Source organism: Vitis riparia, chromosome 11 (assembly GCF_004353265.1).
Source record: "Vitis riparia cultivar Riparia Gloire de Montpellier isolate 1030 chromosome 11, EGFV_Vit.rip_1.0, whole genome shotgun sequence".
NCBI lineage: Eukaryota > Viridiplantae > Streptophyta > Magnoliopsida > Vitales > Vitaceae > Vitis > Vitis riparia.
This window is the reverse complement of record NC_048441.1, coordinates 5,697,608-5,769,696: the sequence shown is the minus strand read 5'-3', so window position 1 is coordinate 5,769,696 and position 72,089 is coordinate 5,697,608. Positions and strand designations below refer to the sequence as shown.

At 35.7% G+C, this 72,089-nt stretch overlaps 2 protein-coding genes and 4 long non-coding RNA genes across 28 annotated transcripts; 3 read left to right on the top strand and 3 right to left on the bottom strand.

The window, feature by feature from the left end:
* Nucleotides 1-5,480: 5,480 nt before the first annotated feature.
* On the top strand, nt 5,481-6,902 carry LOC117925727. Its single transcript, XR_004653020.1, has 3 exons — nt 5,481-5,566; nt 6,033-6,093; nt 6,877-6,902. It is a non-coding gene; the product is annotated as an uncharacterized LOC117925727 (long non-coding RNA).
* A 5,656-nt stretch (nt 6,903-12,558) lies between these two features.
* On the top strand, nt 12,559-14,249 carry LOC117925698. Its single transcript, XR_004653013.1, has 3 exons — nt 12,559-12,644; nt 13,109-13,169; nt 13,952-14,249. It is a non-coding gene; the product is annotated as an uncharacterized LOC117925698 (long non-coding RNA).
* Nucleotides 14,250-28,112: 13,863 nt separating this feature from the next.
* LOC117925034 lies at nt 28,113-32,016 on the top strand. The gene is made up of 2 exons (XR_004652929.1): nt 28,113-31,628; nt 31,782-32,016. It is a non-coding gene; the product is annotated as an uncharacterized LOC117925034 (long non-coding RNA).
* Nucleotides 32,017-37,757: 5,741 nt separating this feature from the next.
* Nucleotides 37,758-45,829, bottom strand: LOC117925159 (methyl-CpG-binding domain-containing protein 2-like). Of its 4 annotated transcripts, XM_034844060.1 has the most exons (7): nt 45,657-45,829; nt 44,244-44,646; nt 44,034-44,139; nt 41,650-42,271; nt 39,707-39,760; nt 39,416-39,594; nt 37,758-38,395 (listed from the first exon to the last, which is right to left on the bottom strand). In XM_034844060.1, exons 4-7 carry the CDS (start codon nt 42,246-42,248, stop codon nt 38,163-38,165), a joined length of 1,065 nt encoding a protein of 354 aa, XP_034699951.1. In that variant the 5' UTR covers nt 42,249-42,271; nt 44,034-44,139; nt 44,244-44,646; nt 45,657-45,829; the 3' UTR covers nt 37,758-38,162. The 4 variants fall into 4 exon arrangements, with proteins under 4 accessions (XP_034699951.1, XP_034699952.1, XP_034699950.1 ...); XM_034844061.1 differs by lacking the exon at nt 44,034-44,139; XM_034844059.1 differs by lacking the exons at nt 44,034-44,139; nt 44,244-44,646.
* Nucleotides 45,830-48,296: 2,467 nt separating this feature from the next.
* LOC117924718 lies at nt 48,297-48,924 on the bottom strand. The gene is made up of 2 exons (XM_034843440.1): nt 48,893-48,924; nt 48,297-48,795 (listed from the first exon to the last, which is right to left on the bottom strand). Exons 1-2 carry the CDS (start codon nt 48,922-48,924, stop codon nt 48,297-48,299), a joined length of 531 nt encoding a protein of 176 aa, XP_034699331.1.
* Nucleotides 48,925-51,000: 2,076 nt separating this feature from the next.
* LOC117924943 lies at nt 51,001-71,477 on the bottom strand. 20 transcript variants are annotated; one of them, XR_004652879.1, is made up of 16 exons: nt 71,307-71,477; nt 67,800-67,917; nt 62,625-62,738; nt 62,462-62,528; nt 61,759-61,874; nt 61,576-61,674; nt 61,407-61,503; nt 61,181-61,315; nt 61,008-61,097; nt 60,803-60,867; nt 56,423-60,660; nt 55,340-56,070; nt 52,406-52,579; nt 52,101-52,270; nt 51,166-51,251; nt 51,001-51,058 (listed from the first exon to the last, which is right to left on the bottom strand). It is a non-coding gene; the product is annotated as an uncharacterized LOC117924943 (long non-coding RNA). The 20 variants fall into 20 exon arrangements; XR_004652892.1 differs by lacking the exon at nt 51,001-51,058 and having other exon boundaries at nt 51,071-51,251; nt 56,423-56,690; nt 58,687-60,660; XR_004652895.1 differs by lacking the exon at nt 51,001-51,058 and having other exon boundaries at nt 51,071-51,251; nt 56,423-56,663; nt 58,687-60,660.
* Nucleotides 71,478-72,089: the final 612 nt, after the last annotated feature.

Genomic DNA, 72,089 nt, shown 5'->3' with positions numbered 1-72,089 from the left:
GTATCTTTTGAACGCCATCTAGATTTTATCTAAGTTCTTTAATTGTTCTACTCATTTTTCGTCATTGGGACAGTATTCTAGGTTCTATCTAAGCTCATTCCTTTTTCCGTTTGGGACTATTCATTTGGACATGAACCTTTGGTTTCTCATCGTTTGAAAACCATTTAGGTTTCATGGAAGTTTATTCTTTCTCCATTTGGTTTCTCATTTTGGGACGACATCATAGGTTCTTTCTAAGGTCATTCAATCTTTACTTTGGTTTGTCATCATTGGGATGGCCCCTAGGTCATATCGAAGCTTAATTGTTTGTTCCTTTTATTTCTCATCGTTTAGACACCGTCCTAGGTTCTTTCTATTTTTATACTTCCTCCATTTTGTTTCCTATCATTGGAACACCATCTGTGTTCATTTGTGTGTTCCACTCGTTTTTCATCATTGCGACAGCTTTCTAGGTTTTGTCTATGCCCATTCGTTTTTTCCATTTGTTACAAATCATTGGTCGATGAACCTTAAGTTTCTCTGTTGTTGGATACCATCTAGGTTTTATGGAAGTTGAGTCTTTCTCCCTTTGGTTTCTGATCTTTGGGACGACATCGTAGCTTCTATCTAAGGTCATTCATTCTTTCCCGCGGTTTTTCATCATTGGCACACCCCTTAGGCCTTATCTAAGCTTAATTATTTGTTCCTTTAATTTCTCATTGTTTAGATACCATACTAGGTTCTATCTATGTTTATTCTTCATCCCTTTTGCATCCTATCATTGAAATGCCATCTAGATTTTATCTAAGTTCATTTATTTGTTCGACACGTTTTTCGTCATTGGGACAGCTTTCTAGGTTCTATCTAAGCTCATTTCTTTTTTCCATTTATAACTAAGCATTGGGACATGATCCTTTGGTTTCTCATTGTTTGGATACCATCTAGGTTTTATGGAAGTTTATTCTTTCCCCATTTGGTTTCTCATTTTGGGACAACATCGTAGGTTCTTTCTATGGTCATGCATTCTTTACTTTGGTTTGTTATCATTGGGACGCCACCTAGGCCCTGTGTAGGCAAAATTTTTTGTTCCTTTAATTTCTCACCGTGAAACACCATGTTAGGTTCTGTCTAAGTTTATTCTTCAGCCCTTTTGTTTGCTATCATTGGAACACCATCTAGTTTTAATCTAAGTTCATTTGTATGTTCGACTCGTTTTTCATCATTGGGACAGCTTTCCTTGTTCTTTTTTCCATTAATGACTAATCATTGGGACATGATCCTTTGGATACCATCTAGGTTTTATGGAAGTTTAGTCTTTCTCCCTTTGGTTTCTCATCTTTGGGACGACATCGTAGGTTCTATCTAAGGTCATTCATTCTTTCCTGCGGTTTGTCATCATTGGCATGCCCCTTAGGCCATATCTAAGCTGAATTATTTGTTCCTTTAATTTCTCATCGTTTAGATACAATACTAGGTTCCATCTATGTGTATTCTTCATGCCTTTTGTTTCCTATCATTGGAACGCCGTCTAGATTTTATCTAAGATCATTTATTAGTTCTACTTGTTTTTCGTCATTGGGACAACATTCTAGGTTCTATCTAAGGTCATTCCTTTTTTCCATTTGCAACTAATCATTGGAACATGATCCTTTGGTTTCTAATCATTTGGACACCATCTAGGCTTGATGGATGTTTATTCTTTCTCAATTTCGTTTCTCATCTTTGGACCACTTCGTAGGTTCTTTCTAAGGTCATTCATTCTTTACTTTGGTTTGTCATCATGGGAATGCCCCCTAGGCGCTAATTAAGCTTAATTGTTTGTTCCTTTAATTTCTCATCGTTTAGACACCATACTAGGTTTTGTGTATGTTTATTCTCCATCCCTTTCGTTTCCTATTCTTGCAACGCCATCTAGATTTTATCTAAGTTCATTTATTTGTTCTACTCGTTTTTTGTCATTGGGACAGCTTTCTAGGTTCTATCTAAGGTCATTCCTTTTTTCCATTTGTAACTAATCATTAGGACATGATCCTTTGGTTTCTCATCGTTTGGACACCTTCTAGGTATTATGGAAGTTTATTCTTTCTCATCTTTGGGACGACATCATAGGTTCTATCTAAGGTCATTCATTCTTTCGTTCGGTTTGTCATCATTGTTCCTACAATTTCTAATTATTTAGACACCATACATTCTATGCATGTTTATTCTTCATCCCTTTTGTTTCCTATCATTGGAACGCCATCTAGATTTTTTCTAAGTTCATTTATTTGTTTGACTCGTTTTCGTCATTGGGACAGCTTTCTAGCTTCTGTCTAGCTCATTCCTTTTTTCCATTTGTAACTAGTCATTGGGACATGATCCTTTGGTTTCTTATCATTTGGACACCATCTAGGTTTGATGGATGTTTATTCTTTCTCAATTTCGTTTCTCATTTTTGGACGACATCGTATGTTCTTTCTAAGGTAATTCATTCTTTACCAAAGTTCATTTATTTGTTCTGCTCGTTTATCGTCATTGGGACAGCTTTGTAGGTTCTATATCAGATCATTCTTTTTTTCCATTTGTAACTAATCATTTGGACATGATCCTTTTTGGTTTCGCATCGTTTGGACACCATCTAGGTTTGATGGATGTTTATTCTTTCTCGCTTTGGTTTCTCATCATTGGTACGCCCCTTAGGCCCCATCTAAACTTAATTATTTGTTCCTTTAATTTTTCATCGTTTAGACAGTGTACTAGGTTCATTTAATCTATGTGTATTCTTCATCACTTTTTTTTTTCCCATCATTGGAATTCCTTCTATATTTTATCTAAGTTCATTTATTTGTTCTACTCGTTTTTCGTCATTGGGACAGCTTTGTAGCTTTTATCTAAACTCATTCCATTTTTCCATTTGTAAGTAATCATTTGGACATGATCCTTTGGTTTCTTATCATTTGGACACCATCTAGGTTTGATGGATGTTTATTCTTTCTCAATTTCGTTTCTCATTTTTGGACGACATCGTATGTTCTTTCTAAGGTAATTCATTCTTTACCTAAGTTCATTTATTTGTTCTGCTCGTTTATCGTCATTGGGACAGCTTTGTAGGTTCTATCTCAACTCATTCTTTTTTCCATTTGTAACTAATCATTTGGACATGATCCTTTTTGGTTTCGCATCGTTTGGACACCATCTAGGTTTGATGGATGTTTATTCTTTCTCGCTTTGGTTTCTCATCATTGGTACGCCCCTTAGGCCCCATCTAAACTTAATTATTTGTTCCTTTAATTTTTCATCGTTTAGACAGTGTACTAGGTTCATTTAATCTATGTGTATTCTTCATCACTTTTTTTTTCCCATCATTGGAATTCCTTCTATATTTTATCCAAGTTCATTTATTTGTTCTACTCGTTTTTCGTCATTGGGACAGCTTTCTAGGTTCTATCTAAGCTCATTCCTTTTTTTCCATTTATAACTAATCATTGGCACACGACCCTTTGGTTTCGCATGATTTGGACACCATCTAGGTTTGATAGTTGTTTATTCTTTCTCATTTTTGGACGACATCGTAGGTTCTTTCAAAGGTCATTTATTCTTTACTTTGGTTTGTCATCATGGGGATGCCCCCTAGGTGCTACCTAAGCTTAATTGTTTGTTCCTTTAATTTATGATCGTTTAGACACCATCCTAGCTTCTGTCAATGTTTATTCTTCATCCCTTTTGGTTCCTATCATTGGAACACCATATAGATTTTACCTGAGTTCATTGATTTGTTCTACTCGTTTTTCGTCATTGGGACAGCTTTCTAGCTTTTATCTAAACTCATTCCATTTTTCCATTTGTAACTAATCATTGGGACCTGATCATTTGGTTTCGCATCGTTTGGACACTAGCTAGGTTTGATGGATGTTTATTTTTTCTCATTTTTGGACGACATCGTAGGTTCTTTCTAAGGTCATTCACTCTTTATTTTGGTTTGTCCTCATGGGGACGCCCCTAGGCACTATCTAAGCTTAATTGTTTGTTCCTTTCATTTCTGATCGTTTAGACACCATGCTAGCTTCTGTCAATGTTTATTCTTCATCACTTTTGGTGCCTATCATTGGAACACCATATAGATTTTGCCTAAGTATATTGATTTGTTCTACTTGTTTTTCGTCATTGGGACATCTTTCTTGCTTTTATCAAGCTCATTCCTTTTTTCCATTTATAACTAATCATTGGGGCACGATCCTTTGGTTTCGCATCGTTTGGACACCATCTAGGTTTGATGGATGTTTATTCTTTCTCCCTTTGGTTTCTCATCATTGGCATGCCCCTTAGGCGCAATCTAAACTTAATTATTTGTTCCTTTAATTTCTCATCGTTTAGACATCGTACTAGGTCCTATCTATGTGTATTCTTCATCACTTTTTTTTTCTCATCATTGGAATGCCTTCTATATTTTATCTAAGTTCATTTATTTGTTCTACTCGTTTTTCGTCATTGGGACAGCTTTGTAGCTTTTATCTAAACTCATTCCATTTTTCCATTTGTAAGTAATCATTTGGACATGATCCTTTGGTTTCGCATCGTTTGGACACCATCTAGGTTTTGTGGATGTTTATTCTTTGTCATTTTTGGACGACATCGTACGTTCTTTTTAAGGTCATTCATTCTTTACTTTTGTTTGTCCTCATGGGGACGCCACTAGGCGCTAAGCTTAATTGTTTGTTCCTTTAATTTCTGATCGTTTCGACACCATGCTAGCTTCTGTCAATGTTTATTCTTCATCACTTTTGGTTCCTATCATTGGAACACCATATAGATTTTGCCTAAGTATATTGATTTGTTCTACTTGTTTTTCGTCATTGGGACATCTTCCTTGCTTTTATCTAAGCTCATTCCTTTTTTCCATTTATAACTAATCATTGGGGCACGATCCTTTGGTTTCGCATCGTTTGGACACCATCTAGGTTTGATGGATGTTTATTCTTTCTCCCTTTGGTTTCTCATCATTGGCATGCCCCTTAGGCGCAATCTAAACTTAATTATTTGTTCCTTTAATTTCTCATAGTTTAGACACCGTACTACGTTCTATCTATTTGTATTGTTCATCACTTTTTTTTTTTTCCCATCATCGGAATGCCTTCTATATTTCATCGAATTTCATGTAACACCTAGTACTAATGAATTAATTAGGCAATAATGATTATTTTAGTACTTAACTCTAAGCTTGCTTAATTAGATGTTAAAACTAGTTTAGTGCTAATCATGTTTAATTATGAATTAAACTTTGATTAAGGTTAAGTGGGATTAGCTAATGATCTAAGCATGCTTATTAGGTTCTTAGGGACTGATTAGGGTTATGAAAACCTAAAGGACTAATGGGCAATTATGGGTTTTATTTTTGATAACTTGAAGGACTAAAGTGCAAAATTGGGAAATTGGAGTTGGTGGAATGCCACCTCCTACTTGGGTGGATTGGTGGCAGCCATGTGGGCTGCCACCTCGTGCTTGGGTGCTAGGAGACCCTTATAAGGGGGCTGCAGCTCGTTTTGCACCATTTCACCTGCAGCAACTTGGGTTAGAGAGAGAATCTAGAGAGAGAAAGTGTAGATTTGAGGTAAGCAAGTTGTTTAATTTTGTAATTTTCGTTTATTTTGGTTCCTAATGGTATGTTGAAAAGAATTAACGGTACAAATTGTGTAAAAGTTGAGTATAATTAGCTATAAACCCGTTTTAGTTAAGAATCACAATTAATTAAAGATTAAAGTATTTTAAGTTAAGTATTTTATTAATGGTAAGATCAGCATAAATCTTTGTTTAATTTGGTTTGATTGAAAAATAGATTAGTAAACATATGATGAATTGGGTTATTTGGACACTTGGGATTTGTTAATAGGTTAGGCTTTAAGAAAATCAAAAGAATTAGTGTTTGGTAATTAATTAGGGAAATTAATATGCATTGTAAATATTGTTTAATTCAATTCAAATTTGATTTGAAAACATGTAGGTTATAGATTAGAGAATGTGAGAATTAAAAATTTGCAACAATAAACTAAAACCTAAATTATGTTGTTTCATTTCAGTTCCTCGTAATAGGCAAAGATCGCCTACTTAGAAGAAACACAAAAAGGAGGTCGGTGTAAGGTAGGGAATTTTATGCTATTCTATGGTGTATTTGATTTCTTTCCTTGAATTATTTGTTGGCATTTCATGTTATTTCTATGATTTCATAAAATGTTTTAAGGTGTCATTGCATCTTGTTTTATTGCATTGAGATGTTACCATGATATTGGAACGTATATTGGTATGAAGATTCATGGTTTGTGTTGTCGAAATGGTTCATGGTGGGGTTGCATTGCAAGAAGGATATGGAGTTATCACAGATGATATTCAGAGAATTTATTGGTGGCGAAGTGCTTATGTGATGCTACAGGCCTTATCATTTGATATATTGTTTATGTGGGACCGTGGGTCCTTGGGTGAAAGTCCCTAAAGCCCTCGAGGAAGACACTCCGATGTGGGTGTATGGGGTTGGTCCTGCCCCTGGGTTTTAGTCCCTAAAGACACGGGGTTGGTCCTGCCCTTGGGTATGAGTCCCAAAAGACACGGGGTATGACTTGCCCTTGGGTGATGTCCCAAAATAGTCATTATTATATTGATCGAGTTCTTATGGAGCATTGTATCTGCTGTGTAGATTGTTGGGAGTCAGCAATTTATCAGTTGTGAAAGGATGGATGGGGAAAAGCAATGATGAAACCAACAAACACATGCATACATGTTTGACATAATTACACATTTGTTAATGGTTATGAAATATTTATCATGCATGCTATTAAACGTTTAATTCATGGTTTTTAAGGGTATACTTAGGATGGTTATAAACTTTCCTACTGAGTTGTGAACTCACCCTATCCCTTCCACCTCTAGATGCAGGTCAGAAGACCTATGCAGGAAATAATGCTTGAGCAATGCTTTACTGTGATTGGATGTTGTTTGCTCATATTGAAAGTCTTTTGAGGCCATGCCTTTTGTATCAAGACTAAACCTTTTGTTGGAATGATGTAATGTATATATTTGTCAGATACACTTGTAGTATGGGCTACCCGTAGTAAACAATGGAGCTTGGTATATGTAAATTAATGTTGTACAAGTTTCTTTTGTGAAACAAAACATATTTTGTTAACTTAATAGTCACAATGTTTAATACAGGATGTACTCTTTATAACAGGTTTGCCATATCCTCTTTTTGAACAAATTCAAGTAGGAACTCTACATTTAAATTTTTGAGAGCACTTATATGTATTTGAGTATCTATTGTTTAGTTGAAAAATAAATAATAAAAAAAAAAATTTGGGGTGTGACAGCTTGGTATCAGAGCATAAGGGATTAGATCCCTATTGAGGACAATAGGTGGGGAGCCCAATAGAAGCACTGGAGTCATTATTATTGTGACATTGTTTTGTTATGTATGATATATTGATATTAAGTGAAGGGTTAAAGGATGGATGTTAGGTTTGTGTTTTGATTGTGTTGATGACATTCCTTGTTGTATTGGATATGCCTAGTTATAGTAATTGTGATCATGTTGCCTCTTTGAGTCCTTGATCATTTAGAATCCATTACTATGATATTGTTGTTATCATGTTTGTTTTGCAAATGTTTGTATGTGACATAAGTGGTTTTATTGTATTGTTTAAGGGTGCTTGATTTTATGAATAACCCTTATAAGGTGATGTATTGATAATATAATCCTTGTATACCTTTCTAAGAGAAAATGCCTAGAGCAAGGAACAGATTAACCCCAAGGCCTAAACGGACAACTAGATCATCTCCAATATCTCCAGGTGATGTAACTGAGGGAAGACCTGTAATATATCCAGTTGCTGGTTCAGAATGCCAGAATGTGAGCTTGATTCGGGAATTTAAAGCATTGAATCCTCCAATCTTTCGGGGTGGCCCTAATTTTCTTGAAGCTGAGAATTGGATGAAAGAAATAAAGAAAATACTGGATGTAATGGCAGTGCCTGAGGAAAGGAGAGTTTCTTTAGCTTCCTTCATGTTGAGGGATGAAGCAGACAACTGGTGGGATATGATCAAGACTACTCAAGATGTAACTAAGATGGTTTGGAGGCAATTTGAGGAGCTGCTTTTATCTAATTACTTTCCAGAGGCCGTTAGAAGACAAAAGAGAGCTGAATTTATACACTTGGTTCAAAGGAACATGACAGTGACTGAATATGCAGCAAAATTTACACAATTATCTAGATATGCTCCAAATGTGGTTGCAGATGAACAAATGCGAGCTGAACAATTCCAAGAGGGGTTGAGATTGAACATTAGAGCACAGGTTGCTCCCTTCATGCTTCGTACTTACAGTGAGGTTGTGGCAAGGGCTCTTGTTATAGAAAGGGAAATGGAGGAAGCTCAAAGGTTGAGAAGCAAAAATTCTAGGTTTGGTGGTTCAGAAAAACGAGAACAGGATTTCAAGCGCCTGAAAGTGACTCATCCCCAACAACAACCTAGAAAACAAGAGCAGCATAGTGGGACTATAGATTCGGCTAAGGGACCAAGGAGATGTTATGAATGTGGTGAGGTGGGACATCTGAGGAGAGAGTGCCCAAAATTTCAACGACTTGCATTCCAGCCATCTCAACGACAGTTTCAGCAGATGAACCCACGAATCCAAGGACGGCAACCTCAAGGGGAAGGAAACTTTAGACAAGGGAAGCCTGGAGGGAAGCCAGAGCAAGCACAACAAGGGAGATTTTATGCAATAGGGTCACAAAATGTAGAGTCAAATGCCTTGGTGGAAGGTATGATCTTATGTTTTAGCACTTGGGCACATGTTTTATTTGATCCAGGAGCTACCCACTCTTTTATTTCTGCATCATTTGCCTCCATGCTAGACATAGAATTTGTTCCCCTTCATTGTTCATTATGTGTTGAGACTCCTATGGGTGGTAAGGTGGAAACCAAGTGGGTATGTCATGCTTGTGTACTTTATATTGGGGGTCTTGAAGTTACAATGGATCTGGTTCTTCTTAATATTTCATCGTTTGATGTAATTGTGGGGATGGATTGGCTTGCCCGACATCATGCTGTGTTAGATTGTTATTTGAAGAAAGTAACATTCCAAACCTCTTCTGGTTCATATATGAGTTTCTATGGTGATAGAAGGCTTACATTTATTCCACTAATTCGAAACCTGGATGACAAGTGGTCAAGAAAGGATGGCGGACACTATTTTCTTTTTAATATGAAGGGAGAAGGCAGAAAGATGACAACTATAGATTGTATTCCAATGGTTTGTGAATTTGCTGATGTTTTTCCTAAAGAATTGCCATGTTTACCTCCTCACAGAGAGATGGATTTTTCTATTGAATTGTATCCAGGTACAGATCCAATATCAATAGCTCCATATAGGATGGCTCCAGTTGAACTTAAGGAATTGAACATTCAGTTGCAGGAGTTGCAAACTAAAGGGTTTATTCGGCCTAGTACCTCACCTTGGGGTGCTCCAGTATTGTTTGTAAAGAAGAAGGATGGATCCTTGCGGTTATGTGTGGATTACAGAAAATTGAACAGAGTTACAGTGAAAAACAAATATCCGCTACCTCGGATTGATGACTTATTTGACCAATTATGTGGGGCTTGCTATTTTTCAAAGATTGATTTAAGATCTGGTTATCATCAGTTGAGGGTACGAGAAACAGATATTCCAAAGACTGCATTTCGTACAAGGTATGGGCATTATGAATTTGTGGTCATGCCGTTTGGGTTAACCAATGCTCCAGCTGCATTCATGGACATGATGAATCGTATCTATCGGCCTTATTTGGATCTTTTTGTGGTGGTATTTGTGGATGATATTTTGATATATTCTAAGAGTAGAGAAGAGCACGGTCACCATTTGCATATGGCACTTCAAACACTTAGAGAAAACCAGTTATATGCCAAATTGGAGAAATGTGATTTTTGGCTACAGGAAATTCAATTTTTAGGGCACATGGTTTCTCAAGAGGGTATCTCAGTGGATCCAACAAAAGTGGAAGCCGTGACAAAGTGGGAAAGACCCAAGAATGTTTTTGAAGTGCGTAGTTTTCTTGGGCTAGCTGGGTACTACAGAAGGTTTGTTGAAAACTTTTCTCGAATTGCTTGCCCAATGACTAGATTGACACGTAAGGGAGTGAACTTTGATTGGAATGATAGGTGTGAAGAATCCTTTCAAGAGCTAAAAAGGAGACTAACAACAGCGCCGGTGCTAATTACTCCTATTAGTGGCGAAAGATATACAGTTTATTGTGATGCTTCAAGAAATGGCTTGGGATGTGTTTTGATGCAAAGAGGAAGAGTGGTTGCTTATGCTTCTAGGCAATTGAAGAACCATGAGCAGAACTATCCTACACATGATCTCGAACTCGCAGCAATAGTCTTTGCTTTAAAGTTATGGAGACATTACTTATATGGTGAAATTTTTGAAGTGTTTTCAGATCACAAAAGTTTGAAGTATATTTTCTCTCAAAAAGATCTGAATGCAAGGCAAAGGAGATGGATGGAAACCCTTGAAGATTTTAACTTTACTTTGCAGTATCATCCAGGAAAAGCTAATGTGGTTGCTGATGCCCTAAGTAGAAAGGCTCAATGTGTGTTATCTGGGTTGGTGGTTTATGAGTGGAAAATGTATGATTACATCAGTGAATTCAATCCTTGCTTTGATGTACATGATTCTGGTGCATGTTTTTGTACTTTGGTAGCCCAGCCAACAATATTGCAGAAGGTTATTGAAGCTCAAAGGAAAGATACAAAGTTAGAGGGCATACGCTCTCGAATCATGGCAGGTGATGCAGTAGAAGATTGGAACATACATTCTAACGGTGGGATTCATTTCTTGAATAAACTTTGTGTTCCTAATGATGCTCAGGTGAAGGAGGAGGTAATGAAGGAAGCTCATCATTCTCGATTCACAGTACACCCTGGAGAAACTAAAATGTACCATGATTTGAAGCGTCAATATTGGTGGCAGGGTATGAAACGAGATATATCTCAATTCGTTTCCAAGTGTTTAACATGTCAACAAGTGAAAGTTGAACATCAGAAACCAGCAGGGTTGTTACAACCACTACCTATAGCAGAATGGAAGTGGGATCATGTGACAATGGACTTTGTGACAGGGTTGCCAAGAACTCCCCAAAGTAAGGATAGTGTATGGGTGATAGTTGATAGATTAACGAAATCAGCACATTTCTTACCAATGAGGATCACTGATTCAGTAATTGTGTTGAGTAAATTGTATGTGAAAGAAATTGTGAGGTTGCACGGGGTACCACTCTCTATTGTTTCAGATAGGGATCCTAGATTTACATCACAGTTTTGGCAGTCCTTACAAAAAGCCTTGGGAACTGAAATCAGATTGAGTTCAGCATTTCATCCTCAAACTGATGGGCAATCAGAGAGAGTTATTCAAATTTTAGAAGATATGTTACGAGCATGTGTGATGGATTTTAAAGGAAATTGGGTGGAACATTTACTTTGATTGAGTTTGCGTACAATAACAGCTTCCAAAGCAGTATTGGAATGGCACCATATGAAGCACTGTATGGGAGGCCTTGTAGATCTCCTATGTGTTGGATGGAATCTGGTGAAGCTAGTTTGATTGGGCCAGAATTGGTGCAAGAGACTACTGACAAGATTCGAGTAATACGTGATAGGTTATTGGCAGCACAAAGTAGACAGAAAAGTTATGCTGATCACAGAAGGAGACCCCTAGAATTCCAGATAGGAGATCACGTGTTTTTACGTGTAACACCAAGGAAAGGCGTACTTCGATTTGGGAAAAAGGGAAAGCTTGCTCCAAGATATGTTGGGCCCTTTGAAATCCTTCAAAAGATTGGAGAGGTAGCATACAAATTAGCCTTACCGCCACAGCTATCAGGTATACATGATGTGTTCCATGTTTCCATGTTGCGGAAGTATGAGCCTGATACCACACATGTACTAGATTGGCAAGATTTGAATTTGCAAGAAGATGTAACATATGAGGAAGGGCCGAGACAGATTTTAGATAAGAAAGAGAAGGTACTCCGAACCAAAACTATACCTCTAGTGAAAGTGTCATGGGATCATCATGGAGTGGAAGGAGCTACATGGGAGTTGGAATCAGATATGAGAAACAAGTACCCAGAACTCTTTACAGGTTCGCTTTTGTAAATTTCGAGGACGAAATTTTGTTAGGGGGAGAGGATGTAACACCTAGTACTAATGAATTAATTAGGCAATAATGATTATTTTAGTACTTAACTCTAAGCTTGCTTAATTAGATGTTAAAACTAGTTTAGTGCTAATCATGTTTAATTATGAATTAAACTTTGATTAAGGTTAAGTGGGATTAGCTAATGATCTAAGCATGCTTATTAGGTTCTTAGGGACTGATTAGGGTTATGAAAACCTAAAGGACTAATGGGCAATTATGGGTTTTATTTTTGATAACTTGAAGGACTAAAGTGCAAAATTGGGAAATTGGAGTTGGTGGAATGCCACCTCCTACTTGGGTGGATTGGTGGCAGCCATGTGGGCTGCCACCTCGTGCTTGGGTGCTAGGAGACCCTTATAAGGGGGCTGCAGCTCGTTTTGCACCATTTCACCTGCAGCAACTTGGGTTAGAGAGAGAATCTAGAGAGAGAAAGTGTAGATTTGAGGTAAGCAAGTTGTTTAATTTTGTAATTTTCGTTTATTTTGGTTCCTAATGGTATGTTGAAAAGAATTAACGGTAAAATTGTGTAAAAGTTGAGTATAATTAGCTATAAACCCGTTTTAGTTAAGAATCACAATTAATTAAAGATTAAAGTATTTTAAGTTAAGTATTTTATTAATGGTAAGATCAGCATAAATCTTTGTTTAATTTGGTTTGATTGAAAAATAGATTAGTAAACATGTGATGAATTGGGTTATTTGGACACTTGGGATTTGTTAATAGGTTAGGCTTTAAGAAAATCAAAAGAATTAGTGTTTGGTAATTAATTAGGGAAATTAATATGCATTGTAAATATTGTTTAATTCAATTCAAATTTGATTTGAAAACATGTAGGATATAGATTAGAGAATGTGAGAATTAAAATTTGCAACAATAAACTAAAACCTAAATTATGTTGTTTCATTTCAGTTCCTCGTAATAGGCAAAGATCGCCTACTTAGAAGAAACACAAAAAGGAGGTCGGTGTAAGGTAGGGAATTTTATGCTATTCTATGGTGTATTTGATTTCTTTCCTTGAATTATTTGTTGGCATTTCATGTTATTTCTATGATTTCATAAAATGTTTTAAGGTGTCATTGCATCTTGTTTTATTGCATTGAGATGTTACCATGATATTGGAACGTATATTGGTATGAAGATTCATGGTTTGTGTTGTCGAAATGGTTCATGGTGGGGTTGCATTGCAAGAAGGATATGGAGTTATCACAGATGATATTCAGAGAATTTATTGGTGGCGAAGTGCTTATGTGATGCTACAGGCCTTATCATTTGATATATTGTTTATGTGGGACCGTGGGTCCTTGGGTGAAAGTCCCTAAAGCCCTCGAGGAAGACACTCCGATGTGGGTGTATGGGGTTGGTCCTGCCCTGGGTTTTAGTCCCTAAAGACACGGGGTTGGTCCTGCCCTTGGGTATGAGTCCCAAAAGACACGGGGTATGACTTGCCCTTGGGTGATGTCCCAAAATAGTCATTATTATATTGATCGAGTTCTTATGGAGCATTGTATCTGCTGTGTAGATTGTTGGGAGTCAGCAATTTATCAGTTGTGAAAGGATGGATGGGGAAAAGCAATGATGAAACCAACAAACACATGCATACATGTTTGACATAATTACACATTTGTTAATGGTTATGAAATATTTATCATGCATGCTATTAAACGTTTAATTCATGGTTTTTAAGGGTATACTTAGGATGGTTATAAACTTTCCTACTGAGTTGTGAACTCACCCTATCCCTTCCACCTCTAGATGCAGGTCAGAAGACCTATGCAGGAAATAATGCTTGAGCAATGCTTTACTGTGATTGGATGCTGTTTGCTCATATTGAAAGTCTTTTGAGGCCATGCCTTTTGTATCAAGACTAAACCTTTTGTTGGAATGATGTAATGTATATATTTGTCAGATACACTTGTAGTATGGGCTACCCGTAGTAAACAATGGAGCTTGGTATATGTAAATTAATGTTGTACAAGTTTCTTTTGTGAAACAAAACATATTTTGTTAACTTAATAGTCACAATGTTTAATACAGGATGTACTCTTTATAACAGGTTTGCCATATCCTCTTTTTGAACAAATTCAAGTAGGAACTCTACATTTAAATTTTTGAGAGCACTTATATGTATTTGAGTATCTATTGTTTAGTTGAAAAATAAATAATAAAAAAAAAAAAATTTGGGGTGTGACATTTCATTTATTTGTTCTTCTCGTTTTTCGTCATTGGGACAACTTTCTAGGTTCTATCTAAGCTCATTCCTTTTTTTCCATTTATAACTAATCATTGGGACACGATCCTTTGGTTTCGCATCGTTTGGACACCATCTAGGTTTGATGGTTGTTTATTCTTTCTCCCTTTGGTTTCTCATCATTGGCATGCCCCTTAGGCCCCAACTAAACTTAATTATTTGTTCCTTTAATATCTCATCGTTTAGACACAGTCGTAGGTCCTATCTATGTGTATTCTTGATCACTTTTTTTTCCCATCATTGGAATGCCTTCCATATTTTATCTAAGTTCATTTATTTGTTCTACTCGTTTTTCGTCATTGGGACAGCTTTCTAGGTTCTATCTAAGCTCATTCCTTTTTTTCCATTTATAACTAATCATTGGGACACGATCCGTTGGTTTCGCATCGTTTGGACACCATCTAGGTTTGATGGTTGTTTATTCTTTCTCAATTTCGTTTCTCATTTTGGACGACATCGTAGGTTCTTTCTAAGGTCATTTATTCTTTACTTTAGTTTGTCATCATGGGGATGCCCCCTAGGTGCTACCTAAGCTTAATTGTTTGTTCCTTTAATTTCTCATCGTTTAGACACCATCCTAACTTCTGTCAATGTTTATTCTTCATCCCTTTTGGTTCCTATCATTGGAACACCATATAGATTTTACTTAAGTTCATTGATTTGTTCTACTCGTTTTTCGTCATTGGGACATCTTTCTAGCTTTTATCTAAGCTCATTCCTTTTTTCCATTTGTAACTAATCATTGGGACATGATCCTTTGGTTTCGCATCATTTGGACACCATCTAGGTTTGGTGGATGTTTATTCTTTCTCATTTGTGGACGACATCGTAGGTTCTATCTAAGCTCATTCTTTTTTTCCATTTGGAACAAATCATTGGGACATGATCCTCTGGTTTTTCATCGTTTAGACACCGTCTAGGTTTTACGGAAGTTTAATCGTTCTCCATTTGGTTTCTTATTTTGGGACGACATTTTAGGTTCTTTCTAAGGTCATGCATTCTTTTCTTTGGTTTGTCATCATTGGAACGCCCCCTAGTTCCTATCTATGCTTAATTGTTTGTTACTTTAATTTCTCATCGTTTAGACACCATCCTAGGTTCTGTCTATGTTTATTCTTCATCCATTTTGTTTCCTATCAATAGAACACAATCTTGGTTTAATCTATTTTCATTTTTCTGTTCCACTCGTTTTTTATCATTGGGACAACTTTCTAGGTTCTATATATGGTCATTCCTTTTTTCCATTTGTGACTAATCATTGGGACACAGACCTTTGGTTTCTCACTGGTTGGACATCTAGGTTTGAAGGAATTTTATTCTTTCTCCCTTTGGTTTCTCATCTAGGTAAGTTCTATCTAAGGTCATTCACTCTTTCCTTTGGTTTGTCATCTATGGCACGCCCGTTAGGCCCTATCTAAGCTTTGTTATTTGTTCCTATAATTTCTCGTCATTTCGACATCATACTAGGTTCTATCTATGTTTATTCTTGATCCCTTTTGTTTCTTATCATTGGAACGCCTTCTATATTCTACCTAAGTTCATTTAGTTGTTGTACTCGTTTTTCGTCAGTGGGACAGCTTTCTAGGTTCTATCTAAGCTCATTCCTTTTTTCTATTTGTAACTAATCATTGGGACATGATGCTTTGGTTTCTCATTGTTTGGACACCATCTAGGTTTTATGGAAGTTTATTCTTTCTCCATTTAGTTTCTCATTTTGGGACGACATTGTAGGTTCTTTCTAATGTCATGCATTCTTTACTTTTGTTTGTCATCATTGGGACTCCCCTAGGCGCTATCTAAGCTTAATTTTTTGTTCCTTTAATTTCTCTTCGTTTAGACACCATCCTAGGTTCTGCGTATGTTTATACTTCATCGCTTTTGCTTCCTATCATTGGAACGTGTTCTAGGTTTAATCTAAGTTCATTTGTCTCTTCCACTCATTTTTCATCATTGGGACAACTCTCTAGGTTCTATCTATGCTCATTCCATTTTTCCATTTGTAACTAATCATTGGGACACGAACCATTGGTTTCTCATTGGTTGGACACCATCTAGGTTTGATAGAAGTTTATTCTTTCTCCCTTTGGTTTTTTTCTCATATTTGGGACGACATCGTAGGTTCTATCTAAGGTCATTCATTCTTTCTTTTGGTTTGTCCTCATTGGCACGCCCCTTAGGCCATATCTGAGCTGAATTATTTGTTCCTTTAATTTCTCATCGTTTAGACAACATACTAGGTTCTATCTATATTAATTCTCCATCCCTTTTGTTTCCTAATATTGGTACGCCATCTAGATTTTATCTAAGTTCATTTATTTGTTCTACTCGTTTTTCGTAATTGGGACAGCTTTCTAGGTTCTACATAAGCTCATTCCTTTTTTCCATTTATAACAAATCACTGGGACACGAAACTTTGGTTTCTCACTGTTTGGACACCATCGAGGTTTGATTCAAGTTTATTCTTTCTCCCTTCGGTTTCTCATCTTTGGGACCACATCGTAGATTCTATCTAAGGTCATTAATGCTTTGCGTTGTTTGTCTTCATTGGCAAGCCCCCTAGGCCCTATCTAAGCTTAATTATTTGTTCCTTTAATTTCTCATCATTTAGACACTATCCAGAGTTCTATCTATGTTTATTCTTCATCCCTTTTGTTTCCTATCATTGGAACGCCATCTAGGTTTTATCTAATTTCATTTGGTTGTTCCACTCGTTTTTCATCATTGGGACATTCCTTTGGTTTCTCATCGTTTGGACACCATCTAGTTTATTCTTTCTCCCTTTTGTTTCTCATCTTTGGGACGACATCATAGGTTCTAAGGTCATTCATTCTTTCCTTTGGTTTGTCATCATTGGGATACCCCCTAGGCCCTATCCAAGTTTAATTGTTTGTTCCTTTAATTTCTCATTGTTTGTACACCATCCTAGGTTTTGTCTATGTTTATTCTTCATCCCTTTTGTTTCCTGTCATTGGATTGCCATCTAGGTTTTATCTAAGTTCATTTGTTTGTTCCACTTGTTTTTCATCATTGGGATAGCTTTCTAGGTTCTATCTAAGCTCATTCCTTTGTTCCTTTTGTAACTAATCATTGGGACATGATCCGTTGGTTTCTCATCGTTTGGACACCACCTAGGTTTTATGGAAGTTTATTCTTTCTCCCTTTGGTTTTTCATCTTTGGGACAACAACGTAGCTTCTTTCTAAGGTCATTCATTCTTTCCTTGGGCTTGTCATCATTGGGATGCCCCCTAGGGCTTATCTAAGCTTAATTGTTTGTTCCTTGAATTTCTCGTCGGTTGGACACCATCCTAGGTTCTATCTGTGTTTATTCTTCATCCCTTTTGTTTCCTATCATTGGAACGCCATCTAGGTTTTATCTAATTTTATTTGGTTGTTCCACTCGTTTTTCATCATTGGGACATTCCTTTGGTTTCTCATCGTTTGGACACCATCTAGTTTATTCTTTCTCCCTTTTGTTTCTCATCTTTGGGACGACATCATAGGTTCTCTCTAAGGTCATTCATTCTTTCCTTTGGTTTGTCATCATTGGGATGCCCCCTAGGCCCTATCTAAGTTTAATTGTTTGTTCCTTTAATTTCTCATTGTTTGTACACCATCCTAGGTTTTGTCTATGTTTATTCTTCATCCCTTTTGTTTCCTATCATTGGATTGCCATCTAGGTTTTATCTAAGTTCATTTGTTTGTTCCACTTGTTTTTCTTCATTGGGACAGCTTTCTAGGTTCTATCTAAGCTCATTCCTTTGTTCCTTTTATAACTAATCATTGGGACATGATCCGTTGGTTTCTCATCGTTTGGATACCACCTAGGTTTTATGGAAGTTTATTCTTTCTCCCTTTGGTTTTTCATCTTTGGGACAACATCGTAGCTTCTTTCTAAGGTCATTCATTCTTTCCTTGGGCTTGTCATCATTGGGATGCCCCCTAGGGCTTATCTAAGCTTAATTAATTGTTCCTTGAATTTCTTGTCGGTTGGACACCATCCTAGGTTCTATCTATATTTATTCTTCATCCCTTTTGTTTCCTATCATTGGAACGCCATCTAGGTTTTATCTAATTTTATTTGGTTGTTCCACTCGTTTTTCATCATTGGGACATTCCTTTGGTTTCTCATCGTTTGGACACCATCTAGTTTATTCTTTCTCCCTTTTGTTTCCCATCTTTGGGACGACATCATAGGTTCTCTCTAAGGTCATTCACTCTTTCCTTTGGTTTGTCATCATTGGGATGCCCCCTAGGCCCTATCTAAGTTTAATTGTTTGTTCCTTTAATTTCTCATTGTTTGTACACCATCCTAGGTTTTGTCTATGTTTATTCTTCATCCCTTTTGTTTCCTATCATTGGATTGCCATCTAGGTTTTATCTAAGTTCATTTGTTTGTTCCACTTGTTTTTCATCATTGGGACAGCTTTCTAGGTTCTATCTAAGTTCATTCCTTTGTTCCTTTTGTAACTAATCATTGGGACATGATCCGTTGGTTTCTCATCGTTTGGATACCACCTAGGTTTTATGGAAGTTTATTCTTTCTCCCTTTGGTTTTTCATCTTTGGGACAACATCGTAGCTTCTTTCTAAGGTCATTCATTCTTTCCTTGGGCTTGTCATCATTGGGATGCCCCCTAGGGCTTATCTAAGCTTAATTGTTTGTTCCTTGAATTTCTCGTCGGTTGGACACCATCCTAGGTTCTATATATGTGTTTATTCTTCATCCCTTTTGTTTCCTATCATTGGAACGCCATCTAGGTTTTATCTAATTTTATTTGGTTGTTCCACTCGTTTTTCATCATTGGGACATTCCTTTGGTTTCTCATCGTTTGGACACCATCTAGTTTATTCTTTCTCCCTTTTGTTTCTCATCTTTGGGACGACATCATAGGTTCTCTCTAAGGTCATTCATTCTTTCCTTTGGTTTGTCATCATTGGGATGCCCCCTAGGCCCTATCTAAGTTTAATTGTTTGTTCCTTTAATTTCTCATTGTTTGTACACCATCCTAGGTTTTGTCTATGTTTATTCTTCATCCCTTTTGTTTCCTATCATTGGATTGCCATCTAGGTTTTATCTAAGTTCATTTGTTTGTTCCACTTGTTTTTCATCATTGGGACAACTTTCTAGGTTCTATCTAAGCTCATTCCTTTGTTCCTTTTGTAACTAATCATTTGGACATGATCCGTTGGTTTCTCATCGTTTGGATACCACCTAGGTTTTATGGAAGTTTATTCTTTCTCCCTTTGGTTTTTCATCTTTGGGACAACATCGTAGCTTCTTTCTAAGGTCATTCATTCTTTCCTTGGGCTTGTCATCATTGGGATGCCCCCTAGGGCTTATCTAAGCTTAATTGTTTGTTCCTTTAATTTCTCATCGTTTGGACACCATCCTAGGTTCTATCTATGTTTATTCTTCATCCCTTTTGTTTCCTATCATTGGAATGCCATCTAGGTTTTATCTAAGTTCATTTGTTTGTTCTACTTGTTTTTCATCATTGGGACAGCTTTCTAGGTTCTATCTAAGCTCATTCCTTTTTTCCATTTGTAACTAATCATTGGGACATGATCCGTTGGTTTCTCATCGTTTGGACACCACCTAGGTTTTATGGAAGTTTATTCTTTCTCCCTTTGGTTTTTCATCTTTGGGACAACATCGTAGCTTCTTTCTAAGGTCATTCATTCTTTCCTTGGGCTTGTCATCATTGGGATGCCCCCTAGGGCTTATCTAAGCTTAATTGTTTGTTCCTTTAATTTCTCGTCGGTTGGACACCATCCTAGGTTCTATCTATGTTTATTCTTCATCCCTTTTGTTTCCTTTCATTGGAACGCCATGTAGGTTTTATCTAATTTCATTTGGTTGTTCCACTCGTTTTTCATCATTGGGACATTCCTTTGGTTTCTCATCGTTTGGACACCATCTAGTTTATTCTTTCTCCCTTTGGTATCTCATCTTTGGGACGACATCATAGGTTCTATCTAAGGTCATTCATTCTTTCCTTTGGTTTGTCATCATTGGGATGCCCCCTAGGCCCTATCTTAGCTTAATTGTTTGTTCCTTTAATTTCTCATTGTTTGGACACCATCCTAGGTTTTCTCTATGTTTATTCTTCATCCCTTTTGTTTCCTATCATTGGATTGCCATCTAGGTTTTATCTAAGTTCATTTGTTTGTTCCACTTGTTTTTCATCATTGGGACAGCTTTCCTATCTAATCTCATTCCTTTGTTCCTTTTGTAACTAATCATTGGGACATGATCCGTTGGTTTCTCATCGTTTGGACACCACCTAGGTTTTGTGGAAGTTTATTCTTTCTCCCTTTGGTTTTTCATCTTTGGGACAACATTGTAGTTTCTTTCTAAGGTCATTCATTCTTTCCTTGGGCTTGTCATCATTGGGATGCCCCCTAGGGCTTATCTAAGCTTAATTGTTTGTTCCTTTAATTTCTCATCGTTTGGACACCATCCTAGGTTCTATCTATGTTTATTCTTCATCCCATTTGTTTCCTATCATTGGATTGCCATCTAGGTTTTATCTAATTTCATTTGTTTGTTCCACTTGTTTTTCATCATTGGGACAGCTTTCTAGGTTCTATCTAAGCTCATTCCTTTGTTCCTTTTGTAACTAATCATTGGGACATGATCCATTGGTTTCTCATCGTTTGGACACCACCTAGGTTTTATGGAAGTTTATTCTTTGTCCCTTTGGTTTTTCATCTTTGGGACAACATCATAGCTTCTTTCTAAGGTCATTCATTCTTTCCTTGGGCTTGTCATCATTGGGATGCCCCCTAGGGCTTATCTAAGCTTAATTGTTTGTTCCTTGAATTTCTCATCGGTTGGACACCATCCTAGGTTCTATCTGTGTTTATTCTTCATCCCTTTTGTTTCCTATCATTGGAACGCCATCTAGGTTTTATCTAATTTCATTTGGTTGTTCCACTCGTTTTTCATCATTGGGACATTCCTTTGGTTTCTCATCGTTTGGACACCATCTAGTTTATTCTTTCTCCCTTTTGTTTCTCATCTTTGGGACGACATCATAGGTTCTATCTAAGGTCATTCATTCTTTCCTTTGGTTTGTCATCATTGGGATGCCCCCTAGGCCCTATCTAAGTTTAATTGTTTGTTCCTTTAATTTCTCATTGTTTGTACACCATCCTAGGTTTTCTCTATGTTTATTCTTCATCCCTTTTGTTTCCTATCATTGGATTGCCATCTAGGTTTTAGCTAAGTTCATTTGTTTGTTCCACTTGTTTTTCATCATTGGGACAGCTTTCTAGGTTCTATGTAAGCTCATTCCTTTGTTCCTTTTGTAACTAATCATTGGGACATGATCCGTTGGTTTCTCATCGTTTGGATACCACCTAGGTTTTATGGAAGTTTATTCTTTCTCCCTTTGGTTTCTCATCTTTGGGACAACATCGTAGCTTCTTTCTAAGGTCATTCATTCTTTCCTTGGGCTTGTCATCATTGGGATGCCCCCTAGGGCTTATCTAAGCTTAATTGTTTGCTCCTTTAATTTCTCATCGTTTGGACACCATCCTAGGTTCTATCTATGTTTATTCTTCATCCCTTTTGTTTCCTATCATTGGAATGTCATCTAGGTTTTATCTAAGTTCATTTGTTTGTTCCACTTGTTTTTCATCATTGGGACAGCTTTCTAGGTTCTATCTAAGCTCATTCCTTTTTTCCATTTGTAACTAATCATTGGGATATGAGAGTTTTGGGTCAAAATGGCTCATTTTTGAAAAAAATTGTAACATCTAACCACTTTTTTAAACTTATGTTCAAATTGGCCTCTTTGATGCCACGTAGGCGCCACGTCATTAAAAAATATTTTTTTCGTCATTATAGTGAAAGCCGCAGTTGGAAAACGCAGCTTCATTTTTGTACTAAAGCCGCAGTTGGGAAACACGGCTTCATTTTTGTACTAAAGCCGCTGTTGGCAAACGCGTTAACTAAAGTCGCGGTTGGCAATTGCGGCTTTAGTTAATTTTTATTTAAATTTAAAATTTAATTAAAAATTATTAAATTACAATTTATGAATGAAATTTAAAAATATACTTAAATAATAAATTATTTATATTTAAATTTAAAATTCTAGTATTCTTCAACAAACATAAATTGATAAATAGAAGATATTATAAATGAATATTTTATTTATTAATAAATTAATAATCTTAAAATAATAAACTTATGTTATATAATTGTAATTTAATAGTTTTTAATTAAATTTGAAAGTAAAAAAAATATATTATAATTGAAATCTCAGTTATCAACTACTATACTATTATTTCGATAAAGATAAATTTATCATAATACAAATAAATTAATATCTTAAAAATTAACAAATTAAATATCTTAAATTAATAAATGAAAATTAACTAAAGCCACAGTTGGCAACTGCGGCTTTAGTTAAAAAATGAAACCGCGTTTGCCAACTGCGGCTTTAGTACAAATATGAAGCCACGTTTCCTAACTACAGCTTTAGTACAAAAATGAAGTCGTGTTTGTCAACTGCGGCTTTAGTACAAATTTGAAGCCGCGTTTCCCAACTACGGCTTTAGTACAAAAATGAAGCCGCGTTTTCCAACTACAGCTTTAGTACAAAAATGAAGCCGCGTTTCCCAACTACGGCTTTCACTATAACAGCGAAAAAAAAAAATTAATGATGTGGCGCCTACGTGGCATCAAAGAAACCAATTTGAACATAAGTTTAAAAAAGGGGTTAGATGTTACAATTTTTTTCAAAAATGGGCCATTTTGACCCAAAACTCGGGATATGATCCTTTGGTTTCTCATCGTTTGGACACCATCCCAAGTTCTATGTAAGTTTATTCTTTGTTCCTCCCGTTTCTAATTATTTTGACACCATCTTAGGTTTTATCTAAACTTAATATTTTGTTTCTTTGATTTTTTATCATTGGGACACCATTGTAGGTTCTATGTGATATTATTTTTTGTTCCTTTGGTTTCTCATCATTCTAACGTCATGATAAGTTCTATCTAAGCCTAGTCGTTTGTTCCTTTGGTTTCTCTTCCCTGGGATGCCATTCTAGGTTTTGTCTTAGTTTTTTTGTTTAATCATTATCTGAACTTCATTCCAATGCAAATATATTGTTTTCTTCTTTATTTAGCTTTATATAAAATATAAGAAACTATAATACACTGTGCAAATTAAGTACTCTGACCAAGGAATAATCTATGAATTAATTTGAAGTCATATTGAAATAACAAAACACCTAGCACAAACAATCCAATCATACCCAATGTAAAAACATTTGGCTGAATTATGGCAACCTCACCTTGGATTTCTAAAAATTGATAGGAACATTTGGCTGAAATGAATTTATGGTATATACAATGAGAGGTGGTTCATTGATGTATACTAATGCGTTATTTGATGCCAAGCATGATTTCAAGATTACTATATGAAGCAACATAGAATTCGTACCTGTTGAAGATGCTCACTAATCCTTAAAGCAGTTACGGCCAGACGTTCAAAATGAAACGCCATCCGTTGAATGGACAAATTTGAAGCAGCAAATAAGAAACATAAACTGTAATAGCTTGAAAGAATTTTTACCTGTTGAAGATGCTACAATCCTTGGAGCATCCATGTCCCAAACCTTCAAAATGAAAAGTCATCTCCATTAAATAGGCAAATTTGAAGCAACAAATGAGAAACTTAAACAATAATAGCATGTTAGAATTTTTAGGAAAAAAGAGTATCACCTTTATATTTAAAAAAAAAAAACATTGAATTGTATTATAAGTATCACAGTAGTGGGAATAATATATCACTGCTCTTTGGTTTATGGTAAGATATGCAAAATTTTTAATTTTTAATAAAATTAAAAGAAAATTAATATAAATGATTAAATATAAATTCTTTGTGAAAATTGTATTTTATTTTTTATTTTATATAATAAGAAAATTAAAAATTTTAACAAATGAAAATGATATAATCAACCAAGTTTTTATCTTCTTTAATAAAAAATATTAAACATTTTAATCAAGAAAAAAAGATAAAACCACGGTGAATATTAAGTAAAACAATTCAATTTCTTTATTATATATTTATTTTTATATTTTTCTCATTAATGATTTATTATATGTTATTATTATTATTTTATATGTAAACTGTTCATAAATATTTAAAAAAAATGAAAGAGTGAAAAAAAATGAAATTTAAAATATTTTGAGAATGAGTAACTAGTATATTCTAAAAAAATCCAAAAGGTATAAAATGAAGAAAGAAGAAATAAAAAAAACAAAATTAATGTTGCATGTTGATCCCCACATAATATTCGAATTTTGTTTATGTTATTACTTGTCGGGGAATTTTTGGCGCTGGTTTTGGGAAGACTCAGGGGTTTCAAACAGCATTTCACAGAAGGCAAAAAGGGAGACCATTTCAAAGAGGCAACAAGGGAGAGAATGCATGTGATACCTGTTAGAGAAGTACACCAAGCATGACAGGATCAGATCAAGAGGGCTTTGGGAATTCTCGAGGGTTCTTGGCAGGAGTTCTTCAGCTCATCATCCTTGATCACCAGGAATTTATCATCGTCATCGGTACATATCTGGAGTTTTTCTGGTTTTTTCCAGAAGCTAGATCTTTTCTAGAGACGTGCGTCTCCACCACTAGCAGGGAGAATCATCTTCACAGGCGCGCCATCAGTCGGAGGAGAGAAGCCTTCTCCATAGTCGTCTTCTACATATCTACACCAGTGCACCGCATCTCTCTAGAAGAATGGCAACTCATCAAAGCCACACATAGACCAGCTCTTATCATTACTGCCTTATCAGTCTCTGTAACTCATCATGATCATGACACACCGGCTGGGGATATTTGATCATTTTCAGTTCTATCATCAGATATTTAACTTCAGTTTTCACCATTCTCCCATCTCAGTATCTTATGATCATTTATTTATTAATTCGAAACTTGATTTTTGGGAAAAGTGGCATCGTATCAACATCAAGAACATATCTACAGCAGATTCAATGATTTTATCATCAGGCATTTGGTTTAAAGGATTCTTTTTAGCATTCTGAAGAGGATAAGGAGAGATTCTGGAGGGTTCTCGTCAACAGCAACATTCCCACTCCATTGGTGCAGGATCATTAGAGCTTTGGGGAGGTACAAGACCATTGGGAAGATCATAAAAGCCACGCTATCTTGATTGGCAGTTCATCTTCCCTAGTTTATCTTCAGGAGTGCGCAGCACCAGCAGATCAGAAGACCATCACTGCACATTCATTTTGGATTATTCATCATTCATTTTTTGGTGAGGGGAGCTATCACCGACTTTGGAGGGCAATATCGAGAGGGTTCTGGACTTTTCTTAGAAGAGGAGATCATCATACACCGAGGGAGAATTCTGGACGTTCTGGGCTTTGATCTTTTCGCCGGAAAAGAAAGAAACAGAGAGGGGAGGATCGATCTTGAGAGAGGAGAAGTTTACATCTAGGAGTGAGGGGACCGCATCACGAATTCTGGAGGTTTTTCTTCTTGGGGGATCTTTTGGCCGCTAAAGAAAGAAGCAGAGAGGGGAGGATCGATCTTGAGAGAGGAGAAGTTTACATCTAGGATTGAGGGGACCGCATCACGAGTTCTGGAGGTTTTTCATCTGTCATCTTTTTGGGATCTTTTGGCCGGAAAAGAAAGAAACAGAGAGGGGAGGATCGATCTTGAGAGAGGAGAAGTTTTCATCTAGGCTTGAGGGGACTGCATGACGAATTCTGGAGGTTTTTCGTCTTTTATCTTAGGGATCTTTTGGCCGGAAAAGAAAGAAACAGATAGGGGAGGGTCGACTGAGAGAGGAGAAATTTTCATCTAGGCTTGAGGGGACTGCGTCACGGATCCAGTTGGAGGAGATCACTGCTATCGACCATGATCACCAGTTCCGAGTGGAGGAGATTGACACAGCAACAGTCTCCGGCAGAAGCAAGATTTCTGTCGGCATCACCCCTATTGCATTTGAGAGAGAGGTGCTAAAGCCATGATCATCAGACCTACGTATCACCATTCTTGCTCGCACCACAGTTCATCAACGCTGCGTCTCCTGATCAGGCACCAGACCATGCATTGGTTCGTCGCCAGCTCAAACATGAAGAGGAAGGCTCAACGGGTTTGGTTGTAAGGGAAGGAAGAAGGTGAGGAGATAGGAAATGATCCGAAGGAGGTTTCCTTCTCTTAAAGATGGCCGAAAAGTGAACTGGATGCCTTTGGCAACTTCTTGGTAATGTCGACTAAGGGGTTCGAGCTAGAGATCATGGCCTGTATAAAAAAGATGGAGGCCAGAAAGGGGACAAAGGCTTGAGGGAAATGTAAAGAGAAAGAAGAAAATATGCTTGTCAAAATTTGGAAGAGAGCAAAAAGACTGGAGTGCTAAAAAATCTAGATGGGTTGAAGGAAGGTTATTAGTGCTTTAATGCACTCTCAAAGGACAGATATAGTTTGTATTGATGAAACAAAAAGTCAATTTACTGTTAATTTATTCACCAATTGATTTATTTATTTATTTTTATGTATGTGTGTGTTGGTATGTGAGTGTGGGTACTGTTGGGTGGGTGGGTGGCGTGCCGAGGGTGTTCCCCCACGTGTTTTCTTGTTTTCTTTTAGTGTCAAAGCACTGGCTTACCTATGTTGTTTACATAACTTGAGAGCTTAAATTGGTCCTTGACATTAGTAACCGACAGTGGTTTACAAAAATTATGTCAATTGATAAAATCACAACTAATTATGATTTTAATAAACTTCAATTCTAGGCAAGTTTTAATCTCCCACATTTGATGCATTTTATGAATCCGCTGAAATTTTAGAGTGATTTTATTTAATAGTATTTTTACTCAAATCATTTTTAGTGAAATTTTTATATTAGAAAGTGTTTTTAAGAAAACCACTCATCAAATATTTATTTATTAAATATTATAAGTAATTTTTAAAAATATTTTATAAAATTTATCAAAATACTTATTGTTTTTTTTTTATAAAAAAATACTTTTTAAGCTAAAAGTATTTTCTATAATTATTGCTAAAACAAACTCTTAAAATGTGAGTAATAATCAAATATGGTATTTGAAAAATAAAAATTTTACATGCAATTTGAAAATCTAATTTTAACTTACCCAACAAAAATTGAGATAAGATTAAATTAATATCTTGTTTCCTTAAACCTTTTTATAATTTTTTTTATAATGGAAATTATGATCTTATTGGTATTTAATAATATTGTCAATAGTAATAATAAGAATAAATTTTAATGGAAGGAAAAAAGAGGACTTATTACTAGTCATTAAGAAATAATTGAGAAGCCTTTTCTAGAATTAATGCCTTAAAAGTTCTTCAAACCTTATGTGTGAATAGCTGAAATCCCAGTAGAACTTATGTGTGATTTTGACAAAAATTATGTCAAAATCACTAATTCTGGATGCTTACCACGGATGCTGGGCTTTCAATTTTCACCAGTGAGCGATTGCAGACTTTTAGTTATCACTGTTTGGATGTAAATATTTGCTTTATACGATTTCTTTTGTGGAATCATTTGTATGATTATTCTTTTCATTATGAACATTTGGGTATAGTATCTTGTAGCATCGGTAACATCATTTTCATCATAGTACTACTATTAATATATTTTAGTATTACTTTTTTTTTTTTATAAAAGAGTGACGCTCTGATGGTGAATTGATGTGATGTCGTGATGAAGCTGCGCTAATCTGAAGTGATGGTGTGCGTCTACAAAATCGGTAGGTGATGCTGAATGATGATGAAGAAGTTGATGTCCACGCGAACCCAAAGAGAGAGATGATCAAGACATCCGTGCGATGTCCAGTTTGCACGAAAGATCGAAACGGTGTTGTTATGATCCTCAGATGCTCCTCGATGCGTGTGGTTTAGAGTTGCAGGCGGTGTTCGAGATGGCGATGAACCAATGCGTGGTCTGGTGCCTGATCCGGAGACGCAGCGTTGATGAACTGTTGTGGGCGCAAGAATGGTGATACGTGGGTCTGATGACTCCTCTCTCAGATCCAATAGGGGTGATGCCGACAGAAATCTTGCTTCTGCCGGAGACTGTCGCTGTGTCAATCTCCTCCACTCGGAACTGGTGATGATGGTCGATAGCAGTGATCTCCTCCAACTGGATCCGTGACGCAGTCCCCTATGAAAACTTTTGTCTCAAGATCGATCCTCCGCTCTCTGTTTCTTTCTTTTCCGGCATCCCCGAAAGATGAAAGATGAAAAACCTCCAGAATTCGTCGTACAGTCCCTAAAGCTTAGATGAAAACTTCTCTCTCGAGATCGATCCTCCCCTCTCTGTTTCTTTCTTTTCCGGCCAAAAGATCCCCAAAAGATGAAAGATGAAAAACCTCCAGATCGATCCTCACGCCTAGATGAAAACTTCTCCTCTCTCAAAATCGATCTTCCACTCTCTGTTTCTTTCTTTTCCGGCCAGAAGATGAAAGCCAAAAACCGCCAGAATTCTCCCTCGGTATATGATGATCTCTTCAAAGAAAAGTCCAGAATCCTCTCGATATTGCCCTCCAAAGTCGGTGATAGCTCCCCTCACCAAAAAATGAATGACGAATGATCCAAAATGAATGTGCAGTGATGGTCTTCTGATCTGCCGGTGCTGCGCACTCCTGAAGATAAACTAATGAAGATGAACTGCCAATCAAGATAGCGTGGCCGTTATGATCTTCCCAATGGTCTTGTACCTCCCCAAAGCTCTGATGATCCCGCACCAATGAAGTGGGAGTGTTGCTGTTGACGAGAACCCTCCAGAATCTCTCCTATCCTCTTCAGAATGCTGAAAAAAAATCCCTCAAACCAAATTCGTGATGATGAAATCTGTGAATCTGCTGTGGATACGGTCTTGATGTCGATGTGATGCCACTTTTCCAAAAAAATAAAGAAAATCTGAAAAGCCGTAATTGCTCGGAAAATCTCGATACCCTAACAAAAATAAGAGGTAACCTTCGTCCTCTTCACTCTGGTTTCCACTAGCGCCGACGACGGCTCCCACCTCATGCTCAGAATAACCCGGAACCCAAAGTAAGCGCGCTCTCTCTTGGGTTCTTTGTTTGGTTACCTAGAAAATAATAGTCAAAATTTTCTTTGAAGGATTTACTTTTTCCTCTTTGTTCTGTTTTTTCCATTACTGAGGCTGAGATCCTTTTCGTTTTTTCTACGACCTTTAGGTAATTCCTTTCATTTTCTGGGTTGCTTTCCCCTTTCCCGTTCCTTAAATTTCCCCAGAATATTTCTAAACTTTTCCGGCTTGTTTCGTTATGGATTTGGTATGTTTTTTTACCTAATTGTCGATGATATTCTTGCTATTGTTTCTTGGCCAATTTTTTTTTTAACAATCCGTGTTATGGGTTTTTGGGATTTCTGTTTGGTTGCTGGGAGAGTGGCAGCTAAGAGAAGTAAGCTGAAAGGTGGAACATTAATTTTGCCCTTTAACCACTATTGATTTGTCTTGATTTGTTTCTTTTTCTTTATGAAATCAATGTTTGATCTTTTTCTTCTTGGCAATTAGTGAGGATTATTGTTTGTTCTTTTTCTTTGGGAATATGGATTGACAGAGGAGAAATAGAGACAAAAAATAGAAAAAAAAAAAAAAAACATTGGGAAAAGTAGCCAGAAAATGGAAACTACATGGAACCTTTTAGAAGAGAACTCTTAAGGTAAAACGTGTGCGACCTCCCTACAGTGGAGCGGAGATAGATGGATTCGGATTCGTAGAAATCTCTTGAATGTGAGTACCCAATAATCTATTCCAATTTTTAAAACTTTTGTGCTTCTCATGGCATTTTCTCAGGTCCACCCTCCCACATTCCCATCATTTCTTTCTCTTTTTCCCCAAGGAAAAAAAACTCGATTTCCATTACTTATCTTTTTTAATTCCTCTTGTCGTTGCTGTTTTATAAAGAACATAAGGAAGTTTAATTTGGGAATTCTTGTAAGACTAAAAGCAATTCATTCCATTTTTTGTATGCTTAGTGCTTTTGTTACTTTCTATTTAATTGAATTCACAATATATATATATATATATATATATATACATCTCCATGAATTTATTTGGCTGTTGCAAAAATTTTAGGGAAAGAAAATGTTTAGGTTTTTCGTTTAGAACTTCTCCTCAAATTGAGCCTAACACCACTCCATTTGGCTTAGTTGGGTTGAGGTTTCATTAAAATTTGTATTTATTTAGTTTTTTTCATTTTCCTTATTTGTTCTTGGCAACCAAACAGGGTGCAAAGGAAAACAAGTAATTATTTATAAGCTGCCACGAGCTGTTTAATCCTGTTACCAACCCATGGTTGCTTGCAAGTTGGCTCAATTAGTTGTGTCGCTTAGGTTTGCTTGTTATGTATCGGCATGTCTTCTGTTGGAACAATGTGACTAGTTAACCACACTAGTTTTGGAACAGTGTCTTCCTAAGGAATATTTGGGTATCTTGTTGTGTACATTCATGATATGTGAAATGCATGAAGCATTGAAATGGAGCAATAGACTCCACCATATTTTTGGTGAATATAAGTGTTTTATGATATAAAGTATAAGTTAGCCACATCCATTTTATATATATATTTTTTAATGCAATTAACTACTTGATTTATGGGATAAGGCTTTCTTCAGTTGAGTTGTGTTCCTGTGTTTTCCATATGCATATAAAATTTTTTACATGTATATCACTAATTTATACATTATATTGTAGGTAATGTTGCTGTTAGAAAAAAATAATAATAATAGGATTAGATGAAATCAGAGCACCAAAGAGGATATTTTATGATGAAGTAATGTTTTGGAATATCTTTTGTCTAATTTTTTTTAATTAGCTCATCTTTGATGTGCTTCAAGTTGCTTGCATCTTTGATGTCCAATTTATCCTGTTTATTATTAAATGTGGGTTGTTATCCCTCCACTCAGCCATTTATTGTATAATAATGATCTTGTATTCTAGCTTATTTATCAATTCAAATGTGTTATTGAGTAAATGATTCCAAACTTGGGGGTGTCCTTGAAGAATGAATCCAACCCCATGCCATTATATCCTCTATTTCTGGTATTTCTAATATTCTAATTCATGGTTGATTTAAGAGCACTTTGTGTTGTTAATCCAAGTTGCAAAGGAAGGTGGTGAAAATGGAAGGCTATGATTGATGAAGTAAGTTCTGATAAAATATTTTGGAATACACTTAAAAGAGTTTTGAACTGAAGTTTTGAATATATGATTTTTTACCCTTCAGGAAGAGAGGATTGGATTTTCATTTCTTATATTTTATATAAAAGACTAATTGGATTTTGTGTGGTTGTTCAGGAAGAGGGAAGCAAAGAACCTGATCGAGAGTTGATAGATGATTATGAGTACTTTAAGATGGGATCCTCTCAACTCAAGTGTTCTGTTTTTACTAAATTGGGTTTCGAACCCTTGTAAATTTTGAATCCTATTTAACTCATAGATGTTTGGAGTTTCTATATGTTCAGAAAGAAGTATATTCTTGTTAACCATTTAGCTCACTTTTTGCCTCCTATAGAATATTTTGTTTTCATTATCTTTATATTGATTTGAAATGAGGTCTCTTCACTATTGAAAGTAGGATAATGAAAATGGACAATGAAATTTATTCCCCTATAACAAGAAAAATGGATTATTATTTTTTTGTTGCAGAAAGTAAAACCTACTAGCTACTACTATACGTGTAGCATGCATGAAACAATGGAATGAGTCCTCATATATATTTGTTGCTGGCAGGAGAATGCAGTCAGATCTAAAAGTCGAAGAGGAAAACCACAACTTTATAGTTGTGGAGATTATTTCATCCTTTTCATACAATAATTAATTTTTTTTTTTTAGTTTTACTAGTTTTTCTTTTAATTGAAAGAGCCCCAAATGGTAGCTAGCATTTTTACCCTTAACTTTACAAATATCTGCCAAATAATTAGGCACAAATTAATTTCAACCTCTTCAACAAGTGTTTCTACCTAGCTGAGCATGCTGTTCCAGCTAGTTAATAGATGACAGTTCTATTGTTAAATACACTTTCTTTTTTCCTAACTTGGTGTTCATGTCTAATATGTATGAGATCGTATCACTAGTAATAGAGCATTTAATGATTTCCTGGTGAATGGTCCATTCTTGGTGTGTATTTTTCTATCCTTAAAGCATAGATATATAAACCTTCTAAGTATGTCCCAATAAGATACAACGCACCATTCTCTTTTTGACAAATTATTAGGCATGACATGCTTTTTTTTTTTTTAATCCCCCATCCAACTAGAGACAAAAACATTGTGCTACTGATGATATAAATCAACCTCACAGATAAATATGCCATAATGCTTTCTAGATTGGTGGGTTCCAACAGTAGGATGCTCTCGGATGGACTTCCAGAGGGATTTCTCCTGGTTAGAATTCCAGGCCTACCTCTACAATTCTGGGACTTGGAGTTTTTCAGAAAGGTGGGGATGCTTGCAGGGCATAGCAGTGGATGATGAGACCAAATATTCCCGCAACATGTAATGGGTTAGAATCCTGGTTAAAAACAATGGTAAGGAGGTGCACGGAAAGCTGGAAGTGATAGCGGGTTTTGCTTCTTTTTCTATCCCGTTGTTGTGGGAAGATTCGGTGTGGTTTTCGGCCCTACAGGTAGATGCTGTTACAAAGTCCAAGGGAGAACTGATGGCGGAGAGAAGGGACCCCAATTTGCAGGAAGAGGATGGTGTTATTTCACGCGCCTTGGTGCGTGTGGATTAGGGGACTCTGCTGCAGCTAAAGGTGATGGAGACGTTGGAGTGGTACCTTGGAAAATCAAGTTCAATCCCATGCAAAAAGGCTGGAAGGGTCAAGCGTCTGAGGCGCTGCCGAAAGATGCCTTTACGGTGAATGAGACTCCTGTCGTAGGAAAAAGTGCACTTGTTCCCAAGTGTCTAACGTTGGACTTAGGCGTCGAGAAGCCCAGGTGTAAGGAAGGGGGAGTCTGAATGTGGGCCATTAGGGCTAGACTGTTTTTGGGCTCGAGTCTAAAAGGGAGGCTTTTTTAGTTGGTGGGCCTGCATGTTCGGTGAAGTCCAATCAGGATAATAATAAATTAGGCTTGGTTATCTTAAAGAAAGTGGGGCTGGGGATGAAAACCTTAGGCCCAAAAAATCCAGCTGCAGGAAAGAGATAAAAAGGAGGAAGGGAAGGCTCACGTATTTCCCCTTAGGGGTTCTAAAGAGGGCGAGGCGGCTCACTAGGGCTCACAAAGGAAGCGTCAGCCGGGGTTCTCCAACAGATTACGACGCAAGAGATGTGCCCTCCGGCACTTGGGACTTGTTCAAGCAACCACGGAGGGGTGCGAATCAGTTACGTACCCCTTTTCTACTTTAGGGGGTTACTGCGGGCCTTTCTGGGACTTCTTCTTCTGGATTAGGGGATTCTGTATGGGATTCCTGGACAAGGGAGGCAGAGGAGGTGCTTAACGAACCGGTGAAGAGTGAGAGAGTGAAGGAGCCGCTGCGCATGATTCTTAAAGACGGACGGTCTATTGTTTTTCCTAATCACGAAGGGCTTATCCCCCTAAAGGGAGGGGCTGAGGAGGAGTCCCTAAGAGAGCGAGATGTAGAAAATTTTCGATTGCATGACCATAAGGAATTTTCAGAAGAGGAACTGCCTTCTCTTGAAATCTCTGCAGCAGGAGAAATAGGTGCGGAGAGATCCCCTTGGGCAAATAAAAAATTCCTTTGGTTTTGAAAGTATGTGGGTGTTTCGGTGGAAGGGTTTGAAGAAGACATTATGAGAATCCTTGTGGAAATTGAGAGTAGGAGGTGCTCTGTAAGTGCGTCGAAGGCTGGTAAAAGGGGTACCATGTCCAGGTCAAGGAAGGAAAGAGAACTGAAGAAGCTCATTAGCACCATTAATTATGACGGCGCTGCGGGAAGGGAAGCAGAGGTTAGGAATGAGGGTAGGCAAATTTCTGTAATTCCTAAATGAAGCTTAGGATTTTGTCTTGGAATGTTAGAGGCTTGCATGATCCAGATAAGAGGAAGGTAATTAAGTCTGTGGTTAGGAAACTCAAGCCAGATTTGGCCTGTTTTCAGGAAACTAAGATGAGGGAGATGTCTGACAAATTTGTGAGAAGTTTGGGGACTGGCAGGAACTTGGGTTGGGCCTCTTTAGGTGCAAGGGGCACAGCGGGAGGGGTTTTGTTGATTTGGGATACGAGGCCGAAGTGGGTTCTTTTTATTGATGAGTTTGAACTTGGAGACCCGCCTATTTGTTGGGTGGGGGGAGGATTAAATATCCAAAATTGGGTTCTAATGGGACTTTTAATCAAAGAACCCTTTTCTTTACTCCAAGTTATTTTCGGTTATTATCTTATTTCATTTTGATTATATATATATATATATATATATATATATATATATATATATAATTAAATAAAACAATTTAATTTTTATTTTTATTTTCTTTTGAACACATAAAAAGAATTCTACTTCTCAAAAAAATAAATGATAAAAAATTATAAGTTACATTTATTTTTAATATAATTAAAATTTTAAAAATAAAAAAAGTGGATATTTAATGATAAAAAATTAATTGGGGGAAATTCTCATAAATGTGTGTTTTAATTTTATTTTATTTTAAATAAGGATGATAATTGGTGTAACTGGAAAGGATAAGGTGGGGAACCTCCACATGGACCACACTAAACCGTACACTTGGAGTGGAGGGCAGGTGGCTCCCCAGAGGCAACCCTTCTTATTCTTTTGTGAGAGTTTAATTTCAAAATAAGTAAGAATAGTACCCGTCTTAAGATATTTGTCAAATTAATCTTTTTATATCCACGTAAAAAATTATTTTTAGTTCATTCATGTTTTAATACCTAAAATTATAATTATTAATATTAAGTTTTATATAAAAATATAAAATTTTAAAATAATATAAATAATTTATTTAATTATTTTAAAATTTAAAACTAATATGAAAAAATAATTTTCTTTAATTCATGATAAAGTTCATAAAACAAATAACTATTTTATTTACCATAAATATATAAATTTTTATGAAAATGTAAATAAAATTATTTTCTCAAAATTTCAAGGAAAATATGAAAAAATAAATATAATATATATATATATATATAATTTTAAAACAGTCGTAAAAAAAATTTATTAAGAATAATTTGTAAAAAAAAAAAAAATAATTGTGGGGCTTACTCATGTTGACCATACATCAACTAAAAAAATATGAGATTTTAGAATTTTGTTTTTTTATTTTTAATTTTAGTGTAAATTATGGATGTACCAAAATTTCTTAATAATATACCAGATTTTCTTAAAGTTATTTTTGGAGTGAGAAAAATTTCTTACAATTTTCCATTGTTAGTTTAAAATTATTTTTATTTACAAATCCTTAATAAATTTTTTTCTTTACAACTGTTTTAAAATTATATATATATTATCTTTATTTTTTTATATTTTCCTTAAAATTTTGAGAAAATAATTTCGTCTGCATTCCCATAAAAATTTATATATTTATGGTAAATAAAATATTTATTTGTTTTATGAATTTTATCACATATGAATTAAAGAAAATTATTTTTTCATATTATTTTTAAATTTTAAAATAACTAAATAATTTATTTATATTATTTTAAAATTTTATATTTTCATATAAAAATTAATGCCAATGATTATGATTTTAGGTTATTCCTTAATAAAAGTGATTTTATGGTTATTATGGTAAAAAAATATTTTAAAAATAATATTTAAATCATAATATCATTAAAACATAGATGGATTAAAAATAATTTCTGAAACTTATAAAACCACAGTCACCAACGGTGGTTCTAAGAAAAATTGTAAAACCACAATCACAAATTGTGATTTTAAGGATATTTTTGAAACTTTTAAAACCACAGTCACCAATTGTGATTTTACACACTTTAAAAAAAATCTAAGTGGATGCTTACGTGGTTATAAAAGATTAGTTTGACAAATATTTTAAGATGGTACTATTTTTACCATTTTTTTCCTACCAATGGACTATATTAGACTTAAACTCCAAGATCCATGTCTGCTGCCCCATTTTCTTAGATTGCGGAGGGGTGAGAAAAGGGCAAAGATTTGAAAATATGTGGCTAATGGTTGAAGGTTTTGCATATAGAATTAAAGAATGGCGGCAAACTTACAATTTAAGGGGCAGTCCTAGCTTTGTGCTTGCCAAGAAATCACAAGATTTGAAAATCAACCTAAAGGAGTGGAATAAAGAGGTGCTTGGAAATGTTTCAACTAGAAAGGATGTTGCTTTAGAGCATATAAGCTACTGGGATAATGCTGAAAGGCTAAGACCTCTCTCTGATGAGGAACCTCTTGGAGGCAAAAATCAAGGACCCTTTGGCTGAAGGAAGGGGATAATAACACAAAGTTTTTTCATCGCATGGCTAATGAAAGGAAAAGAGGAAACTGTCAGCAGCCTGATAATAAACTGTTAAGAGGGTTCCTCTGGAAAAAGAGGAGCTTAAAGAGGCGATTGGTTCCTACTTCAAAGCTTTGTTTGAAGAACCCTAAGCGAGAAGACCTGACGTGGATTCAGAGTTATTTATGAGGATTAGCGCCATGGATAATGAGGGATTGGAGGGTCCCTTTTTAGAGGATGAGGTGGCCAAAGCATTGTCTTAATTGGGGGGTTATAAGGCACTAGGGCTAGATGGGTTCTCGATGGCTTTGTGGAAGTTTTGCTGGCCTATAGTAGGTGGGGAAGTGATGCAAGTATTAGAGGAATTCCATTTGCAGAATGCCGTAGTTAACAACCTGAACGCAACCTTTTTAGTCCTCATCCTGAAGAAGGGAGGGGCAGGAGACATACATGATTTCAGGTCAATTAGTCTTGTGGGGGGTCTATACAAAATTCTTGCAGAAGTCCTAACTAATAGATTGAAAAGGGTGATTGACAAAATGGTATCGAACAACCAGAACGCTTTTGTCAGGGCTAGACAGATTCTGGATGCAACCTTAGTAACAAATGAGGAGATTGACTTGAGGAAATGAAGGTCTAATGCAAGGGCTGGTTTGCAAGTTGGATATAGAAAACCCTTATGACGATAAACTGGAATTTCTTTCTTTGGGTTTTGGCCCCAAATGGAGACAATGGATCCTCTATTGCATTTCTACTGTAAGAATGACTGTTCTAGTTAGTTAATGACACTCCAAGAAATTTTTTCTCAACACACGGGGCTGAGGAGGGGGACCCCACTCTGAATAAATGGAAACGCAAGATAAGGTACAGAACCACTTAATAAAAACTGAAGGATTTTCTAGAACAATATTTAAATTCAATAAGGTAACCAAGATAAGTATTAGAATAAAATATAAACTCACTGGGGTCAACAAGATCATTCTCTCCCTCACCTATACGGCCCAACATAATACTTACAGTGATGGATGTACAGAAACATGAAAAACTTGTGTTCCCAAATTAAGTAAAAAAACCCCTAAATGAGCTTCAGAATTTTCTTTTATATGACTATATCACATATCCCACATAGCAAGCAAGCCTGTAAAACCATCCTTCGACCCAACCCTTTTTCTTTTTTGATTTTCATCTGCCCCTTGAGAAAAGTTACTTAAATCCTTTTTCCCCTGCATGATCAAAATATAAGTCAAAGCATAAGACAAGCTTACATAATCAAAAAGTGATCCCAACACTGATGGTGCCTCATGGATCATAATCACCAGCTCTAGATTGATTAGGCTCTTCAACCTTGACTTTCTGCTGATTATACACCATGTTACTGTCATACATATCTCTAGGCAGTGTTCTCCTCGCCTGCTTCGTTGGCCGACTAACAGGATCAAATACAGGTGCTTCAAAGTATGGAGCAGATAGACCTGGCGTACGAAGTTGCAAGTCTATACACTCAGCTGGTCCTGCCCATGATAGAGGGTTCACTGCAGCAAATATAAATGTCATTGCAAGAATTAAAAAATGTATAAACCTGAAGAATGTAAAACAACAGGTTTTCCCAAGATGTTTCAAAAGCAATAGAAAAATCGTTTTCCAGACAACTTTAAGGATCTGTTTTAAGAAACATCTCCAATGGAAACCATTATGTTTCCTGTGCAATTTCAAAGAATAAGCATCTATTTTCTCAAAATCATCAAAAAGGCATTCAATCATTTTTGAAAACATGCAATAAATAAATCATTTCAAATGCTATATAAATCAAAAAATTTCTTGCATTTTTTTTTGTTTTTTTTTTGTTTTTTATAAGAAACAACAAAGATTTATTAGCAAAGTAAATCTGAGAAGGATGAGAAATCCTTCCCTAAATACAAACCTAATCAAAACAAAGGAAAACAAAAACAAACCAATAAGCATCTATTTTCTCAAAATCATCAAAAAGGCATTCAATCATTTTTGAAAACATGCAATAAATAAATCATTTCAAATGCTATATAAATTAAAAAATTTCTTGCAATTTTTTTTTTCCTTTTTTTAAATAAGAAACAACAAAGATTTTATTAGCAAAGTAAAATTGAAAAGGATGAGAAATCCTTCCTTAAATACAAACCTAATCAAAACAAAGGAAAACAAAAACAAACCAAAAGACATCCAAACGTCTCAACATTACTAATTTGACACTTTCAAACTACATATCAAAATTTAATCAAGTTGAATAACCCTAAGAGGAATGCCCTTGAAAACATTAGTAGTTGATACTCAAAATGATAAATAGAAGTAGATGAGGTCCCATAACATATCAGTTTCCCTCCACTTGTCCTCAAAGATCCTTGCATTTCTTTCCCACCATACTATCCACATCAAAGTAAAACAAATGATTCACAAATTTTTCTTGCATTAAACCACATTGAAATTGGGGGAATTTTCAATTTGCTCACAACTATGTTGCCCCCACCAAATATCCCCTTAAAATATATTTTGACAAGTACCAATTATGTTATGCATACCTTCACCAGGCTCAAGAGGTCTAGACATTCCTGAACTAGTAGTATCATCATATGACCCTGCATTTACACGAGCAGGGCGCTTCCTCACATAGTTTTCCTGCAATGGTTTGGGGATTTGAAATGAAAATTGTGACAGAGTTACCCCATGCACCATATACTCTGGATGCTCCACCAAGTACCTGCACAATAGAAAGAAGAGCACCCACCAATCACTACACATTAATTTAAAATATAGCAATAGAAAGCATGAATTTTTCCAATAAAGTGAATGATAAAGCAGAGAAACCATACTTTTGGACTTCTACCATTGAGCGGAGTCTCTTGCCTGATGGTGCAACATAATACCTAAAAATATTTAGAAGGAAAATCAGAATGAAGTTGATTATGGTTGAAGTATCTAGCACACTAAATTTAAGTATCATAGAAGTACAAAGGATAACTAGAGAGGAACAGTTGTTTAGCATGAGATGAAGAAAGTCTAGAAGCATTTTCATCATCAGTGTCAATATATGTAAAATTTCCAGAAAAATACAGAGTAGTTACCTACTGAATACGAGTATAGTTGTCAAATGCTTACAGTTCATATGATATGATAAATTTTTTAATATAAAATTATGTGTATAGCATTTATCACCAGTATTTATCATTAAAAATATATAGGACATGATACAGACCTTACAATCATATTTGAGTACCTTTTATACATTTTTTCTTAAAAAGAATATCATACTATTGTTTAAAAGGTATTTTAAAGCTTAAAAAATGGATGACAAGATAATAGGAGAGAATATTACCCTAGGGGAAACATTGTATGCATGTGGTCAAAAATATGCATAGAAGGTTACTAGTGTAATTATTAAACTAATGAATGTTGAGGGGCTATTATTGAGATAAAAATATGTTATTCAGATTATTGAATGTAGACATTAAGGATGATGACTGATGAAGAATGGAAACTTTTGCTTAATACACTAGTTCTCATTTTAGATTCCCCTCCACCCCATCCTTTAGAACTTCAAACATAGCACATAAAACGCACAGACTCAATACTTCATACAAGTGTATAGTTGTATATGACAACAGCTTCTTTTAAAGCACATTGATTGAGGATTTGAGGGAAACTTGTAATGTTAGCCATCTCATTAGAAAATTAGTCCAAATTTAGAACTTAAAACTACAGGCCACTGTTTAGAAAATCTGTAGTGTGAATGTATATTTGTGCTGAATGTATATTTTTAAATATCATATTTTGATACGCTGGTTTCATTAAACCTCTAGTATTCAATGACCACATATGTATGATATTTATGAATGCTCATATCTATGTTTTGTTAATCTTATTACTTTTCCATAAATTGGTAATACTCTGCTTCATTCTTATAATGTGTTTGATACTGTATATAATTCTTTTGAGTTTATTTAAAATGTTAGAGTGCATAATATACATTGTAGGGCCAAATTATCAAAAAATATACATTATAGGGCCAAATTCTACAAGCTTAAGCTTCTAGAAAAATTGGTTGTTCAACTATCCAAGCCTCGTTTGATGGGAGGTCATGCATTCAAACCTCACCACATGTTTATTTCCTCAATGTGTTAAGCCCAAAAGAGGCTACTTTATTTCCCAATATATTAAGCTCACATGTAAGCTTAAGCTTTTAGGAAAATTGGTGGTTTAACATAAAATATATTCGAAAAATTACAAACCATGCTAGTCATATTATAAGCAACATGAAAAGAAAAAAAAATAAATATTGCCCAGCTAACAAATATGTATATCAGAATATTCAAAAACATGTCTTTGATATCGGGATATTTTCTCTGCTTTATTCTTGCAACATTTTTTTCATGTATGCATGCGTGTGTGTGTGTATCATATTATAAGCAACATGAAAACAAGAAAAATTTAAATAATTGCCCAGCTAACAAATATGTATATCAGAATATTCATAAACATGTCTTTGATAGCGGGATATTTTCTCTGCTTTATTCTTGCTACATTTTTTTTCATGTGTGCGTGTATATATATATATATATAGTGTGTGTGTGTAGCGGGATATTTTCTCTGCTTTATTCTTGCAACATTTTTTTTCATGTGTGTGTGTGTGTGTGATAAGCAACATGAGAAAAAAAAAATTGAAAACACCACAATATAATTTACAAGCAGAAAATAATGGATAAGAGTATTCTCAACAACACATTGAGAAGAAATTCAAATTGAAAAGAATACGTACACGTCTGCAAACTTAGTGCTCCCTTCACCTCTGATCCTTAGCAGCCGTTGCCACCCTGCCGGGGGCTGAGCAATATTAGGCTTATCAATTGCCCAGAGCCTGCTTCCATCTTGAGAAATATCAGCTGGATCATCACATGACACATTAGGCCGCCACTCACGAGCTGTTTCACATACAAAAGGCTGCTCTAAGATATGTTCACGTATTTCTTCATACTTCTCCTTTGTTGGTATCAGCCTCCATTTGAAACAGTTAGCACATTGGACGGTGAAAGCCCCTACAGATGGCAAAACTCTGGAAGGTGCATTGGTGGTAGAGTATCCAGTGAAAGATGGGAGCCGATATTGAATAGGGTCAGGAACAGGTTCAACTTCGGTGGCACTATTTGCTACAGGATCATAGACCACCAACTGGTTGGAAGTATTTTCATAAGAGTGATTATCATCATCCTCCTCGGCATAAAAATCCTCCTCTTCGTCCTCTGAGGATGAAAGATCTATCGGTACCTGAAGAGCATCCAAGTATCTGGGAAGACTTGAACCAGTTAAGTCATTTTCTTCCTTGTTTGCCTTTCGATAAATTTTTCCAGGATGTCGCATTTTAATAGATCTCAATCACCTGGCTAAAAAGTGGACCAGAAAAACAAAAGTAAAAAAGAAAAGACAACTGAGAATAGTATAAATAAATAATTTCATGAAAATTCTCCTGCTGTCTTCAAAAAGCAATACCATGCTCACAAGTCAGAATCAACACAAAATAAACAAGAAAGACTTTCAAGTGACAGAACGTCAACATGCAAATCAATATATGGCACCAAGAACTAACATAAACATATAACAAACAGCAAATAAACTCCCAAGAAAAGAACCAAACAAAAGAAAAAGAGAAACAAAGCAAGAGGTGCAACAGAACTAAAGGATAGTCCTGGATGAACCACCGACTATTTAGGAACAATAAATCTCATTAAATCCATGTCGCTGCCTTTTTTTCTTTTTTTCCTTGAAAAAACCCAAACAAACATCTTCATTCATCTTTAAACATAAATACAAGAAGGAAGATCAATCCTTCAAAGATGTATAAAAAGTGGTTAGAAAGTAACCAAGTGTCAAGCCACACAAAAACTAGCTCATCCTCACAAAGAAAAAACCAAGGTACATTGAAGCGGAATATTGCACACTCAAGGGGGAGGAAAATCTCTGACAAAGGAGACTAAAGGTTTAGCTCCCCATTTGGCTAAGTGGTCTACGACTTAGTTGGCTAAATGGGGAACCCAAGAGAAGGAACAACCCAACTCACTAACAACCTCTATGATTTGCACATCCAATTGTCAAACTTCCATGAATCTCTTTCCTTATGAATCACCCATGATATTACAGCTGCAAAATCTCCCACTACTATTAGGTTGGAAAGATCACAAGCTTTGGCTTATAAACCTTCCAACAATGCCAATATCTCTACCTTAATAGCCAACCCCTCTCCTACCTGCTTAGAGTAGGCTCTCAACACTATACCAAAGTTAAGAGGATTCCAATCAAAGGTTTCTTGGGATCCAAGTTTATGAAAGATAATGGAATCACAACCAGCTAAGGCTTTATTTAATGTAGTGCCTACATCAATATCTCACCGTGCTCAGCAATGTAAGTACAAACAGAAAGAACATACTCCAAAAAAAATAAAATTAGACAGGACAAGACTAGGGCATATAAGGTTATTGAACATCATTCTTAAAGAGTTAACAGAGGCAATCACAACTACTTCACATAAATTGAAGAAAAGTAATTAGTATTTCATCTTCAAACAAAATGTGCTGAGAAATTGAAACCCTTTTTTCTGCACACATTTAAAGTGACATGTAGAAGAAACATATGTGCTACATATAAAGAACACACTGTCTGTAACTGAATAAATTCTTCCTTAACAAGTTATATACTTTTTCCTAAAATGGCATGCTGATGCATTACTGGCATCACCATCATACAACAATCTTAAATAACAACCTATCCATGTCAGCAAATAAATGCAAAATAGATTTTATATCTTCCCTTCAATCACATGATTCCAACTACCATGCAAGTGGTAAATCACTTCCAAGCATTAATCATGGTCCCATATCTAATGCTGCAAAAGAAAGAGGTCCAATATATTGATACAAACATATTGGCAAATTATCAGAACAAAATTAAACCAGGGTTACAATGAGATTTTTTTAAGTAAAACAAGTCCAATATAGGGATGCCTGAAACAAGGGTGCCAACCAAATACTCACAAGTCACAAAGTTCACATTTTAGGGGGTGGGGCAGGGTTTGGAACAGGGGGCTGCTCACCATAGCTCAACATCTACAAAAGGAGTTCATTCTCCTAGAAAGTTTTATTTCACTCTCACCTCACATAATAGGACAAGAGAGTTGCTCTCCGGATAGGTGGCCTCCCTTTTTCCAAAAACCAGCCCTGCCACCCCAAGAAAAGCTCCACCTGTGCCCAAACATCATCTATTGAACCACAAAAATCACAAAATCAAACACCACAGTTCAACAGAAAATGGTTCACTGTCTCATTGTCCTTTATGCACAAAGAAAATACAACATTTCCTTACCATCTGACCATTACAGAGAACCAACAATCTCCATCCCCTCCCCCTCTTTGATGGATCTATAAACAGAAAAACTTCTTCAGACACCACCTTGGATAGAGCTACAGTGCACCACACCTTCTTTCTAGGATAGCTACTTCATCTTCACTCCAACATGGATAAGAGAAACAAACATCCGAAAAGGGCCTTTTTTTTATTAAAAAAAAAAAAAGGCCTCCATCTCCAAGTCCCCCGGCCCCACCAATCCACACCCTCAAATAAAACCTCTTTATACAAATCTATGTCCCAACCCTTGCTGCTTTCCAAGTTTCCACAAAACAAATCATATATCAAATAACTTTCACAGCCTCATGTGTGATCATAGCCCATCCTTGGGGACACTTCTTCAAGTGCGTGTTGAGCGAGGCTGCAATGACTCACATGCATGTAAAATATTACCAGGGATAGTGAATATCTAGTTCATAGGCCTAATTTTAAGGAAACTCTAATTTCAAGCACTATATGGATTAGATAGCACCCTATCTCTCATAAATGTGGTATTTGGAATAAATCCCAAGTTCAAAACACACATCAAGCCAGGTGCCAGGCATGACAATACATATGTCTGACATTACATTCAAGGCTTTAAAAATCAGCAACATTTTACACCAATTTTAGTTATTTCACACGTACACACATAACCAACAATAAATTTAAATATTTACTAGCTCTGTGTGTGGAAGATGAGAAAAAAGAAAACAAGAAATCGAGTGGGTGGCACGTATGGGTTACGGTTACATACACACACAAAACCAACAATAACTTTTTATATTTTTCAATATTTAGAGGCGAATAAAAAGACATGTATGTATGGGAGCTAGGGAAGAAACGAAATCTGAATGCCACTTAAGACGGCTGTTACTTTTAGCTGAAGGGGTTTTCTTTTTTCTTTTTTCTTTTTTTTTTTCCGAGAAACCGAATCAAATAAGCCATAAGAATCAATTCTTTTCTTTTCCATGATTTTCGCCGCAACCAAACACACAATTATCTTAACAAAAGCATTAAATAACACCAAAGCTGAAAATTCTTGCCATGCAAAGCAAAATCAGGATGCAAAAATTAGTCAAACCAAAAAAAATATTTCAAAATTATTGAACCCTTGTTTGGCTGAAAACACAGAGGAATGCATTTTTTTTTCCTCCAAGAAAACTAAACTCTGAACCAAAAACTTCCATTTCTTATATATTCCCCAGCTTTTCTCTTGAACCAAACCAGAAACCCAAAAAAATTCCCATTCTCATAAAACAAAACCGATGGTTCCAAATCCGAGTGACGAGCCGATCCGAAAACAAGAAAACGAGATCCACCCAACAAAGCCCAGAAAAAAGTGACGATAATTACGAAGAAGGAGAGTAGGAGAGAGCGAGAGGTGATTACAAAATGAGGGATCAAGATCTCAGCCGGCGACGACGAGGAGCTGCATCGTGAAATGTCAGTCGTGGATTACACCGGGAAGCATGGATCGTACGGCCAGAATTGCGTCTGAGCTTTCGGCTCTGCTTTTGCTTCCGTTTTCTCCTCGGTAGGAGAGCGGAGAAGAGTGAGAAACAAAGGACATTTACAACCTGATGTAAAATGTGAACAATTTTTTAAATAAAAATTTTATTTCCTGCAATTACGGGTTTGCCCTTTTTTATATACTAGGTTTGATCCACGTGCCTTGCACGTGGACAAGATTGGTAATAAAGTTGATATTATATATAAATTTTTAATTATTTAATAAAAATTATAAAAAAATTAATTTAATAAAAATAACATTTTTAAACTTTTAAGTATTTTTATATATTTGTATTTAAAAAGATATTATAGCATCATGATAATTCTATGCATATATTTATTATATAATAAAAAAATCTAGGTATCAAATTAAAAGTAATTAATTATTTTTTTATTATAATAAACAAATATATATTATTATTTTTTGAGATAGTGTGTGTGGCTTTAAATTTCTTAAAATTTTAAGATTAGTAATAAATATACATACATTATTATTTATTTGAAAATATTTAAAAAAATCAAGAAATAAAAAAATTATTAATTCTATTTAACTAAAATTTATTAGAAACAATATTTTCAAACTTTTAAAAAAAATAAAATAATGATCCTATTCAGATGAGATTTCTAACTCTTATCAAATTAAAATAAAAAGAAATTACATTTCAATCATAACTTTCTTAAAAAATAAAAGTAAAAATTAAAATTATATATAAAAGTAGAGGCATTTATAAAAACCAAGGGAAAGATAAATCCCAATTTAATGACACATGCATAATTAGAAAATATCTAAGTTTTAAACTTCAAATTTAAATTTAAATAATTATTTCATTTGAAATCAATCTATTTTTATCTATAATTCTACATAAATAAAAAAATATTAAAAAAAAAAGGAAAAAAGGGATTACATATAATTTTGTTAATGTTGTTCAAAGGGAATAAGAAAATCACGTATTTTCTTTGTTTTAGAGAGTATCTTAAAAAAAAATTATTTATATTTTTTTCTCTTTTAAATATACATTTGTTAATATTTTTTATTATTTAATTTGATAAATAGAATTTTGTTTAAAAAAAAAAAAAACCAAAAGCAGAACCATTTCACATAAATATAATTTCAAATCAAATTCAATTCCACCTTACTACGGCAAAAAATAGAAGAGAAAAATGATGAATAGCTTAGAAAAGGAATGTCTAGTAGCTAATTTTCATCATTTCTGTGTCTTTTCAATCCTTCAAATTTAGCTTTAAAAAAAAGTCCAAACGTAGCTATTTTAGCAAGTTAAACAAATTTACAGTATTTCAAAAAAATACAAATTTATCCTGCGATAACTGTTTTGACCCCACAAATGCTTCAATATCTCAATCACACTTATGTAAACAGATCACAAAAGAAAAAAAAGAAAAAAAAATCAGAATGCATGATTTTCCTACTATATGAAATGAAATAGAAAGTCATTTCATAATAGAGCTAAATAAACAAAACGTTAACTAAAAAACCTCAAATTTTAGTTCAGTCCACGGAGAGGCCTATGTCCCAGAGAGGCCTTCTTTGCAAGAAAATGGAGAATGAGCATCAGAGACAGCCTTGGAGAGATTTGCGGGGAGCTTATCAACCCATACCCACCAAGGATTCCAGTAATGATCCCAGGTGAGATTGTTACACAGAGAGCCTTGGATTATCCACTGTTAAAATGGAGGGTGCTGTTATTAATGGAGCTTCAAATCCTTCACCATATTCCATGATTGTCTACAATGTGTAATTCATGGTGGGCACAACGAATTAGTAACTGCTAATTCCTCAAGTTTGCGCAACCAGCAGTAGATTAAAAGAGGAGTGGTTTATAGGTATGGTGAGTCTCAATGATGTTGGGGAAGCAACTGAGCAGGTTGTTCAGTTACGAGCAGGTACTAAACACCTGGAAATTTTCCATATCATTTTGTTCGTGGAAAATTGACTGGAATATATATATACATATGCAATGAGGTATAGCTCATTCTTGCTAAAATTCAATGCAAGATTTAACTCTGTGAAAGACACATTAAAATGGTAAGTAACTGGTTGTGTAATGAACCTACTTATCACGAGAAACAAAGATTGTTATCTGTATTACGACGAATTTATCTTTATCAAAATAATAATATACTATTGTCATATATAGATTTTTTTATAAAATTAATTTAAAAAAGAATCGCTTACATGGCATAAAAAAAAAAAAAAAAAAAGGCTAATTTGAACGTAAATTTCAAAAAATGGTTAGATGTTACAATTTAAAAAAAAAAAAAAAGGGTCATTTTGACCCAAAACTCGTCTTCTACACTCGCAGTAAAAAAACTGTATTCAAAACATAGCTCCACAGCACAACCACCCCAAACAGACACACCAACCAGAGTTTATTCCCAAACCCCATCACCCTCCATCCAGCACACTCCACCAATCTCCGCCCTCCATCTCCCACCCAATACAACCCGACCCCAACACTAGGATTCCCGACAATACCCACCCGCTAAACCGCCTCCCCTCCATCAAACCCCACCCGCTCCCAATCGCATCCCACCCCATCGCTCCTCCATCACAGAAACCACCACTCCCAGGCTCAGCACCGCCATCAGGTACACCTCCTCATCCAACCCCACAAGCGCCACCGCCACCGGACCCAGACCACCGGCCGCGGCCACGACTAATGTGCGCTGGAGGAGCACATACACCAGCACGACGGCGTAGACACAAATGGTGGTAACCAAGGGTCTCTTCCATGTGGTCCTGACGGCCGTGAGCGCCGTGTCAAAAGTGGGGCGCTTTCCGTTGCAGGAGAGGTCCGTGGAGTGGACGGCAGGTATGGCGGCGAGGAGGGAGATGGCGTAGGCACATCGAGCCTTGAAGCGTGTTGGGGAGAGGGCAGCCACTGCCTCCAGATGGTAGATTTGGGATTTGATTGGGTGGGAGGAAAGAGATAGGGAGAAGAGGAGGAGGGAAAGCGGGAGAGTGGTGAGGGCACATATGGAAACAAAAACTTTAGGATTTCTGAGTAGAATTTTGAATGAAGCGAAGAGGGTTTTGAGAGGGGAGACTACAAGAACAAGATCGGAACTCCGAAGCTTTTTTTAATTTTACTAATTGCCCTTCATCGTTGTTTACTTCAGTCTCCCTCATCTTTCAAGCACGTTGAAGTCGTTTTCTAACCGTTGGATGGTGACACCGGTAAATATCTAGCTGGATAGGAGAAGCAAATGGGCCCACTATTTAGGCAGCGAAAATTTTTATCTATTTTAAAAAGCTGCGATTCCTGTCAGCTCAGCGTGCATAATGGATCGGAGTATGCGAGGGTTGGTACATTTAAGATGAAGTCCATTCAAAGTAATACAATTTCTTCAACTTTTAGGGGTTTTTTTTGTTACAACCACCCATGTGCAATTTTTCTTTTTCCAAAAAAGAAGAGAAAATCCATTTTAAAAAACATAATATTTTTTAAATTCATGTTTTAGAAAACACGGACGTTAATACAAATTTATAAGGATCTGAATACAATACAAAAATATTTTTTTATACATATCCACAAATACTATTAATTAATTATTATCAACTAAATATTTTTAAGTTTTATTGTTTTATGTTAGTATTATTTATTTGTACCATTTTCTATTGATTTTATTTATTTATATTTTTATTCAACAATCTTAAATATATCAAATATATTTAATCATCGAGATTTTTTGTCTGATAGATATCACTACATTACCTTAAAATCCTCCCTTTATAAATTGTAATTATATTAAAACTCTATTTATTGTCAATTCAAATTTGCTTTAAATAGAACGAGAAAAATTATACTTTGAAAAGATGATGAATTTCCTTGACATAGGATAAAAATAAAAGATGAAAAATTAAGTATTTATTATAAAAAAAAATGGTTTTTAGACTATAAAATCATTTTTTTTTTAAATGATTGCAAAAAGCATGCCAATATAATATATATATATATATATATATATATTTAAGAATTCTCTTTAATTCTCATTCTTTCACATTCTTATCACAATTGTAGAAATAAAAAATTTAAATTAATTTTACATAAAAGAACAACAATCTAGTTAGAAGATACAGAGAATACACTACTAAAGAAATCATACATTTTAAAGAATATAAGAGTATATTTGGCTAAATTTTTAAAAACAATTTCTATTTTTATAAATAGAAAAACAAAAATTTCATAACACTATTTTGTTATTGTTCTCTGTTTTCAGTTTTTAAAAACAAAATAAAAAAAATACATTTCAAAGGACAAGTGAAAGTTGTTTTCATCGATTTTTAAAAACAATAAAAAAAATATATACACTCTATTATTTATCATTTACATAGAATTACTATTTTTCTTTTTCTTACAAATTAACTTCAAATTAAAAAAGACTTAATGGTTTGAAATGTTAATAAATCTATTAATTTTTTAAAAATAATTAAAAACCTTTTGATAAACTTTTAATAAAATCTACGAGTGCAGTGTTTTTTAAAATTTGTTTTTAAAAATTATTTTTAAAATAAAAAAAAAAACAGTTTTAAAAGTTTTTAAAAATAGGTGTTTGGCTAGATGTTTTTAAAAACATTTTTTTAAACAAAAAACAGAAAACTTCGTTTGCATGAAAAGAATTTGTATTATTTTTAAAAATAATGTCTTACTTCTATTTTATAAAATTTTTATAAATTTAATTTATAATAATATGAAATCAAATTTAAGTTAAGTCTTATTAAAAAATAAAAAATAAATTTACAATTATGTATGAGTGGAAGATAAATAATTTATTTTTAATTATAAAATAATTTTTTTACTCTAGTGAAACAAAAATTATAATAAGATAAAAATAATTTTAGGATTCATTTTTAATACAAGTCAAATAAGTACTTTAATTAATTTCTTGATTTCTTATACTTGTTTTTAGAAATTGTTTTTAAGTTAAAGGACCAAAAAATTGTTTTTTAATGTTTTATAAAAATAAAGATATTTGACGAGTTTTTATAAAAGGATTTTAAAAACAAAACAAAAAGAGTTATTTGGATAAATTGTTTTTTTTTTATTTTTTTTTATTTTATAAAAACATTTTAAATTCAATTTATATAATATTAATTAATTAAATTTAATTGAAGTCTTCTTGAAATACACATCAACTGGTTCATGGAAAAGATGGCTTACAGTAAATTAATATCTACAAGTTCGGACAGATAAAGCACCATGGCTTTGCTCTCTAGTGGTTCCACTAACATTAAAGCAAAAGAAATCTCATATTGCAGATATCTACACAAACAATTTAAAAATTTTAAGTATTTAACTTTCAAACGATGAAACAATGATACTACTTTCAAATTCAAATTATATCATTGATGTTCAACACTTTAGCTTACCGTGCAGTGGAACATTCTACTTATGGTGTGCTTTGATGTCATTAATGTTTTGCCATCAATTTGGTCATCTATGTGAATAGAAAAAACTGCGAAGAAGACAAGAAACAGTTATAAAAGAAAATCCCTAGGAAACACTTGCAATACAAACAACCTAATCGATTATAAGATAGATAATACTATTTTGCAGATTTTGAAATCAATCAACAACAATAGCAATAATAACAAATTAAAGAAAAAATAACCTATTCCCATACTAAACCCTAACAAAAATTAGTCCTCAATAGAAGGATGACATTTTAAAGTTGTTCTCCACAATTGTATCAATTTCAGGGCAACCGGTCTTTCCTATTAGAATTTTCATGAACTGATATCTGGATAAAAAGTCGGAACCTCTGAAAGCACATTCTGTTCTATCATTTTTTTTTAAAAAAAAAAACAGAAAAAGAGAAGCATTTGCTATAAGTGAATTCACATTAAAAATAAAAATAAAAAATAAAAAAAAATTAGGGAGGAAAATTAAAAGGACAGCATTTAGAATTTCAACAATAAGTGGCAATACTTGGCTGCTTAGTTATTTGCAACAAGCAAGCCCCTTGCCTACGTATTTTTTTTGTGGCATGCAAAACTAATCATATTGTCAGACTAAAGTGAGAAGGATGCATTATTAAAAAACTAGAATTTAGTCACAACACATAATGTATGGCTAGGACTTACAAAATCTATTAAATTTACTGGTTAACAGTCGTCATTAGTCTGTGGTAACCATTGGATAAGTTTCTTCAGCTTGAGTTCGATTAATGTATTTGCACTATCATCATCTTCAAATAAAGCATTCAATGGAAAGGCATAGAATACCAGATAGGTTGGGTAAGAAGTACTTAGATATTAAGAACATCAATTAGCAAAATATTTGAAAACCTAAAAGCTAAAAATACCTTGGTTCCCGCTATCTCTAGCCAACTTGCTAATAAGAGCGGTCTTCCTAGCACCAGCAGGACCATACACAAGCACAGGCCACTTTTGGCTCACCACTAAAAGGACAATCTCATAACTTTTCTTCAAAGCTGATGTCAAGACAAGAGGATTGACAAAAGAATCTGCATCCCTGAAGGTACAAATTGAGAAACAATATGCAAATTAGGAAGACAAAGAACCATTATAACAAGAAGGCAGCACTGCCCATAAACAGATTACACAAATACAAGAATACATAGTTCGGTTTTCTTTTTATAATTCTTACCAAGTTGAAGTCTCCGGATCCTTGTTGAATGAAACGACCAGATTATTAAGGTCGAAAGAGCACAAACAGTTTTCTTGATTGAAATCAATATTGGGACTGCTAGAATCCAATTTCTGTTGTTCAGATGATTCAAAATACCATCCAGCCTTTCTCCAGAGCTACATCCTCACATAACTCCTCCCAGTTGAAAATCAGAAAATAAAAAAATGATAAAATAATAATAATAATTATAAAACTACACAAAATTTTAAACTATAACTTAAAAATTGAATCGAGCAAAAGATGAAAAAAGAGAGAGAGAGTAATGAAAATTAGCATTAAATAAAAAAAGAAGGGAGAATAAATGAGATAAAGTGGCCGTAATAAACATCCTACAGCCTCTTGAGCCCCAATACCAAAATTTGCAATTGTCATATCATTCATTTTCAAAATGACAGACAGTATCCGTAACCCACACCATCTTATGTCTGAAATATTCCTTGCAAATTTATCATCACCACCCATGTCAACATTCACCAACTTCTGTATAAGATCCAAGAAACAAGACCAATCCCAAAGTCTTGAGAAAACCAGTGAGAATACAAAATATCAAGGTCCCATTACTAGAAAATAATTTTTTCTCTCTTTAGAAAACTTGGAAAGGTAATGCATCTGGTTCAGGCATGCGGTTCAGGTAACCTTGGAGTTGTTGAAACCAATATTAGACCCCTGAATGAGGACAATATTGAGAAGCGAAAAAGTAGTAGATTTTAAAAGCAGTCAGATGTGAGGCTACCCCGATCAAGGATCAATACATCATCAACAAATCAAGATAAACTTGAGAGAGAGAATCCACTTTTAGAAGAACATTGTGATTGGAACTGGGGCTTTCTACAAGAATTAATTTACAAGATAGGGTGAGACTAGAGAAACACACATGATCAAACACATCTTACTCTTGGAGACAAAAAAGCTCTTTCCAAGAGAGATCAAATGATACACTTGTTTGCATAAGAAGAAATAAGATTAAAATCCTAAAAAAAAAAAATGGTTAATATATACAGAATAACTGACGTCAATATCTTTGCTTAGAAAAAGGATTAAAGAGAATAACATAGATATTTGAATCTGACTTTCAAAGTGAAAACTTAACCCAACTACACAAGATAGTTGACTTTGATGCACAAGAGAGAGTTTGTCCACTAGGTATCAAATAAAAATTATTAAAAATAATAATATAAAAAAACAATGGATTGTTCAAATGTTTGATTGATTGTTAATTTTAATATTTAATTTTTGCTTTTCTTCCCGTTTCTCGTACTTGAGAATATTTGAGGGTTTTATCAATTGTTGATGGGAAAAAACACCATTGATAAGAAAACTGAACATAAATCACGAACCAAAAGATTTACCCCACTTGTTTGGATGCCATGAATATTTAGGATAATTAAAGAAAACAATCTTTTCCTGATATATATATATATATATGGTAACAAACACATTCTCCACAGCTTCATAAGTGGATTGGTCCTAAGAAAATTCCTGTAGAAAAAGATGCATTGGTCGAAATCAACTTTGCGAATCCATCTGCCTCCACAAGAAAGCAACGTCTGATATTTTTAACCCCAACTTTGCTCTTCACATAATCTTTACGGTTGGTCCTCCCAGTCTATGATAGGAGAACCGACCAAACAATCATCAACACATGATTGCATCATGTAGAGCATCTTTTGTCCCAATTATACCATAAAGAGCATCTTTTGGTAGCACATGTCCCAATTATATCACAAAGAGCATATTTTGTTTTTGAATATTTCAATAGTATTATGTTCTTAACCATAGTGTACAGGAGACGTAAATTAAGCCTACAAATATAAACATGCAAAATCAACTTAAAAATCCAACCAACTACCCAACTTGATTTACAACGAAAAATAAGTAATTTTCATTTGGTCCCATGGAGTTGAGTATCCAACCCTTCTGTGGTTTCCAATTCGAAGAGTGTATAGGTTGTTTCTTCCTACAACTGATGTTGCCTAAATCCATGACGGGAACACTTTAATAAATCAGCAACAGCTTCCCAATAGTCTACACAAATGCACATAAAATGGAAGAGTACCTTAGGGCTGTTGGGGAGAAAAAATGTATAGATTTTTAAAAAATTCCGATGCAAGGCCACCCGATTAAGAATCAGTACATCATCAACATGATCATGAGAAACTCACAAGATAGAATCCAGATTTGGAAGAACACTGAGATTGGACCTGAGACCCTACAACATTTAATTTGCATTTTACAAGAAGGGGTAAGACTAAAGAAACCTTTGATTATGGAATACACATCAAATGCATCTTGCTTTTCAACATAGAAAAGCATTGTATCAGAGATACCAAATGATAAAACATATTTAAACCACAATATTGTAAATGTGTACGGAAAATATAACCTCAATTTCTTTGCTTAGAAAAATGACTAAAGAAGATAAAATAGAAAATTCAATTTGACTTAGAAAGTGAAAATTCACCCAACTAAGCAAAATAGTTGAATTTGGAGCACAAGAGGGTTTGTTCCCCAGATATCACATCAAAATTATTAAAATTATGTCGTTGAGAATCTTTAAGGCTTTTATCAATTGTTACCGGAAAAACCATAAGAAATCTGAATATAAATTACGAACCAAAAATTGCCCCTACTTGTCTGAATGCCATGAAAATATATGATAATAAAAGAAAACGAATTGCAGAATCTCGAGCTTTGCATGATTCAATCACCACAAATTTTAAAAAAAATCCAACTAGACAAAGTAGAAGCATTTGCCAAGGATTTTCTTGATTTCTTAAATTCCAAAACAATTGAAAACCTAAGATTGAAGATTCTTAATGTCTTTAATTTCTTGTGTCCTCCATCGACAACTAAACTGCTTTCAGTGTTAGGGTTTTGGATAAGAAAACTTACCTTCGATGAATTCTTCAAGTTCAAAGGAATGAAGATGAGATATTTATCGACTTTTGAGCGAAGAGACATCCATCATGGCTTTCATCTTCTAGGGTTTCGAAATTAGGCAGAAAAATGAACGGGCCATGGAAGTTCGAGAGAGCACTCAGAGAATAGATACTATTCGGTTTCTTGATTTCACCTTTTTAGAGGAGACGAATTTCAAAATTGAATAGTGGGAACATGCTTATATATGAAAAAGTAGAGGTTATTGCTAATTTGCATTAGTGTTGTTAAAAGATGAGAATATTCTCACCTCCAGCTAGACTGCATAAGGAGACACATGCACTCCACTCTGCCCAAGCCCGCCCAATACCCACACATGAATACTATGCAAAAGCAGCTAAGCCCATCAACAACCTACTACTCCGATATCAACTATCGGAAAAAGTGACAATGAAAAGTTTTCTTCAACCTCCTACTTATCCCGATTCTATCTTGACACGTAAAAAAAAACCCATCTTAAGACGAACCAAAATTTTCTTTTTGGTATATTAGCCAGAAACCTGCATAAAATGTTTGCAAAACTCCATGGAAAAAGGATTAAATCAAATATTAAATTTTAACTCAACTATGTATAAGTGCTATCCACCCATGATAAAAATAATGACACATTTTTCTAGAAAACTGAATTAATTTGGATGAGCAATTATTTTCTCCAGAGACGGGTCCCCTCCTTCCTCAGCCAAGGCCTGAAAAAGGGGAGAAATGAGAACTGAAAAGGGGGAACTGGGGAGTAGCAATAGCCAAATAAGAACTAGAGTAAACCATTAATAGCAGTAGAAATAGTGGCACAAGTACCAAAATGAGGACTGAAATATATCATAAGTAATGATAACGATAGTGATAGTGGATGGGGAAAGAAGCAGTAGATCCTCAAAATTAATTAATTAATTAACTATTATACAAGGAAATGCAAAAAGAAAAAGGGAAAAGAAGGGAAAAGAAGGGAAAACAAGAAAAAAAGAAGGAAAACAACATTAACAAGAAGGAGATATATTAAAGAGCATTAAAAGAAGCAAGGTTCCTAATAAGATCACCCACCAGTTTCCTTTCTGGCTCCAACACATTGTTCGATTGTTCAAGTACGCTATCATCAGCCAAGGAGATTTTATCAACAAGAAACAGATCACCATCCTTCATTGCTTGTACAAGAGGTCCATCTTGCCACATAAAAACAGTCTGCCATTTCTAATGCAGCTAAGCTCGGTCCAACTTCATTCGCACAAAAGAATCAAGATCTTGTGTAGTGACATCAGCCCATGCGACAACACCTTGTTGGTAGCTATTTACAATACTTGATCAAGAGAGTCTGAGAAGCATGACATATATCTAAAGAAATTGACTACAGCCAACGAAATGCATGAGAAAGTATACATACTCAATTGCGAGTAGAACAAACCTCAACAAGTACACGGGGAACAAAGAAAAAGAAATACATACAATATCATCGGGAAAGTCAACAAAAAGCCTTACAACACCATCAATTGTTCAATTAGAAACTTGAATTCCGAAATCAATCTTGATCTCTCTTGAATAGGATAGAATCTATCTTATATTTACCATTTAATATTAACAAAGTGATTGAACTTTTAATAAGGGCTTACAACTTGCAAAACCCTGCAACAGAGAGATTACAGTCATGGAAAATAGAAGGAGACCCTAAGAATATCAGACGTTTCTGTGTATTGGTGGTAAATCAAAATGTGTAATTTTAACCCCAAAACAACACTCAATAATTGACAAATGGTAGTCTTTCCACCACCAATTTCACCAACAAGAAGGATGGGTTCACACAATCTGTAGCAACACTCAACAAGAAAGTACAACCTCTGCATACTTTTTGTCTAGATAATACTACAATAACCAAATAATTGGTAATGATATTTTTTAAGAAAAGCACAAGCAGGCAGTACAAAAAAATGATGTGGCCTTAAAGAGGTCATACTCTCCAAGACTTTCAGAAGCCCCTATGTGTTTGCCCAAACTGAAAACAATGTCTTCTTCACCAAGTTTCTGGATTGCAAAAATAAATAAACCATAAAAATAAAAAGCCACTTCAGGATATTCAGGAAATTGTTCGAATCAGGCAACCAAAAGAAATTTTTCTTAAGAATACAAGTATAGTCAAAGGGATAAATCTTAACTATCAATTAATAGTCGAGTAAAAAAAGGCAAGGATTTTAATACAAGGGAGAAAGTTTTACGTCAAGGAATCACCAAACAATTTGGGGTTTACAACTCACAATTAATGCTCTTCAGCATGCTGTATAGAACTTACAAATGATTTTCCCTAGCTAGCTGCTTAAAATGGTTGAAGATAGTCTTCCATATCCCAACATTCCTTCCTCAATAAATTCCTCTTCCAACAATTTGGATGCAATAACAAATAGCGAACTCCAATCAACATGTATCTCACACAAAACAAAATATGAGAGCACAATTAAGCAAAGAAGTAAAAGCACCAATGCAAAACACAATTGCTCCAGCTATTTGCCCTGAACAAGTATAAAGTTTCCGCCTCCCCACTTTAAACAAAATAAAATAATACTTATAGCAGAGTATTAAGATTGGGTCAGATGGGCATCAAACGGATTATAAGGACCACAAGGAGTTCTATTGAATCATACTGCAACAAGTCAAGTTTAGGAATGAATTATGGAAATCTAGATCCTTGGCAATTTGGAAGATTCCTTTCCATTCATAGTTAAAGAAAGAATTTGGAAGGTGAGAAGATTCCATCTATCAAGCAATACAATGTGACCCCTTAATGGATTAGCTACTGAGCCATCTCTTATGGCAATCATGAATCTTAAAATAGAGGGAATTTCTTGGTTGTCATCTCTTGGGTCTCCTCCAAAAACAGAGGAGCTTGGCATTATGACCTCAATATCAGAAGAACTATGGACCTTTCCAAGGGTATGGTGAACACTATCACAATTAGCAACACAATTGACAGATAAGCTAACCAATAGAAAGTATTATCCCTGAGGCTCTTGTAGGGACAATTCCCACTTGAGGATATATGTATATGTTGGATTTTTATATCTTTCTCTGAGAGGACAAGCGACTGCTTGTTCTTGAAACACCAAAGGTAAACATAATTGAAAGTATAGAAACACAGAAGGTAAACATAACTGAAAGTATAGAAACACAAAAGGCAAAGATGGCTGAAAGTACAGAAACACAAAAGGCAAAGAAATATAAATTAATATGTAGATCATGACCTCATATACAATGCAAGCACGCATGCAACAAAATGCCCACATGAGAGAGGAAGGGAGAGGAGGGAGGGAGAAGAACCACACCTGATGGTCCACATTATCTTTGACTAGTTTAACCCGGAGATGTTTAGCTAAAACTGCTTGAACAACCTTTTTCTCACCCTCATCTTTGAGTGTTTCTGCCAAAAGATAATACCATCTCTGGCCAAATCTTCATATGAATTCCCAAATGTCCTGAAACGATCAGCCCGCCAAAATAAGTCTCTTGAGAGTTATGAATCCATGTTTTCCAGCAAACGCTTTGCTACTCTGCTGATGCAACTCCAACTCCTTCATAACTTCAACCATTTTCTTCACATAACCTTCAGGGATTTTACACCGCTTGTTTAATATCGTGCTAGACTCGTCTTGTGGGATCTCATCAACAGGACTCTCCACAAAACGGTTACAAAATGCTCGAGAAAGCATTTCATGTCCTCCATAGAGACTGGGGGGATTTAGAGTAGCAAAAGGCATAAAATCTAGTTGTGCTGGTATTGTTTCTCGTAACTCAGGCACAAAAAGCTCTCTGTTGTCGTCCAACAATTGGTTCAAGGCTTCCAGCACATCAGATGGGCCCAAGTTAAGCTTATCCAGAACTATCCAATATCCATTCCGGACAGCCTTAACCAATACACCTTCATGAAAGACCAGCTTCCCACTAGCATCAGTCACATAGGAACCTAAGTATTCTTGAACGTCCGTGTGTTCATGATTACTGATCCATACAAATTCATGGCTGGTTATTGCAGCAAGATACTGCACAAGACTCGTCTTTCCACTGGAGGTGGGACCCTGTAAGAGAACAGCATATTGTTTAATCAAAACAGCACGAGCCAGGTTCCTGAGATGCTTCCTCACACTTTTAGTTAAAATATAGTTCTCCAAGAAATCACCAGAGCTTGTGCTACCCCTAACCATCAAGTATTCATCAAAAAGGTATTTGTGGAGGTATCTTTCCTCCTAATAATTTGGACAAAATCATTTGGTCCATTAACATAGCACTCGGCACATCTAACAAAGCGAGAAAAAACATAGAAAATCCACCATAAATTGCTTTCTAAAATCCAAATTATCTGTTTGATTTGTTAGTATATTCTATTGCATGATAAAAAGACCTTAAACTGTACTGGGGCTTCTGATTAGCCCCATCCTGCAGCCTCTCTTCCAAATCCTTGGCTGCTTTATAGAAAGACACTATTTCATCTACCAAGTCTCCACTCGAACAACTGTCATCTAAAGATTGAGTAATAAATAGAGTCAAATCTTTATCATCCAACACATCATAAACAAAGTACTCTGTAAATCTACTTCTTAAAGAGAATGGCAAGTCCCTCTTCCCATCATCACTTGCAGGATTCATACAAGCATATTAACGAGAATTAGGAAGCCTAGGTATATAACTGGAAACCCCTCTTTCAGCTAACCAAAGTGACCCATTCACATCTTCAAGAACACCAATAACTCTTTGCAATGTCTTTGGGGGAGCCAAATTCACCTCATCAAGCAAAATCCAGTCACCATTTCAAAGTGCAGTCACAAAAGCCCCTTCCACAAATTGAAATAGCATTCCAGATGAGGCACCAATTTGCCCACGAGATGTATCAAGTTTAACAGAAAAATCCTCCTATGCTTTGAGTACTGTTTCATCCAAAGCTTTCTTCTGCTTTTTACCAAAACCAAGCTTTCATATCTCAGCCGACTTCTGAAAAAAGTCAACACCTTTTTTAAATCCAGTCATTAACATTTCCAATTCTTATCACTTAGATGATGCTGTAAATGGGCAAGAAACTCCCTGTTATCCCCAAAATCCGGGTCAAAAAAATGCAATCATTCATGAAGTTGATCAACAGTGGACAAGAAGCAGGCAGACAAAGACCTTCAAACATTACCTTCACAGAAAACGTGTTAAGAGAACAGATTTTCAAACTCTTTATAAACAGGGATGCAAACAAACTGTGCATCCATAGGCTTAAATCCCCCTAACAAATCTGCCACATCACTTTGCTGACTCAAATTCTGGAACAAAAAACAAACTGCAGCAAGTCAGAATTGCAGTAATAGATGGCCAGTGTACATAAGTATTCATCAACAACGCCACAGTCAGACACACAAACTCAAACGCATACATACATATACATATATATATACATATACATACCAAAACAGTAAGTTTCTGATCAATCCTCATGACCAAATTCTGCACAAGTGTGGTCTTCCTGGTACCTGTTTCACCAACCAACAGAACAGGCTCATTGCACTTAACAGAGCAAACAATTCTCTCAAATAAATGCAGTGAACTATGCTTGTAGCTGCAAGTATCACAAAAAGAAAAATAAGAAAAGAAGCTCAAGACAAAACTATACTGGATTAAAACAATGCCAATTGCTTGCAATTACTACTCTTCGATTGCACAGGAGTGTTACTCATCCAATTGTTAAATCTGTTCCCAAATCCTGCAGGTCAGTTGCAACATTTAAAAACTGATGATGTACTGTAGTCCTACAGATAAGAAACCATGATCTGCAACAGCAATAACCTGAATTACGGGTTTATTGGGAGGATAAAAGGCCTCTGCAACTGAGTCTGATACAGCCCACATCTTAGCAAGTTCTCTCATTACAGTTAGCCGGTTTTCAGCTGAAGCAGAGAAAGCAACAAAAATAACTACAGCCTGAAGAACACAATTCCACAGTTCACACACAGACCAACTAGTAATAACATATAGAGTAGATTCTTCAAATGAACCCAAAAAACATTCAGACCTCTAGAAAAATGCATTTACAGGCATCAGCTGACAAACCATCCCCAAGGAAGTGAAAACCTAAAGCTGCTATTCTCTTGCACCATTTAAGGAGATCCCTAACATTGAGAACTAAAAGATTCAGTCACTGAAGATCAGTTGAACTCGACAAGAAAAAAGGCATTCATTACCTCAACGAGAACTTGCTGAGAGAACTGAAGGATGGATGATTCCGGACTGAAATCCCCCAAGTTGGTACAGAGGGATGTAGTTAACCCTATCAAAGGTTTCTGCCAGAGACATCAATCAGATTTTGGTAAAATGTATGATGTCCTTAATCTGAAACCAATAATTAAAACATAGATCTACTGCACCTTTCCAGCAAGAGGCTTCAATTCTGGATACCATGCTTTCACTATACTTCGCAGGTCCCCATTACTTGGGTGCCCAATCCTTACTCTCCTCCAAAGAACATCAAGTGAGTTCCCACCTGTTACCACAAAAGAAAAATGAAAAAATAACTTGTCTAGTTGAACTTTTTCTAAAGAGAATGATAAATAAATTTACTTGGCATTCAAACTTTTATTAGTAATTAACTGTACAGTTTCATATGGATAGCAAAGAGTAGAAATTTTATTTAAGAATATAGAAACTTTGGAGCGTAGAAGCAAGGACTATTAATACTTTTCTCAGGAAATGTATCAAAATAACATAGAGGGAGAGAAGGAGGGTGGGAAAGACTAGATTGAGAGAGAGCATAAGACCAACCAAGGAGTACCCAAAGAATATGACTTTTCATTTTATTGCACATATACATCATAACAATAGAAAGAAAGCAGGTTCATCAACCCAGAAAGCTAGAAGCTAAAAAAATTTTGTTCTTTTTTTTCTTTTCCTCCTTTGATAGGTAAATATATTTTTTCTTTTTTATGCCCACTGGGACTCAAACCTGGTATCTCCCACAATCCCACCCAACTCCTTACCACCTGAGCAAGGTCCTCAAAAGCAGGGCAAAAAATTAACTAATATAGGGTATGATATATTTTAGACCCATCAGCTGCATAGAAACCAAATCACCTGGTTAGCAACTGGGACAGCAGTGATGAGCATCTATGAGAATGACCATCCTGAAAGCCTGCCTCATCTGTTTTCACAATGCAATTGCATACAAAACTCCAGGGTGAGGTCTGATAGAAACAAATGGCAATGGCTATTCAACAAGAAGCAGGGATCCAATTACCTTTATGACCATCAACACATTGGATAGAAACAGGCACATAATCCATAAAACAGCAGTTGCCTAGTTGGCAAAACAGGCTACAGCCCATGAAACAATTGGCATGCTGCATCTAACCTATTATTATTCCCAAACCCCTCCACAGATTAGTGACAAGAATGACACATTTTGCATTTAAAATTTAGTAGCCTTTCTCATAAAAATTAATTTTTTTTAAGATTATATTTTGCATTTTTTTTTTATAGGAAAGAGATTGTATTTAAAAAAGTGCAAAGAAAGTGGAAGAGTATATAAGGAGTATACAAGTAAAACAAGCAAAACATAGAAAAGAGGGTTCAAAAACATACTCCCTCCGTCACCCAATGCCCAACCACTCTATGAAATCAATCAAATGCGTATATCCTCCACCTATATACACCCTAACCCACATAGAGAAATTGTTTAGGAATGAACTTTTTAGCCTTTGATCTGAAAATTCCTCAGTATCAAAAAATCTCCTATTTCCTTTCCTGCAAAGTGTCCAAAAAATGCAAGTAGGGGCTGCTCTCCAAGCCTTAATGTGCCTTTTCTCAATATAAGTCACATTCCACCCTAGGAGGGTTTCCCTAACTATCTCAAAAATAACCCACCGAACACCAAAAATGGAGAACACCAGCTGCCATAATAATCTCACCTTGACACAATGAAGAAGGGTATGATCTATGGTCTCTAACTCCACTTTGCATAAAGCACATCTGTTGACCAAGGTCCACCCCCTTCTTTGAAGCTGATCCAAAGTCAAAACCTTTCCCCAACAAGCCTCCCAAGTGAAGAAACTCACCTTTGAAGGAATCCAAGGGTTCCACACTATTTATAAAGGGAAAGAGGTGGCACCACCAGTCTCTAACACAAAATAAAGCTCTCTAACAGAGAAGGTCCCTTTGTTCCCACCCTTCCAAACCACTCTATCCTCTTGTTCCCTTTTCACCGAATGTCCTTGAAGAGAAGAGAGAAAGCATCCCATGGCAACCAACTCCCAATCATTTAGGTTCCTAACAAAACAGAAATTCCAACTGCCACCTTCTCCTCTATGCTCCCATAGATCAGCTACCCAAGCTTCTTTGGAATCAGATAAGGCAAACAAGGATGGAAAAATCTCACATAAAGGCTCCTCACTACACCACCAAAACTTTACCCTCCTCCCATTACCCACCGCAAGGGAAATCATAGACTTAAAAAGCTCTCAATGCTTCTCAATCTCTTTCCATACCCCGACACCAAAGGAATCTCTCACCACTCCTGACCTCCACCCCCCTTCCTCCTCCCCAAACTTTCCCTTTATGATTTTCTTCCATAAAGAATCCCCTTCACTTGCAAAACGCCAACACCATTTACAAAGGAGAGCCTTGTTGAACAATGAAAGAGACCGAAGCCCAAGTCCTCCTTTTGACTTTGCCTTACAAACAGTTGACCACTTGACTAGATGTACTTTCTTCTCTAAAGCCCCTCCCCATAAAAACTCTCTCTAAATCTTCTCCAATCTCAATTTTACCAATCTAGGGATAATGAACAAGGACACAAAATAGATTAGCAAGTTGGCTAGAGCGCTCCGAAGTAGAGTAAGACTTCCCCCTTATGAAAGGTAATGTCTCTTCCATAACGAAAGCCTCCTCTAAAAACGTTCTTGCACACTATCCCACACTGCCACAGACTTATAAGAGGCCCCTAAGGGGAGCCCAAGGTAAGAAGAGGGTAGCTTTCCCATCTTACAACCAATATCACAAGCCAACTCGTCCAACAGGTCCACCTCCCCTACTGGGATCACCTCACTCTTCTCCAAATTAATTTTTACCCCCGACATGTCTTCGAACCACATAAGAAACCAACACAAGTGGGTAACTTGCTCTTGAGAGGCCTTACAAAAAATAACAGTATCATCTGCAAAAAAGGAGATGAGAGATTTCCTCTCCATCACCCCATCTTCCCCCAACCGTAAATCCCAAAATGAAACCACCCTCTTAATCTTTCAACAACAATCTACTAAGGGCTTCCATAGCGATCATAAACAAGTAGGGAGAAATTGGGTCCCCTTGTCTCAAATCCCTCGAGCTTCGAAAAAAACTGAAGGGTGTTCCATTTATTAGAATGGAAAAGCTTGGAGAAGAAATACACGACTTTATCCATTTGTGCACATTTAACAAGGATTGCTACCAAGAAATCCCAATTTATATGGTCGTAAACCTTTTCAATGTCGAGCTTGCATATTAAACCACAACTTTTCTTCTTTAGCACTGAATCAATTGCCTCATTTGCTATCAACATTGCATCCAAAATGTCTTCCCTTCACAAAGGCATTTTGAAAGCCAGAAACCACCCTTCCCATTACTTTCTTCAGCCTATTGGCCAATACTTTTGTCATCCGCTTATAGAGGCTCCCCATCAAACGTATCGGCCTAAAATCCTTGAGGTTAACAACCCTTTTCTTCTTTGGAATCAAAACAAAAAAGGTCATATTGAGGCTTCGAACAAATCTGTCATGTTCATGGAACTCATTAAAAAAATTCAGCACATCGAATTTCACAAATTCCCAACTAAAACGCCAAAAAGCCATCAAAAAGCCATCCGGGCTTGGAGCTTTGTAGCCATTCAGTTCCAGCAATGCTCCCAACACCTCCTTCTCCAAGAAAATCCCCTCTAAACTCCTCGCCTCATCTTCTTCCAACGCCTCAAAAGATAACCCTTTAATACTAGGCCTCCATCCCCCTTCCTCAGAGAAAAGAGATTTAAAAGCCCCCACTACTCCCTTTCTCAGCTCCCTGTCACCTGTAAGCCATTTCCCATTCGCTTTAACCTTAGAAATGAAGTTTTTCCTTCTGTGAGCATTAGTCGTCTTATGAAAAAGCTTAAACAGTTTCTATCCCCTTCCTTTAGCCATATTTCTCTTGATTTTTGTCTCCAAAAAACTTCTTCCATTAAAGCCCATTTTTTAAACTCCTCCCTTGCAGAATTTCTTGCTTCTGCCTTAGCTGAATATAAAACTCCTTCCCTTTCCTTCGCATCCCAGAAACCTATCTGCTTAAAAGCCTCCTCCTTCCTTACTGAGACACTACCACACGCCTCTTGATTCCATATTTTCATAAGCACCTTCAGGGCTTTAAGCTTTGAGGCCAAAATAAAACTAGTAGAGCTTGAGAATTCCATCTCCACCCACCAACCTTTGAGCAGATAAAAAAAACCTTCCTCTTTTAACCACATGTTCTCAAACCTGAAAGGAGTTGGGCCATTTCTGATCTCCCCCCCCCCCCCCCCCCCCCCCCCCCCCCCCCCCCCCCCCCCCCCCCTAATTGCCCCTAACTCTTCCCAAAGACCCTCTCTATCCTTCCTGGAATAGGGCCCAGACACCCCTATAAAGACCTACATAAAATCCTCCTAACAGTTACTAAACTTGCAAGAGATAGAAATTTCTCCCATTTCCAAATCCAACAACTCTTAACACTTGAAAATCCCAAAACACCAAGATCCCCCATGCAACACCATTTGCATCAACTAAAACCCACTTTAAGCAACTCTCCAAACCTAGACTTCTAACCAGATTCATCATCATAGTTTGAACCTTTGTTTCTTGTAGACAAACCAACTCCACTCTCTAGGACCTAATCACTGATTTAATTAACTTCCTCTTCTCAACATCATTTACCCCTCTCACGTTCCAAGAAAGAATTTTAATAATCAGTGACAAACTAACTCAACAACCCGTCTTTCCTTCCCCCTTCCTCCTCTTTTAGAAATATTAACATCATTGTTAATAGATTTTTCCAGCTTCTTAAGTTCCCTCTTGAACTTCGAAGCCACCAAAAACTTTCTTCCTTTACCATACTCCCTAATCTTCACCTCTCTCCTCCGCTTCATCTTTTTCATTAACTTCAAAATTTCCTCTTCAAAACCCAAAGTTAGCAAGCCTATACAATTGCTAAAAGCTGCCAAAGAGCTGTCGCTCTAGTTGCTCCCCTCTGGCTAAACTTCAACTACAGGAGAGGCCCCATCCTCTTCGTCGTCTTTGTTTTCCACCAAAACCATACAAATGGAGCCCTCCCATCGATCGCTTCCCTGAGGAGAGAACGCGTTTGGCTTCATCCAAAAATTCAAACTCCAACAAAACCCTATTCTTCTCCAATCTTGCCAGCCCTAGTTTTCCTTTTAGCCCCCAAGAATTTGCCAATAACCTCCCCAGTTTCTCCAAATCCTCTCCTCCAACTGACTTAGGGTTCCAACTCCCAACGATACAATGTTCCAATTTCCACAAGTTTCTGTGGTTTCCTCCCTTCGTACCTCCACTCTGACTGAGTTTCTATCCCTACATCTCGGCCTCTTCACCACTTCCGCGTACGATCTCTCCAAAGCAAGTTTCCCCAAAACCCTTTCTTCCTGCTTGTTTTCTTTTCTACCGATAGATCCTCCCATTAGTTGTAGTTTTTCCGTCATAGAAATCCATCCCCCTTTTTCTCCTCTACCTTTCGAAATGAAAATGTTGTACCGCTTCCTCTCTGAGTTGACAACCCCTAACCGGAGGAAACACCCCACTTTATTCACATCTCGTAGCAGGGAGTAAGATCTCCCATTTTCCTTCCACCCCCTTTCCCATTTTCCTTCTTTCTCATCCTTAATGTAATGATTTAGACACTCCAAGAAGATCCCTAAGCTCTCCGGTCCCAGCCGGACCCAAGACGAGACCCCTCTCTCTCTCTCCACGATGAAGACTTGGGGTTTTCCTTTTCTCTCTTCTAAAGTGAGCTCGAACACCTTGGACTCCACTACAAAGTTGCTCCCCTTCCTTCTTCTTCGAATCACCACACTATCTTCACCCTCCTCGCCGTCGCACTCTCGCTCACTCTCTCCCATTCTTACTTGAGTGTGCAAAGAGTAGAAATTTTATTTAAGAATATAAAAATTTTTGTGCATAGAAGCAAGGACTATTAATACTTTTCTAAGGAAATGTATCACAATAACATAGAGGGAGAGGAGGGTGGGAAAGACTATATGGAGAGAGAGCATAGACCCACATAAGTCCAAAGATTCAATAGCCTTCACAACTTGCCAAATACCAAATTCTTAATATTATTAAATCTAGTTCCATTTTTTCCTAATCCTAAATAGAACTGTAAACAGTAGATCCTCTAAGGATGAAAGATCTATCGGTACCTGAAGAGCATCCAGGTATCTGGGAAAACTTGAACCAGTTAAGTCATTTTCTTCCTTGTTTGCCTTTCGATAAATTTTCCAGGATGTGACCGCATTTTAATATATCTCAATCACCTGGCTAAAAAGTGGACCAGAAAAACAAAAGTAAAAAAGAAAAGACAACTGAGAATAGTATAAATAAATAATTTCATGAAAATTCTCCTGCTGTCTTCAAAAAGCAATACCATGCATACAAGTCAAAATCAACACAAAATAAACAAGAAAGACTTTCAAGTGACAGAATGTCAACGTGCAAATCAATATATGGCACCAAGAAATAACATAAACATATAACAAACAGCAAATAAACTCCCAAGAAAAGAAACAAACAAAAGAAAAAGAGAAACAAAGCAAGAGGTGCAACAGAACTAAAGGATAGTCCTGGATGAACCACCAACTATTTAGGAACAATAAATCTCATTAAATCCATGTTGCTTCCTTTTTTTCTTTTTTTTTTCCTTGAAAAAACAAAAACAAACATCTTCATTCATCTTTAAAGATAAATACAAGAAGGAAGATCAATCCTTCAAAGATGTAGAAAAAAGGGGTTAGAAAGTAACCAAGTGTCAAGCCACACAAAAACTAGCTCATCCTCACAAAGAAAAAACCAAGGTACATTGAAGCAGAATATTGCACACTCAAGGGGGAGGAAAATATCCAACAAAGGAGACTAAAGGTTTAGCTCCCTGTTTGGCTAAGTGGTCTACGACTTAGTTGGCTGAATGGAGAACCCAAGAGAAGGAACAACCCAACTCACTAACAACCTCTATGATTTGCACATCCAATTGTCAAACTTCCATGAACCTCTTTCCTTATGAATCACCCAAGATATTACAGCAGCAAAATCTCCCACTACTATTAGGTTGGAAAGGTCAAAAGCTTTGGCTTACAGTAAACCTTCCAACAATGCCAATATCTCTACCTTAATAGCCAACCCCTCTCCTACCTGCTTAGAGTAGGCTCTCAACACTATACCAAAGTGGATTCCAATCAAAGGTTTCTTGGGATCCAAGTTTATGAAAGATAATGGAATCACAACCAGCTAAGGCTTTATTTAATGTAGTGCCTACATCAATATCTCACCGTGCTCAACAATGTAAGTACAAACAGAAAGTCAAAACAAAGAGAAAGAACATACTCCCAAAAAAAATAAAAAATAGATAGGACAAGACCAGCATATATAAGGTTATTAAACATCATTCAAGAGTTAACAGAGGCAATCACGACTACTTCACATAAATTGGAGAAAAGTAATTAGTATTTCAACTTCAAACAAAATGTGCTGAGAAATTGAAAACCCTTTTTTCTGCACACATTTATAGTGACATGTAGAAGAAACATATGCTACATATAAAGAACACACTGTCTATAACTGAATAAATTCTTCCTTACCAAGTTATATACTTTTTCCTAAAATGGCATGCTGATGCATTACTGGCATCACATTCATACAACAATCTTAAATAACAACCCATCCATGTCAGCAAATAAATGCAAAATAGATTTATATCTTCCCTTCAATCAAATGATTCCAACTACCATGTAAGTCATAAATCACTTCCAAGCATTAATCATGATCCCATTTCTAATGCTGCAAAAGAAAGAGGTCCAATATATTGATACGAACATATTGGCAAATTATCATAACATAACTAAACCAGGGTTACAATGAGATTTTTATAAGTAAAACAAGTCCAATATAGGGATGCTTGAAACAAGGGTGCTAACCAAGTACTCACAAATCACAAAGTTCACACTTTAGGGGGTGGGGCGGGGTTTGGAACAGGGGCTGCTCACCATAGCTCAACATCTACAAAAGGAGTTCATTCTCCTAGAAAGTTTTATTTCACTCTCACCTCACATCACAGGACAAGAGAGTTGCTCTCCGGATAGGTGGCCTCCTTTTTTCCAAAAACCAGCCCTGCCACCCCAAGAAAAGCTCCACCTGTGCCCAAACATCACCTACTGAACCACAAAAATCACAAAACCAACAAAACCAAACACCACAGCTCAACAGAAAATGGTTCACTGTCTCATTGTCCTTTATGCACAAAGAAAATACAACATTTCCTTACCATCTGACCGTTACAGAGAACCAACAATCTCCATCCCCTCCCCCTCTCCTCCTCCTCTTTGATGGATCTATAAACAGAAAAACTTCTTCAGACACCACCTTGGATAGAGCTACAGTGCACCAGACCTTTCTAGGATAGCTACTTCATCTTCATTCCAACATGGTTAAGAGAAACAAACGTCTAAAAAAGGGCCCTTTTTTCTCAAAAGCCTCCATCTCCAAGCCCCCCACCCCCACCAATCCACACCCTCAAATAAAACCTCTTTATACAAATCTATGTCCCAACCCTCGCTGCTTTCCAAGTTTCCACAAAACAAACCATATATCAAATAACATTCACAGCCTCATGTGTGATCATTGCCCATCCTTGGGGACACTTCTTCAAGTGCATGTTGAGCGAGGCTGCAATGGCTCACATGCATGTAAATATTACCAGGGATAGTGAATATCTAGTTCACAGGCCTAATTTTAAGGAAACTCTAATTTCAAGCACTATATGGATTAGATAGCACCCTATATCTCATAAATGCGGTATTTGGAATAAATCCCAAGTTCACAACACACATGAAGCCAGGTGCCAGGCATGACTATACATATGTCTGACATTACATTCCAAGGCTTTAAATATCAGCAACATTTTACACCAATTTTAGTAATTTCAGGCGTACACACATAACCAACAATAAATTTAAATATTTACTAGCTCTGTGTGTGCAAGATGAGAAAAAAGAAAACAAGAAATCAAGTCGGTATGTACACAGCGATTAATGTTACATACACACACAAAACCAACAATAATTTTTTATATGCGAATAAAAAGACATGTAAGTATGGGAGCAGGGGAAGAAACAAAAACTGAATGCCACTTAAGACGGCTGTTACTTTAGCTGAAGGGAGTTCTTTTTTCTTTTCTTTTTTTCCGAGAAACCGAATCAAATAAGCCATAAGAATCAATTCTTTTATTTTCCATGATTTTCGCCGCAACCAAACACACAATTATCTTAACAAAAGCATTAAAATAACACCAAAGCTGAAAATTATTGCCATGCAAAGCAAAATCAGGATGCAAAAATTAGTCAAACCAAAAAAAATATTTCAAAATTATTAAACCCTTGTTTGGCTGAAAACACAGAGGAATGCATTTTTTTATTTTATTTTTTCAAAAAAACTGAACTCTGAACCAAAAACTTCCATTTTTTGTATATTCCCCAGCTTTTCTCTGGAACCAAACCAGAAACCCAAAAACATTCCCATTCTCATAAAACAAAACCGATGGTTCCAAATCCGAGTGACAAGCCGATCCGAAAACAAGAAAACGAGATCCACCCAACAAAGCCCAGAAAAAAAGTGACGATAATTACGAAGGAGAGTAGGAGAGAGCGAGAGGTGATTACAGAATGAGGGATCAAGATCTCAGCCGGCGACGATGAGGAGCTGCATCGTGAAATGTCAGCCGTGGATTACACCGGGAAGCATGGATCGTACGGCCAGAAATGCGTCTGAGCTTTCGGCTCTGCTTTTGCTTCCGTTTTCTCCTCGGTAGGAGAGAGGAGACAGTGAGAAACAAAGGACATTTCAATCTGATGTAAAATGTGAACAATCTTTTAAATAAAAAATTTATTTCCTGCAATTACGGGTTTACCCTTTTTTATATACTAGGTTTAATCCACGTGCAAAGCACGCGGACAAGATAGGTGATAAAGTTGATATTTATATAAAATTTTAATTATTTAATAAAAATTATAAAAAAATAATTTAATAAAATAATATTTTTAAACTTTAAAGTATTTTTAGATATTTGTATTTAAAAAGATATTATAGTATAATGATAATTCTATGCATATATTTATTATATAATAAAAAAATCTAAATATCAAATTAAAAGTAATTAATTATTTTGTATTATAATAAACAAGTATACATTGTTATTTTTCTAGATAGTGTGTATGACTTTAAAATTTCTTAAAATTTTAAGATTAGTAATAAATATACATACCTTATTATTTATGTGAAAATATTTTTAAAAAATTATTAATTCTATTTAACTAAAATTTGTTAGCAACAATACTTTCAATCTTTTTAAAAAACTAAAATAATTATTCTAATTCATTTCTAACTCTTTTCAAATTAAAATAAAAGAAATTACATTTCAATCATAATTTTCTTTTTAAAAAAAT

Excerpts from the sequence above, each read along its gene's own strand:
- LOC117925159 (XM_034844060.1), bottom strand. The coding sequence starts at position 42,248 with ATGCGACATCCTGGAAAAATTTATCGAAAGGCAAACAAGGAAGAAAAT. Across the intron at positions 39,761-41,649 it reads AGCACTAAGTTTGCAGACGT|GTATTATGTTGCACCATCAG; the intron begins GTACGTATTCTT and ends AAATATTTTTAG. Across the intron at positions 39,595-39,706 it reads TCAATGGTAGAAGTCCAAAA|GTACTTGGTGGAGCATCCAG; the intron begins GTATGGTTTCTC and ends TCTATTGTGCAG.
- LOC117924718 (XM_034843440.1), bottom strand. The coding sequence starts at position 48,924 with ATGAGGGAGACTGAAGTAAACAACGATGAAGG. Across the intron at positions 48,796-48,892 it reads GAAGTAAACAACGATGAAGG|AAATCCTAAAGTTTTTGTTT; the intron begins GCAATTAGTAAA and ends AATTCTACTCAG.